Source organism: Phocoena phocoena, chromosome 9 (genome assembly GCF_963924675.1).
Source record: "Phocoena phocoena chromosome 9, mPhoPho1.1, whole genome shotgun sequence".
NCBI classification, from domain to species: domain Eukaryota; kingdom Metazoa; phylum Chordata; class Mammalia; order Artiodactyla; family Phocoenidae; genus Phocoena; species Phocoena phocoena.
Window position 1 is genome coordinate 83,885,248 of NC_089227.1, and position 72,089 is coordinate 83,957,336.

Consider the following 72,089-nt stretch of genomic DNA (forward strand, 5'->3'; position numbering starts at 1 on the left):
ATAGTCAAGGACCTTTAGTTCTTTCTCAAGGGCTATAGATAATATCCTGAGCCCTATCCTGTGAGCTGTCTTATAGATACTGAAACCCCCGCCAGGTGGAAGAAGTTAACTACGTGATGACCAGGCTGTAGCCATGACATAAGCTGCCACGATTCCAAGAATTGGCCTCAAGGAAATGGGAACAAACAGACCCTGGAACTGAAGACCAACTATACTTGAAACAATCAAGATGATGCTGGTCAGACCACCTCATGACCAATTTCAAGATGACGGTCAGAGCTGACTGTGCTGTTTCTGCATGCAGACCCCTCTCTCTGCCTATAAAATCTCTTGCCCCTGATTGTCGGAGTAGGCCTTTGGACAGATGTCTGCCCTTCCCTCACTCCCCCAACAGTTGTAGGCATCCAAAATAAAGCAAACTTTCCTTTCCATAAACCTGGCCTCTTTATTGGCTTTTGAGCAGCGAGCAGCTGGACCCCACTTTCGGTTACAAGAGGACAGATGAAAATTTCCTTGTGTCTGTTGGTTGATACTTGCTAGGCTGAATATAGTGTGTGTGAAGACTAAAATATAATAAAAATATGAATCCTAAAAATAGAATGGTGTATCTTCTCCTTTTGCAATGAAGAGCAGAGTCAGATCAATGTAGATGTATGTTTATAGACAAGGAAAGGTTGCCTTTGTTTAAAAAAACCTTTGTTTAAAAATCAGAATATATGTTATGGTCTAATCTTTGTTTAAGAAAAAGCTCTAAAACATTGAAAGAAGTTTGGAAAGATATACTCCAAATGGTTTTCTTTGGGTGGAGGAATTATTGGTGATTAAATAAAACACTTCCTTTTAATCCAAACTTTCTGTAACAAGCAATTTCATTGTCATAATTAGAAAGACATTTTCATTTTGGGAAAAAGCACAGAAACAGGGACATCAATTTGGTACAAATGCAGATGGATCACTTTAGAAACAGTTCAAAATTGAATACTAAAAGGCCTTCTGTGGGCTTCCCTGGTGGCACAGTGGTTGAGAGTCCGCCTGCCGATGCAGGGGACACGGGTTCGTGTCCCGGTCCGCGAAGATCCCACGTGCCGTGGAGCGGCTGGGCCCATGAGCCATGGCCGCTGAGCCTGTGTCTGGAGCCTGTGCTCCGTAACGGGAGAGGCCACAACAGTGAGAGGCCCGGGTATCGCAAAAAAAAAAAAAAAGGCCTTCTGTTTTGTTTTAATATAGTGTGAGGACTGGAACAGGTCATATCTACAGGGAGATACAGCAGATATGGACTAAGTGATTGCAGTGTTTCAGGGTAAACATTATAAAAATAAACAAATGAGGCAACTAATGGAATGTGATAGACAGGATGCCTGAGTAATTACTATAAATGCTGTGCCCCTTTTCTGTCAGAGACCCAGGAAAGACTTTAACCTCTAGGTCTATTAATCTGGCTTCTGTCACTGGTCAGAGTTAGTGGCACTTTATGTTCTAAATCATAAATGCATGATTTGCCCTTGGTATGCTCTAGCAATTTTGTTCTCTTTCCATCAGAGTTTGTTATCTCATTGAAAGAATGTAAAATGTATGGATTGGTGATATCACACAGGTGGGTGTCTACAGTCTTGAGAATTTGACATGCAGGTGGGAATTTTACCATGTGGGAATTTACTTGAGTTCTTAGACTGCCAACAGGTCAGCCTCAGGCGTGGTCCCTATAAATAAAGTTCAGGAGTGACACTGAATTCTGGACTCTTGGAAGATCCTTGACTATGCGATTGATCCTGTTTTTTGGTGTCCTTTTGGGGGCATATCTACTGTGGAGAAACATCTGTGGGGTAAGTTATGCTTTCTGGTGCCTATTTGAATTTTGCTTACCTGATTCACAGAATATCTCACTGGATTGTTGCAGAATAATGAGTGTAAGCGTTCAGCATTTTCAGAGTTCTTTTAGATTTGGAGAGGGGGTAGTGGAAATAATAGGAATGAGTGATAAAAAAAGAGATGAATGAATTTAAAGGAAAAAAAAAAGTGAAAACAGAGCACATGCACCCAATTTGTCTCTGTCCTTAATCTTTTTCCCCTCTGATGATCAGAATGTGGGGATGACAGACATCAGTGAAAATAAAGCTGTTTGGTCATTTGTCTCTGTGTCATCTCAGTAAGTGCTGGGTTACTCTCCCATCCACCTCCCTACCTTTCCGGACTTCATCCTCCATGTCACCTTAAGTCCTCCCATCTTCAGATCTAGTGTCTAGGCAGTGGGACCTCATGAAGTGGGAGGACCAGAGCTGCAGACTTCAGCCCAAATCCAACTCTCATGGCTTTGTAGGATCCATCTTTGCTCCAAAGTACTTTGGTTTCAAGATTCTATGAAGAGCTTTAGACAGCATTTCTTGAAGAGTATTCCAGGGAACTAATGAAGTGGCCAAATAAATTTGGCCCAAAAAAGTGGATGAGCAAATAAATTTGGGAATCAGAGAGTTAAACAAACTATAGAATTTCTAGGAACTTTTACTAAATTAGTGTATATTGTAAACCTATAAGAGGGGATCTAGGTTGCTGCAACTATCCTTTTTTTGATCCTCAAACTCCTCCCCACATTTATTTATTTATTTATTTATTTATTTATTTATTTATGCTGAACAACTCAAAGGGCTGTTATTTCTTAGAACACACACCAGGAAATATTAGCCCAATGTATTACTTTTCGTAGTTCCTTCCCATTTTAAAGGAGGACTCCTGGGAGTCTGTACATTAACCAAAAGGAATGAGACTCAAATGGAAGATTTTTCAGACCATCTATGGCCAATGGATACTGGGAGGCAGAAGAGACTTGAAGAGCTCACATTCTATCACTTATATATTCCACTGGAGTTCACTGGAAATTGGGTGATACTTGATTTCAGAGGGTCTGGGTTCTGGTCCCTTATTATGGCTCTTTGTACCAATCCCTTCCCCACTGCATAAATGGGCAGGGTGGTGATTCAGGAAGTCAGCCTACTCAAAGAAAGGGAGAGAGGAAAAACCTCTGTCACCAAGAAAGGGCTATAAGAAATCCAGCTCTACTACTGAACTTTTTTTAAAGGATATTTGTTTGCTTGTTTTGCAACTTCTCTTTGCTGCCAAGGACTCCTTGATATCCTTTATTACTCATTGTGTGTGTGCGTGTGTGTGTGTAGAGAGAGAGACACATACACACACACACCATGATTTGTCTGGGTTTCAATTGTCCCTAGCAATACCCCAAGTTTGGGCCACATGAATGGGGTTTGGAGATGGAACTCTGATACATTTCAGTTAACAACAAAAACACCCTAGGTCTACCCAGATGTAAATTTGATTCCTCTTTTGAGCACTTATAATCACCAAATTAATTATTCTACCTTTTAAAAACTTATTTCTGAAAAACAGGAACAGACAAGTTTTAAAAGCTGATGCTTTATGAGCAGCAGGTGTTACTTGATAATCATTAGCTAAAGGAAAGGTAACTTTACTGGCAAAGTTCCTGCTAGGATTAGGTACAGCTCTTAATTATTATTTAGATAACATTTCCTTGGGGGAAGTAAAGCCATTCTATCAACTCCTCATTCTGGGGATGTGGGTCAGTATACTATTTATTAATTTCTTGATTGTCAAAGAGATTACTGACTGCTGCATTAACCTCTTATGTGCGGAGACTAACAGGAGCAGAAAGCAACAGGAAACAGTGTCTAGGTTTTGTTTTTAAGGTCATGTCTGTGGGTAATATTTTTTAGAGACCAAGTTCTTGAGATCACATCAAGGAATGAAGAACAAATAAAAACTCTGGTGGAATTGGAGGCTGAAGAACATCTTCAGGTATCTGTCCTGGAGGGGGCTTCTGTTTCCCAGAGTGAATACTCCACAGTTAGACATGATGACTAAGATCTCTTACTTTGGATTGTATCTTGTCTTCTCTGATGAGAAGTATGGAATGCTCACTCATGGAGCTGGGATCCAGAACTCCTGGGCTGTAGTCCCAACTGTATGACATTGGACAAGTCATCTACCTTCTGCATCTCAGAGAAGGTAAGTGACTTGCCCAATGTCATACTGACTTCTCTCCCATTCAGTATAATGAGGATAAATATACCATTCTTCTATCTCACAGATGTTTTGTAAGAACGAAAAGAGAAATCAAATGTGAAAGTTATTTTGAAAAATTATTGAATAGCTTTAATGCATTATTTCCCTCCTAAATAATTTATAGTATTAATATTCTGTTATGAAATGATTTGGATCACCTGAATGTCAACTGTTAAAAAAACTGCCATAGTTTTAAATAATCTTTACCTTCTTCCAGTTTTAATATTTAACCATATGGGGGGAAAACCATATAACACATATGCTGATGCTTGGACATTTAAAAACACTTCTTGCAACATCATAGCAATTCCACAACGATTCTAGTCTTGGAGGCTTGAGGTAAAATAGATAACGAATTGATTTCTTGAAATCTATCCACGCTGAGCTGTCCATTTCCCTGGAATGACCCAGTCATTGCCTTGGCCTTTTATCCCTTTCAGCTTGATTTCTGGAAATCACCCACCATCCCAGGAGAGACAGTCCATGTCTGAGTTCCCTTTGTCAGCATCCAGGCAGTCGAAGTTTCCTTAAAGTCCGAGGGAATTGCTTATTCCATTGTGATTGAAGACGTTCAAGTAATTATCCCACAGCCCACTCTTCCAGAGGCTTGCTGGTCCATATGAACTGAAGGTCCATCCTTTTTTATCTTTGGGTACCCTCTGCCAGGGAAGGGACCTGTGGGTACCACTAGGGCCTTCCTGAAGTCTGGACTACCTCTGCAGTGGGTAGGAAGGTTCTATCCCTCTCTTTTTTGCATTTGGTACAAGTGGATATGGTAATAAAAAAATGTAATGGAAAGGGCAAAAAAGAGTCTCTGGTATGAAATACAAAGGGCAAACTGAAGAGTGTGAGTCAAAGTAGGCAAATATAAGTTGTTACTCATTTACTTTTTAATTGGAGGTTACCTCTGACCCTGGGTTCCCAGAAAGGGAGAATGAGCCATAACACAGCCACAGGACTGACTGTCATCCTGTATTTGCAGCATCTGTCTGGCCCGAAGTCTCATTAATGCCCCATCCCCTTTCAGGGTGCTGCCAGAATAAGGGAAAGGCATGACCCCAAAGCCTATAGGACAGAAAGAAGAATGCTTGGGATTGGGGCCTGAATGTCACCACTTCCCTCACAACTGTAGATTCAAATGTATTGCTATAAACTAATCATAGGTGTGACTGATTTATCTTAGGTTCTCTTGGACAAGGAGAATGAAGAAATGTTAGAGAAGAGAACAGAATGTTAACTTCAACTTTGAACTTTGAGGCTTATCTATACCTTGGAAGAGGTAGGTGTTTCAAAATGAACATCAGAGAAATGGGCCATGCTTTCCTCTGATAACAAGGCCTATACTTCCACTTGGTGATTTAATGGAAATTATTCTCATATTATTTCCTAACTTCTCCAAATTTCCCTAGGATTTCACAGCCAGTATCAGTGTCACTGCCTTAAGTTAGGACCTGAAGCCCACCTGCCCATCCCAGCAGCCACTGCATTATTTAGAAGTGTCCAGGAGTGGCTTAAGTGAGCACAAGACAGCCTCTAATGCTCACACTCTCTCCTCGAGGTCCCCTGGCTGATTTCTGACCTGTGCCACCCACAAGCCATCTGAGAGCTGTGCTTTATGGCTACCACTGATGATGGAATCAGGGGAAACTTGATACCACTGACTTCCAGCCAACGGTGGAGTCTCCCAACCTGCCAAATTCTCCTAGACCTCATGGCAGCAAAGTCTTGTGCAATTTCTCTGCTATCTTTCCTGAGTTTTGTTGGTGTGAAGAATGCCCCTTCCTTCACCTGAATCACCTGGACAGTGCTACATCTGCCTCTTTGTGACACATAGCTTTTCTTGGGGGGTACAGGTGTCTGCTTGCACTAACTGATTTGGGAGGGTGGGGGAGGGGATGAGGAGATGGGGGTTGGGGGTTAAGGAGAGAGGTGGAGGAGCAGGAAAGAGCCAGAGAGGAGATTGTCTGGTAGGTGCTGATTCCCTAAATCAGCAATTCTAAAATGCAGAGAACTTAGAAAACAATTTTCCCCCTGCATTTATTTGGTGGCAAACCCTGACCCGAACTAAACTCATTTAGGGGCAAAATCTGACCTGAACTGACTTGCTACTCACTTATTTTACTGCCAGAAATATTAATGTGCTTGAGTATGGAGCACTGCCACATGTGTAAAATGTATTTTTCTTTTTAAAATTGCACACACACACACACACACACACACACACACACACACACACACACACACAAATCTTAATTTGAAATATGTATGGTCCCTAAAGGGTTTCAGAGTACGGACTGTGGACCAGTACAGAGAGTGAGGGAGAAAAGGGAGTAGCCGAAACAGAATGCGCTCCCTCCTTTGCCTGGCCTCACAAATTGCTGTCCACGTCCTACGGAGACCAAATGCTGGCAACAGCTGGAGGAAACGTTTTCATGCCGATCACTCTCTAGACATGCCCAGACATGTCTCAATCCCAGTAATGGACACAGTTTGGGTGCCCCAGCTGTACAGGATTGCAATCAGCCCTGCAAATAGGAGCCGAAGTGGCTTGTGGCAGAAGTGCCTCTGAGGCAGGCACCCCGATGCCCCGGCCTGAACCAACCCGGCTGCGTTTTGCAGCGTCTGCTTCTAAATCCACCTTTCTTTTTTTGGTGCCACTACCATTTGTGTTCCTCTGCTAGCGAGGGGAAGATGCTTTCTGGCTGGGGAAGTTCCACCTCAGAGCTGGCTTGAGGCAAGCCACAGGGAAACCAAAGCAGTGCTATTTTGTTTGAAGCACAAAACTGGAAAGAGCCGGCTCCGCTGCCACAAAATGGCTTCCCTTTTCCCAGCCCCTACGGATGCCCAGTGACTCATCATCTCTTAGCTTTGATTCCAGCGTCCCCAGTCCCACAGCATCTGCCGCGTGGCCCTCTCCATTCCCTGAGGGAATGGAAATGGAGGAGAGAGAAAAGTCACTAATGGATGCACCAGATTATTCATTTGCAAATGTGTATTTCTTCATCTTAAACATTTCAGATTTCCTGAGAAATGGATAACCTCGTTGCTGAGCACCCTGGTCTAGTGAGCAAAATGAACATTGTCTATTCTTTCAAAAACCGACCCATGAACGAGCTCAAGGTACGCAGGTGCAGTGATGATTTTTTCCTCTCGATGCTTCTAGAATCCCGGTCTTCAGGCGGGCCGTCAGTACAGTCTCTGCCTGCAGAGCTGTGTTTTTTTTTTTTTTTTCCTCTCCTCCTAACCAGTCCTTGCTGGTTTTGACTATCCCCCTCCCTGCTTCCCCCACCTCCCTTTCTTCTTCTTTTTATTGCGCGAGCTGACGCAGGCCTGCAGGAGTGAATTAATGTTCTCCTCTTGATAGATTTGCTCTCAGGGAAACAGGCGTATGCACCAATAGGAACAGAGGAAGGGGGAGGTGGTTCGGGCCCCTGGGTGAGCTGGGAAGGGGGAGGTATTCTGTAATTAATCAAGGTAGCCGTGCTGTGCCTTGTTTTTCTTTTACTCGTTTCTTTCGTTTTTGTTTTTAAAAAGAAAAAGAGATAAAAGTTCCAGGTACTTGCTGGAGCCTCATTTAAAACCAAAACAGTTCTTGTGGTGTGCAGAATGATGGGCAACCAAATGGCAAAGGCAAATGCCCTGAAACGCAGGCATTTTTTACTTGCTAGCCGGAAAAAGGTTATGGTTTTACTTCAACCTGTACACGCTGACAACAGTTAGTGCTGATAATTTCAAGCTTTTCCACCTTGCCTTGCAAAAGAGTGAAAAGTATTTCCCCAGATTTCCTAGAAAGAGTTTGTTAAGGGTAGGGGGGAAGATAATGTCACAACTCCCTGCTAAATTTGGAAACGTTATGGCTGAGGACCAACGGACTCACTGGGACAGATGGATTTCTCCAGAGCGGTTCTCCGGAAGCAGGCCTGGAAGGAGTGGTTTGCCTACTTTATGACACCGCGGCACATTTGCTCATATTTACTACCTTCTTTTCTTTTGATTTCCTTTTCCCTGTTTCTCCTACAGTTGGGTCAGGAAACCCCAGATTCTCCTCCCCCTTGGATTTTCCTGGACTTTCCTTCTCCCCGGTGTTTCGGTGGTTCGTGGTTGAGAATGTTATTTGTTTTCCAAAGTTCCCTATGTGAGCTCTTTGGAGGAAAAAGCATGAAACACTTTAAACTAAAACTCTCAAAACGCTTGAAAAGTAATTTTTAGCAGGGATTTACATTTCTCATTTACCTTATCTGTGATGTTTAGAATGCTGCAGGAAGATAGAAGTTGATGGTGCAAAAATAATCTTTTCCTCCCCATTTACTGATTCAATTGGCAAAGCCACTGTTCCAAATAAAACTGAGTCCCTTAGATCATAAAATTTAAACTCTGGAAAGGACTTCCAGACCCTACCATCCTGTTTTTATGAAGGACTCAAAAGATTACCACAAGCATTTTTATTACAAAAATAACACAATCGTTGCAAAAAATGGAGAACAGAGAAACAAAAAATGAAAAACATCCCTATTTTACTAATTTCACAACTATGGGATTGATAGCTATTAACATTTTGTTGTATATCTTTCTATTTTTTCCTTTCTTTTCCCCCTCCCTTTTTCTCCTGTGTTTGTGTGTGTACATATATATACATACACATGAGCTAGCCTTTTAAGAAATAAAAATGGTATCATACTATTTGGTAATCTATTTTTTAAAATTTATGGCATATGATGAACATATTTTCATGTCATCACGTTACCTGCAATGATTTTTTACAAATATCAAATGATGCCCTTCTTGTTAGCCTGTATTTAAGTTTATATTAAAGGAAAGGGACAAAAAAACCCTACGTTAAATGAAAAGTTAATTGACAGCATCACTGTCTACACCTCCTCCTTCTCAACCACATCAAGTACAGAAAGAGGAACAGACAAGGGGTGTGTGGTGGTGGAGCCATTCACATTTCCACGCTTGTTTTGCAGTTCAGCACAGGAGGAGACAAGCTGGCTATCTGGCTAGAGGCTGGGATCCATGCCGGTGAGTAGGTTACACAAGTTAATGCACTGTGAACTGCAAATAAGGTCATTTTGCTCCAAATTCCCCATTTATTTTGTCTTTCTGGGGTCAGGCCCCACCTAACCTCACAGCAATCCCTGTGGTCCTATGGCTGACGCTCTCATCCCAAGTCCTTCTCTTGTCACACAGTCAGGAAACAGACCCATTCAGACATAATTTGGTATTGCTCCACCCAGCACCCTGCCATGTACCTCCGTACCCCCCCAACCTGCTGGCCACTGCGTGCTCTGTTAAAAGATAGAGCTATGGGCTTCCTTGGTGGCGCAGTCATTAAGAATCCACCTGCTAGTTCAGGGACACGGGTTCAATCCCTGGCCTGGGAAGATCCCACATGCCGTGGAGCAACTAAGCCCGCGCACCACAACTACTGAGCGTGTGCTCTAGAGCCCGCAAGGCACAACTACTGAGCCTGCGTACCACAACTACTAAAGCCCGCGTGTCTGGAGCCCGTGCTCTGCAACAAGAGAAGCCACTGCAATAAGAAGCCCGTGCACTGCAATAAGAAGCCCGTGCACTGCAACGAAGAGTAGCCCCTGCTCGCCGCAACTAGAGAAAGCCCATGCACAGCAACGAAGACTCAATGCAGGCAAAAATAATAAATGAAATAAATAAAAAAAAAAAGATAGTGAGCTAAAAGAGATTAAGAGGGTGGCAAGTAAGGACACCAAGAGTCAGATTCAGCATAAGAACAGATTAGAGAACATTGCTTTGCTGCCTGGAGCTCCTAGGGCTGTGGCACAATGTATTAGAGATCTATAAAATCACAAAAGGAGCTTAGATAGAGAATATAAATGGGCTAGAAGAGTTTACTTTGACCTACAGATACAAAGTGGAACGAACTCGTTGAAGGTTTTTGGGTTGTTCTGAAAAATTTCCAAATCTCACTTAAAGTTAGGGTGTAGCGATATGTCTCTTCCACATGTTCATTGGAATTAGAGTCAGGACACCGTGCTGGGTGTGACCTAGTCTGGTATTTCTTAAGTAATTCAAAAATGACATGCTATAAATCAGAATGTTAATTCATGAGCAAAGGAAATCAATCCACATCAGATCATTCAAGCATGTGCAGCCACGTGCATACCGGCTGATACATTTTTCCCTTCAATTAAAATGCAGTTACCTTTAGGGTATTATGAAATGGATATTTAACAGTTGAATAATAATGCCTTAGGATGGCTGAGCACAGGAAATGAATAAATTTTAATCCAGCAGAAACCTCAACTCTACTGCAATTGATCACAAGTAGAAATGTAATTCCCCAAATGGAATTTAACTGGTTCTCTGGGTCTTTAGAGAAGTCTCTGCATAATTAAGTAATCTGATGTTGGTCGTGAGTACTTTTGAGAAGGTATAGCCTGTGTGGTGATTAAGGAAACTGAAAAGATTTCTTTGGTTCATAGATCCCCCTGAGCCACAAACACAGTTGCCCACCATTGCAAAATGCCTCACTAAAATTAATTGGAAGAATTCTGCTTTTGAGAGATAATGGATAAGTGATACCTGATTTTTATTTAATATAAGTAAATTATTCTGATAGGAAATAAAAGTATCGACACTGGCATATTAAACACGTTAATAGGAGATTGGGCTGTAGTCCTGGAAGACTCTCACTGACCAGCAGTGTTAGTTTATGTTTGGAAAAAACACATTGCCTTAATATTCTCTCCTCTGTTCCCTGGTGAAAGGGGAGTGTGAGATTGACATATATGTTGTCTCTGCTCAGATTGCCTCTGATTATGGAAATGACCCATCCATCACTTTGATTGGATATGATGGACATCTTCCTGCTGCCCTGATGGCTAAGTGTTCTCTCAAACCAAAGGAAGCCTGGACTTTTTCTCTTCAACAAGAATTTAAGGAGATGTGTAGGAACTTCAAAACAAAACAAAAGTGATTTTCTGTTCTTGATTTACCCTAAATGGAATGCTTCATCTCTCAGTAGTGGCCCTGAATTGAGGCATATAGTGATGTTTACAATCATTTCATTTTCCAACACATGATATCTTTCCATATTGCCTTGGTCAGAGCCCATTTCAGCTGTTAGGCTGGGCTATTAGAGTTCAGTGTTCACTGTGAGTCACCTAGGAGATTTGTTCCAATTATCTCTGTGTTTTGATGGTAGGATTGATAGAAAAGAGGAGGCGGATGTTACCTGCTGACAATTAGATTGCTGTAGGATTTAGGTAGGCAGTACAATGCATCTGGCATTTTACTTACAATCTGTAGAAGAAATCCTCTGTTATATCACAAAAACAAGTTATGCAGTTTTTTTTCTTTAAAAATCTCATTACAGAACACCATTATGGCAACTGTGACCCCATGTATATTCAGAATGAATCAGAGCTTCAAGTTTATTTTTGAAGAGAGCAGACTACGATAGCATTTTTCAACGCGTGTTCAGAAGGAACTTGTAGAAATAGTAGTACTCATCTCATGAGATATCCTATGAATAAAGGGTTCCACAGTCAAGTTTGGGAAATACTGCCCACTGTATCCCTCTCTTGGAGCTTCATAAAAAACATTAAAACATTTAAAAAAAACCTTTAGAAATTCTGAAGTAAATTAGCCAATTTAACCCTGTTATTTTCCCAAAATATTCTATCACAGGACCCTCGGGCTCTCCCCACTATTTTTTTGTTTTTTGTTGTTATTGTATTAACATTTGAGAGGACTGTGGTTCTACGGAACATGGTTTGGCAGGTATTCATTGGAGGAGATGGGGGCTTTTTTACTTCTTGCCTCGGTGAGACGGCCGAGAAGCTCCAAGCAGAACCCTGTGTGAGGGCTACTGGTCAAGTCTGTGGGCAAGGGAAATGAGTGCAATTCCAAAAGGGCCTTCCCATGAGGGATTGGGAGAAATTAACAAAATTCTAAAGGAAACTTCTCATTGGACTGAATGACCGTCTTTTTTTTTTTTTCTGTATTTTCTTTCCGTTGGATTTTAAAGAATCGTATGTGGCAGAAGACCCGGTTCAAGGTATCTGGAAGCCTCAGTGTTGGTGTTGATCCTAACCGGAACTGGGATGTGGGTTTTGGAGGTGAGCATGGGGACTTTCCCCCAGGGATAGTCAGATGTTGTCTGGCCAGATAGCTATTTGCATGGCTTTGCAGTGCTGTCAGCCTGCTAAGCCCATTCAGGATTGAAGCTATTTAAAAACCTATTTGAAAAACACTTCACTAAATTCCCTTCACAGGCACACAGTGCTGTCACTGAGCTCTGAGGAGCATTTAATATATTTTGTCTCACATCTTGGTTTTCTCATAAGCTGTATCCCGGCTCAGCTTCTGAGCTTCCAGAGCAGGACTTTGTGTGGTGGCGGGAAGCGCCGGGAAGCCCTGAACCAACCACTAGAGGGGGTTGGGATCTAGTCACAGGAGAAGCATTACATCATCTATGGATGCTTCGAGAAAGAAAACTAAAATGAAGTATGAATAAGATTAAGAAATTGATTTTCAGAATAGATTCAAAGAGAAAATACTTGCTTCCTGCTCTGCCTTTGTTGACTTACAGCTCTAATTTTTTGGGGTCCAGTGCCAGGCTGGTTGGGGGGCTCCTTTTTGCTTTCAGGCACCGGTTAAAACCCCTTATGTTTCTCTAATCACAGAGTTAAAATGTATTTGGTTTTTCCTCATTAGGTATGATAGCAGTAACATTAGAAACTGTCTTTTCCACTGTAGTGTTCCTAACACCTAGCATAGTGTCTGGCACATAGAAGGCAATCACTAAAGACTTGAAAGACAGATGAATTAATGAGAATCATTGAACCAAGAAAGGATACACTGACAGGATATGGATGAGTGGCAACTTCATTCATCGCTTTTACAAATTCTTTTTTTTTTTAGTGTAGGAAAGAAAAAAATCAAAGCATCAGATCCAAAATACTGAACAATGTCCAGCAATTCAAAGTCAAAATTTTTCCTGGCTTGTTGTTCTTATTAAATAATCTCCAAATGAGGTGATAGGTTGTATATATACTTTGTCCATATCATTTAGAGACTCTGTGGAGTCCCAGCCTCTACCTGTCCCTTCAGAGTTTCTCTAGCATTCAGAGCCCTGGCCAGGCCACAGTGGGCCCACTTCAGTGGTCATGAGTAACTCCAGTAGCTGAGAAAATGAGGCCAAAGGTAGCCTTTTTGTCAAAAGTAATTGTGACTTCCTCACCACAGAAAGGGTATCAGAGGTTCCTTGCATTTGTGGCTTTGTGACTTAGAAGTACAGATGCATAGACTCTTCTACTCTTGGGCTCTAAGAATTGGAAGAAATCCCAGAAAATGAGCTTGCTGAACTCCCACCCAATGCAGGAATTCCATCTATAATATTAAATCTAGCTTTTCTTCCAACAACTCCCACAGAGAGGAGATGATTTAATTTGATAGTTCTTTCTGCCATATAGAGGAGCCATGTTTTTAAAGAAGAGAGATGTGTCCAGAATCTCTCTTCTGGACCTAACCAGGAGTTAGGTCTCCTGACTGTGTGTTTAGGTAGTAATTCAATCTAACACAATGACAATCTTGCTCTGATTTCCAGAGGAGGAACTGAAGTGATGCATGGTAACTGCCTCCGTACACTGTCTCCTTAAAGCTCACTGTTCTCACTTGGCATCTTCTGCATCCCATCACAACCTGGAGCCAGCAACAACCCTTGCTCTGACTCATACCATAGACCCAGTGCCAACTCTGAAGTTGAAGTGAAATCCATAGTGGACTTTATCAAGAGTCCTGGAAAAGTCACGGCCTTCATTACCTTCCACAGCTATTCCCAGCTGCTGATGTTCCCCTATGGGTATACATGTGCCGAGTCACATAAATTTGATGAGCTCGTAAGTTTCTGAAACTTCATTTCAGATACAAACATCCATGGTGTGGACAAATAAGTTTCAGTCATAAAGATAGGTATTGAGATGGGGGTATACTTGTGACAGGTTACAAACATGAATGAGACATAATATGTCCAACCACTGAGAAGATTGTGACACAGGCAAAGGTTTGAAAGACTTGCCTAAATTAAATTTCCTTGGGAAATAGAGTTCATGAAATTATTGTTGCCTTTATCTAGGTGAGCAGGAGCCTGATTCGACTATAAATTCCCAGGATGTGTTTTCTGTTGCTTAGGAAATAATCACTTGGATTTGGACCTGAAGCTCTTGGATCTGTAGTCAGTTGCTCTATGCTAAGCAATGCTGCCTCTCAGCTCTTTGCCTTATACCTTCCTGGTGTCTTTGGCTCTGTGATCCGTCATCATGCTGCACTGGTGTATGCTGGGCATAAAACGCTTCCCTAAGGTGTCACTTGATACCCTCCATCGTCTTTCCTGTTTCAGGAATGAGCAAACTGGTGGCAGCCTTAAGTCAGATGGTGACATCTCAGGGGGCTGCTTATAATTGAGCAAGTGCTACCCCAGCTGAAGAGAATGTGCAAATATTTCCAGTTTGGCTTTTAGGCTTGGTTTTTGAAACCCATATATTAGAGATAAACCCTGAGATGGGACCTTTTGGTCAGTTTACTTTCAAGTAGATTGTTGTCAGCAGCTAGCAGAAATGGAATAGATTATTCAAATTCAGGTGTATCTTTCATCTTATCAGTTGCATTTTAGCCCCTGTAAGGCAGTTTTCAGGGTTTTGATGGTGAATCAAGGGAGAGAGAATGTCAGAGTTGAATATCAAAGGTACTTTTAGTAGCTCTAGATAACCTTACATTACCTAAACCTGGTGCTTAAATCTCTACCATATAGTCATCCAGCCTATGATTGGATAGCTCCCCTGCCTCCAAGGGAGCCTTTTCCATGTTGGGGCAGATTTGATTGTTTGAGCTCAAGCCTTCTGCTTATGGTTTTCACATACCAGCCCTGGTTTATCGTCTTGCTCCAGAGAGTAAGTTTATTTCCCTTTGAGAGACAAATTCATTAATTACTTGAAGATAGTAACCTGCTTCTCCTAGGTTTTTCCTTATCCTTGCTAAGTACCCCCGTCCCTTCAAGCCCTCAGAATATGTCCCCAACTTCCCTCACCCTTCTGGTTGCTATTTTACAAATATGCTTTGATTTGTCTGTGTTCTTCAAGGGCAGCTTCCAGGAGTGAATGTAAAACTCGCGTTGTGGGGTTAACAAGCATAGCGCAGAGCATGACCGTAACTGCCCTCATCCAGCTTATGCAGTTGAGGGTCACATTAGTTTTTTGGCAGTGGCGTCGTGCCGTTGACTCATGTTGGGCTCATTGACAGCCGAAACCCCCAGGCTCTCTGAGTATTCTGCTGAGCCAGGTTTCCCCCATCTGGTAATTGTACAGTTGTTTTCCTGGACCCAAGTTCAAGACCTTACATTTATCCCTAGCAAGGACAGTAAAGCCTCAATCAGTCAAAATTGGAACCCTCAAATAATGGAAAATACTTTGGTGAGCTCTACTTCTTGGAAAAAGAGACAATCATAGGGAAATAAGCCAATGTAGGGATCTAGTTTAAAAAAGAAAACCAACTTCCTGGATACATCCTTGAGTCAGTACACATTCTCTTTGGCCCCTTACTCCCACCCTATTTCCATCCACACTCCTGAACAAGGAGAGCTGGTGGCAAAATAATGACCCTGGTGTATTTATTGCAAGAACCTGAAAGATCAAGTAAACAACGAGGGTCTGTTGTATTTTCAGAGCCAACAGAAGTGAACTTGTGCTTACTTCCCAGTGAAAATGGTTGAAACAAAAAGGGTGTTGTGCTTAATTAACCAGTGTCGAGTTCATCAGACTGTCCCATTCTACATTCTGCAACTGGGCATCTGTTCTTCCAAGAGACAAGCACTATCTATCCACCTTTCCTTGGTTCTCTCACTCTAAAATGAAGTGGCCCAAAAGGCTGCCCAGTCTCTGACAAGCCTGCACAGCACCAAGTACAAAATGGGACCTGTCTGCTCAGTCATCTGTTAGTATCTAACGTGTTTTTACAAATGACCCACTAAGATAGCAGGCACCATGTGATTTGGGGTCAAAGCCTCTAAATGCTCTGACATGAAACGAGTAGGCCTTAAAAATGCAGGGAACCCAAACTTACACAGTTTTCTTCAGCGAGGCTAGATCTCCTCCATGATATACTTACTGTGTGGTATTTAGAGCAAAGAACTTCCTAAATATTTGAGTTGTGTGTTTTCTGCTCTGCTTGTCCTGATCCTTAATGGCTCACTCTCATTATGTGGAATTTCTTTGCCTGAAAATGGGCATTTATCAAGACTCTGACCTAAGTTACCACTTTTATTAATTACCCATTTCTTGACTAAGAGAGGCTCACACCCTAAGTAAACCCATGGACTGTATGTGGGGACAGAATGGGTGCAACTCTTAAGAGGACCCAGAGGTTTCAGTGGATAGACCCTGTTGCAGCCATTTGTCCATGCAGAGCTTGGGGAAACAAAGAGGAGGACAAGTGAGGAGTAATGGCAATGGCAGGTATAAAGCTTGGGAGCCTGCTGTCAGACTTCCCGATGCTCCTCTCTCCCATAGTAAATCGAGATAAGAACAAGAAATGACTGCAGTGCTGTTGGAAATCCTAATGCACCCACATGCAGATTCTTAGTCCTCCAAAGGAATCCCCTCACTTTGTTATGGACAAAGCCAGAAACTCAGGACCCCACAGTTGAATGCCCAGGAGTTCCCTAGTGCTCCCATGCCCATGGATCCTTTGGAAACAAATGACTTTTGTAGGCACCCACTGTGCCTAAAACACACGCTTTTATTGAGCATATATTATGTGCTAATCATTGTATATGATTATATACCTGTCTCCAAGTACTGGAGACATAATGAACCCACAGAGAACTCACTGTTTAATATGGGTGATGAATGGGAAGAAAAACTTTAGTATGATATGTGCAATAGTAGGCTATACATGGTACAAAAGTATTAGAAAGTTGGGGGGATTTGATTTCATCTAGGAAGAGGGCAGGATTTTGAAGGCTAGAGAAGGGGAAGAGGAATGGGACAATCTGGCTCATTAACAGCACATGCAAAGGCACAGCTGTGTGAAACTGCATGATGGGCTCTGTGAACTACAAGAAGGAATGAAAGTGGTAGCAAGAGTTGGGGGAGTTCAAGTTTTTGTGTGCCATATTAAAGAATTTAGGTTTTAACCCAAAGGATTCTGGAAGCCATTGGAGCGTCTTCAGCAGGGCAGCGAGTGCACTGAGGCATTGTGTTTTAGATAAAACACATTAGCAGCAACATGGAGGATGTGGTGATGATGGACTAGAAGTAGGAACATCCCACAAGAAGAGCAGGAAGAGTTCAGAGGAGAGATGATGGCTCACACTACAGCAGTGCCAGTGAGGAATGAAGGGCGACATTTACAAGGTAAAATCAAAAGTTTTTTGTCGTTTATCAGAAGTGGAGAGTTTCTCACTGATGGTCATTGAATGGTGCCATTAACTGAGGGAGACATCCAGGAAGGTGAAGGAGGGGTGGGGCTGGAAAGATGAGTTCAGCTCTAGACATACTGAGGTTGAGGTAAGTGTGGTGTTTTCAAGTGGAGATGTCCTGTAGGCTTTGGGCTCTATACCCCTGGGATTCTGCAGAGAGAGAGATTTAAGGGTAGTTGACACAGGGAAGGTGGTTGGAACAGGAGAGCAAGGAGGTCATCTGAAGTGGGAAAAGCCCTGGACAGAGGAGGGGAGTAAGATGTTAAGCAGCAGAAGTGGTTAGCAGTGATGGAGGGCATGGCAGCAGGGCTGGGCAGAGAGGCCAAAAACCTTGCATTTCAGAGACCAGGGAAGGAGCAATTGGGAAGGAGGCAGTGGTTAACAATGACAAAAAGGTCACAAAAAGGTCAAATGTGGAAAGGACAGAACACTTACCATTGGGTTTTCATTACTAGCTTATGGTGACCGTAACCAGAGCAGTTTCAGAAGAGTGAGGGCTACTGGAGGAGTACGTGGGATGGGAGAAGGGGAGGCCCAGTGAGTAGACTACTTTTCAGAGGAGCATGGATGAGAAGGGAAGGAGAGAGAGGAATGGAGGGTTTTGTTTTTGAGATAAGAGATTTGTTTATTGACTGTGGGAAAGGGAATAATAGAGAGGGAGAGGTGGAAGATATAGGAGAGAGAAGAAATGACCAAGGCAGTGCTGTTCCAAAGAGGGGGAGAATAGGGGCAAGAAAGGGATAAGCAGAGGTGGGCAGATCAGGGTTGAACAAGAGAAGAGTGTGCCGACATGCTGGGGACACTGACATAGCTCTGTCTGTAAAAGGGTGATGGTGGGACTCTGAGGGAGAGCACACTTGTTAGTAATGGTTTTCTTTTCTTTTTTTTTTTTTAAAGCTTACTTGATTTTTTAAAAAAATTTATTTTATTTTTGGTTGCGTTGGGTCTTCGTTGCTGCATGTGGGCTTTCTCTAGTTGTGGTGAGCGGGTGCTACTCTTCCTTGCAGTGCGCGGGCTTCTCATTGCAGAGGCTTCTCTTGTTGTGGAACACAGGCTCTAGGATGTGCAGCCTTCAGTAGTTGTGGCACGTGGGCTCAGTAGTTGTGGTGCATGGGCTTAGTTGCTCCACGGCATGTGGGATCTTCCCGGACCAGGGATAAAACCTGGGTCCCCTGCGTTGGCAGGTGGATTCCTAACCACTGTGCCACCAGGGAGGTCCCAGTCATGGTTTTCTTAATGGGAGTCTTGGAGAGCAGAGGAGTAATAGTTTACTCACCATATCTAGAACACTTAATGGAAATCCCAAAACTACGGATTTGGTAATATTTCAGAGCATGAAAGTTTCTCTTTTTTTTCCAGATTATGGTTTTCTTTCTTTCTCTCTTTCTTTTTTGCTATTATGATGTATTTTTAAAACTTCATAGAAAAAAGAGTCCAATAATGATTATACTTTATTATCAGTTTCAATTTCATTAATGTTTTGTCATTGAACACAAATATATTTATCTAGTTGTAATCAATGTCTGCGTTTAGCTTTTTTTCATGTAACATCATTTCCCATATAGTTCTTTAAAAAATTTATTTTATTTATTTATTTTTTGTGTGGTACGCGGGCCTCTCACTGTTGTGGCCTCTCCCTTTGCGGAGCACAGGCTCCGGACGCGCAGGCTCAGTGGCCATGGCTCACGGGCCCAGCCGCTCCGCGGCATGTGGGATCTTCCCGGACCAGGGCACGAACTTGTGTCCCCTGCATCGGCAGGCGGACTCTCAACCACTGCGCCATCAGGGAAGCTCAAAAATTTATTTTATTGAAGTATAATCGATTTACAATGTTGTATTAACTTCTACTGTATAACAAAGTGATTCAGTTATACATATATATATTCTTTTTCATATTCTTTTCCATTATGGTTTATCACAGGATATTGAATATAGTTCCCTGTGCTATACAGTAGTACCTGTTGTTTATCCATTCTCTATATAATAGTTTGCATCTGCTGATCCCAAACTCCCAATCCATCCCTCTCCCATCCCCCTTGGCAACCACAAGTCTGTTCTCTATGTCTGTGAGTGTGTTTCTGTTTCATAGATAAGTTCATTTGTGTCATATTTTAGATTCCACATATAAGTGCTATCATATGGTATATCTTTCTGACTTCATTTGGTATATAATCTCTAGGTCCATCCATGTTGCTGCAAATTACATTATTTCATTCTTTTTTTATAGCTGAGTAGTATTCCATTGTACATTTCCTACATAGTTTTATGTTATTTCCGCTCTAGGTATTTGTTATTCAATTATACTGCTATATCCCAGTTATTGGGCCTTTGGATTGTTTCAACTTTTTGCTAAATAGTGCTACTATGAACATATTGGCACAAACTTCTTTTTCTTTTAGGCGATTCCCAAGTCAAATGTAATGAACAGCTTTGGAGCTCTATCTACATATTTTTTAGGCTATTCTCTGGGAAGACTGATCTTACAGTTGCCCAGACCTTTTTAACTGTGTTCCATGTGGGATTGTCCTCCCCTTTGGTGGAGGAACCTCCAGGGAGGAGGGCCTCTGAGTGGTGGCAGTGGGGTAGAAGGCCATTATGGCCACTTGAGGCTGAGGAATGCATGTTTTCTCTGGTTGGCCACCTCTGAGTGGAGGCTGGAGTTCAGAATGTCAGCAGAATGGCATAATTTGCCCCTGAGACACATACATGGGGTCTCAGCCATTTTATTACAAGGAATCTAGTTTTCCACCTTCCTTTTCTGAGGTATTTACAAGTACTGTAGACCTTGAAAGGCCTACATTTAGTATGCTTTTTTTGGTAAAGTCACAGATGTTGAAGATACTTCCATTAAGCAAATGTCAGACAAGTATAGGGTTTGCTGTCTGATCTTTTGTAATGTGACCATTAATGGTTAATCAAGTTCTTGCTGCATCTCTGTCCAGAGCTGACTCTGTTATCCTTGATTCTGGCCTCATTCCAGCTTGGACAAGCACTGCCTCTAAGAACGAGTCCCAGTTAAGTACTTTTTGCCTCTTGCCCCTGATTGGTATGCAGCTCTGGGCTGAATACCTGCTTCACTCCACCCAAGACATGGCTGTACGTCTGTGGTGGGTGAGACATTTTATGGGAAGTTTCTCATCTGGAAAGGTCTATAAGGAGCTGCATCACAACAGGTGTTTGGTCCAGAAGTTGTTACTTGAGTCTTTCTCAGGGGGAAATAAAACACAGACCTTGGGGAGAGAGGTCTGGGTTTGAGTTATAGTTCTGTCACTTTGGAACCAAGTAACCTTGGGCAGGTCACTCAAGCCCGGTCACTCAAACCAGGTTCCCTTGGTTTTTTCATCTATGAAATGGGTTGTTGAGAAGCTCTAAAGATAGAATGTAGAATAAAAGAGTTCACTAACTCGAAGGCACTATATAAATGTTGCTTGTTAGCTTCCTGGTGAACTACTCTCCTCCAGATACCTCTGATCCTTAATGTGGTCCAACTTTTCTGATGGGATCTTAGTCATTTATTGATAATGATGGTTATAATCACAACTGACATTTACTGCATGCCTATTCTACATACATTATCCCATCTCCTTCACTTAATCTCTATCTCTCTGAGATTTCCTCATCTGTAAAATGGGACTAATACTAATATCTACTTGTGACACAGGTGAGGATTAAATAAACCAATTTAGCATAACGTCTAACACATTTAATAAGCACTCAACAATTGATCGAATCATGAACATTATATTATCCTATTTAATTCTCACTGCCCTATGAAGTAAATAGTAGTATTATCCTTATTTGACAGAAGAAGCGTTTGGGATTCAGATAAGTGACTGTCTTAGGTCACCCAAATAATGATTTGCAGAATCAGGATTCAATCTGAAGCCAGTCCACTGTGGACCTCTTAGTGGGATCATCTGTGTCATGTGACCACACCAAAGGTATAAGTTAGTAATTTTGCTACCCAGGAAAATTCAGTTCAAGTCAGCAGCCATTTGGTGTTTGTTATTTACCAGGTGCTACTACTGCTGCTGTGGGTGAAGGCAAAGACACCAGACACACGAGTTCATAGTGTTAATTCCCAATATTAACCACTAGTCCTACTTTTCCCTGGTATAACCTCCCTGGTCTTCCCCTTTGCTCGGCCCCATTCTTAGGGATTAGGTGACTCCATTTGACCTCTACCTGCCCTCCCTCGGATGGGCCTCAGAGCCGACCTATTGCTTAGCTCTTCTGAGTCATGATTGTCAGAAGTCTTTGTAGGCTAATGCTACCTTCCTTTATCATTTGTCACGTAAGTGGCCACATATTACACAGGTGCACATTGTTGGTTTTACTCACACATATAGGTGCTGGGCATATTATTTGTTATCAGAGCAAAGCCTGTTCCATCCTTATACTGAAAGTCCCCTGAGAGCAGGGACCAAATCTCTTCCTCTATTTGTAGTCCCTTCTCTCCCACCAGAGGAAACAATGTTTACACCTAGCACCCAACTGAAGAAGGAAGTGGTGTAGCCTCCCTAAGCTGTAGAAGATGCCAGTAGGAGAGCAGGCAGGATTCCAAATGGGTGGGTGAAGCCAGAGGCTCCTAAGAACACCAAAGGAAAGCTAAGTATAGTGTCCATTTGAGTAACACCTTTTGCTTTTCAAATTAATCTTGTATTTTTTCATAAGCACGGCCCTCTACTAAGCTATCCCTGTTCTCAAGGTCCATGCAGATAGGGGCCTGACTTATTTTTGATAGTGGTGGAACTTAATATAGAGGTTACATAGCTGTGAGAGGCCAGTGGGAATAGTATAACCAGATTTTATTCTCATTTGCCCTTCAGACCAAGTCAGTGGAGGAAGCATTGACTGGTCTTATGACTCTGGAATCAAATAATCATTTGAATTTGAACTGGGAGACACAGATCGATATGAGTTCCTTCTGCTGGCCAATCAGATCTTACCCACAGTGAAAGAGACCTGGTTTGGCTTGAAGACAGTCATGGAGCATGTGTGAGACCACCCCTATTAAGGCTCTTGGGAATAAACACCATTAAAAGCTCTTTGGTTTGAAGCAAAGTTGGGCTGTGATTATTTATTTATTTTTTAAAATAAATTTATTATTTATGTATTTGTTTATTTTGTCTGCATTGGGTCTTCGGTGCTGTGCGTGGGCTTTCTCTAGCTGCAGTGAGTGGGGGCTGCTCTTTGTTGTGGTGCGTGGGCTTCTCATTGCAGTGGCTTCTCTTGTTGCGGAGCACGGGCTCTAGGCTCACGGGCTTCAGTAGTTGTGGCACGCAGGCTCAGTAGTTGTGGCTCACAGGCTCTAGAGCACAGGCTCAGTAGTTGTGTTGCATGGGCTTAGTTGCTCCGCAGCATGTGGGATCTTCCCGGACCAGGGCTCAAACCTGTGTCCCCTGCATTGGCAGGCGGATTCTTAACCACTGCACCACCAGGGAAGCTCCTGCATTGTGATTATTCCTTTTTCTTTTCTTTTTTTTTTTTTAAAGATTTGTAATTTTTTCCCTTAAACTTATTTATTTTATTTATTTATTTTTGGCTGCATTGGGTTTTCGTTGCTGCGCGTGGGCTTTCTTGAGTTGTGGCGAGCAGGGGCTACTCTTCATTGCGGTGCACGGGCTTCTCATTGAGGTGGCTTCTCTTGTCGTGGAGCACGGGCTCTAGGTGCGCAGGCTTCAGTAGTTGTGGCTCACGGACTCTAGAGCGCAGCATCAGTAGTTGTGACGCACAGACTTAGTTGCTCTGCAGCATGTGAGACCTTCCCGGACCAGGGCTCGAACCCATGTCCCCTGCATTGGCAGGTGGCTTCTTAACCACTGAGCCACCAGGGAAGCCCCTGATTATTCCTTTTTTTAATCCTGATATAGGAGCATTATATCTTTGATTTATGTTGCCCTTAAACACAGCAACACTGAGCTGTACCCCTTTATCTTTTTAATCCCATTTTAAGCAAAATGCTACCAACATCCTTTAAAAATTAAAAACAAAATTGTCGTGAAATATACATACCATAAAACGATTTTAACCACTTTGAGTGTACAATTCAGTGACACTAAGTACATTCACAGTGTTGTGCAGTCATCACCATCCATCTCCAGAAATTTTCCACCGTCCCAAACTGAAACTCTGTACCCCTTAAGCAATAAGTCCCTGTTCTCCTTCTTTCTAGCCCATGGTAATTCTGTGCTCTTTCTGTCTCTATGAATTTGCCTGTTCTAGGTACCATATATAAATGGAATCATATAGTATTTGTCCTTTTGTGACTGGCTTATTTCACTTAGCAAATGTTTTCGAGATTCACCCATGTTGTGACATGTGTCAGTTGGTTCATCTTAATAGAGTAGCATCTTAGAGCTAGAAGGGGACTTTCGTGTTTATTTATTCAGTAAATACTAATTAAGCAACTGCATTGTGCTAAGTATCATGCTAGGTGCTGTATCCTCTGGTTGCATGTTACCTTCTGCTTTTCTGTTTCTGGTATGCTGCATCAGAAAAACTAGTGGAGACGCAAACCCATGACGCTCCTTCCTCCAGGCTGCCCCATCAAGTCTGGGTCTCAGATTCCATACAATTTCTCTTTAGACATTGGCTTCCATTAGAGATTTATATTTTCTTCATGTTGATGGCTTTCCCTGGGAGAAAAGGGTGGGAAGTGAATTTCAGCTTGCCTAGAATTCTGGGTACTTGATTCTTTAGTTCACATTTCTTGCAGATTCAGGTCTCAGCTTCTCTTTTTACTAATTTCAAAGCTGAAATCTATCATAGTGAAGTACAGCCCAGCCTTTGTGATAGACCAAGGTGGGCCTATGAGTTCACTTCCAGTGTTGGAAGGACAAAAGAGCCCCGACAGAGGCCCCCAGTTCCACAACTCCTGACAAAGACTCTTCTTGACCAAACCTTGGACAGGCTTCCCTGAACTTTCTTTTCTACTAGCCTTGTCCTTGGGCCCTAAGTCAGTCTTAGCAAAGAATCCTGCTAAGTAATCCCCCAATCCTTGACATCTGATTGAGTTCCTCATCCTCCATCATTGATGTCTAAGTCCTTGGCCTGCCTTTAGCAATAATTTGTTAGGTCAGTTAAGCAAGAATTCCCCCTACCCTGATGTCTCCTCTTAACAGTTTTCCATCCACTGATCCCCTTGCTCTGCTATCTTTACGTATTTGAAGTTGAACACAATTACTCTCTCCTATTGTATCTTGAATAAAGTCTTCCTTACAGTTGTAACAAGTGTCAGAATAACATCTCTTTAACACTCTCAACCATGACCCTTGGTTGAATCTACTCCCCTTGAGAAAGTGCAGAAAGTATGTAGATGGTGGGGGACAGTAGGGTGGGAGAGGCTTGTGGGATTTGGGGCACCTAGGACAGACTGAAAGGCCCCAGAGTCCTTGAAGAAGTCATGGAGATCATGAGTGTCTTCCATTTGTTCTGCTGTGACTTGGTGGAAAGGACACCAGACTCAGAATCTAGTAAATGCAAGAAAGTCTTATTATTAATAATACCATTAAACCTTACCTTTAACTCAGATTTCAAGGAAAACTGATAATTTATTCAAACACATTCCTCCTATACCACTTACCTCATATATTTCTGCCTTTTTAGTGGAGTCATAAGAATTAGGTGTCAGATTCATAACAGAAGCCACAAACTTTCATCATGATCTGCTGTCACCAGAGAAGGGCTTGTCAAGTGTGTTAAGTGTGTGGTCTTGGAGTTGGCTTGGGGTTTCTTTGATAGTCTTTATTTATTTATTTTTACTCTAGAGGTAACTTCATCTCAGGTTTATAATCTGGCCTCCTCTATCAGTATAAATTCTATCCAGCACTATGGGACTTGCGTATTTACTCAAAAGACACTATTTAAATACCAAGTGATGAGCATTATAGCACCCTTAGCACAGACTTTTCCAGCCTGAGGAGCAAGTTCCTGACCTTGTAAATCAAGAGGCTTGGCTTTTATCACTCAAAAGGAATGAAAGAGGCATCTGATGTACTGTCAGAGTTTCAAGGGTGCTTGGGAGTCATATTAGCATTTTTGAGGACATGAGACTGCCTCAGACTCCTTATAAATACAGCTTGACTCAGCCACTCTATGACTGACACCCTTGGGACATGAAGTGGATACTGTTCTTTGGGGACCTTATTGGGTCCAGCATCTGTGGCCAAGAAAAGTTTTTTGGGTAAGTTCCTTTTGGACTTACTATTACTTGGTTAGTTCAGAGATATGGGAACCAAATGGATTTGGAAATGAATGGCTGATTATACCTCAAGTGGTACAGTGCCGGACTCCTGTCCCAGCTTTGCCCCTGTGTCATCCTGGGTCAATTACTTCTCTCTCAGGCTCAGCTTTATCTGTGATATCAGGACTAGGTGGTCTCCACAGTCCCTCCCCAGCTCCCTAATTCCTGCCAATACTTTTCCTTCCTAGTTCTTATTTGTAAGGTCAGTTTCAGGCATTTCTATTTTCTTACTCCTATATTATGAATTACTAAGAATTACCAGAAATTGTTTCAATTTCTGCCATGTTTAAGGGAAAACTTGGGTCATAGCCTTTTTGGCTTCACTTCTCTGTTAATGGTTAAGGTTTGGTGGAGCTTTCTCATCAGCATTTGGCATATGGAGATTTGATAGGTCTTGCCTAGCCGAAACTATGAAAAGTGACATGCAAGGATACAACTGTACATTCTGTGTGTGTGTGTGCATGTGTATGCACACACATGCACACGTGCTCCACACAGAATTCCTTGAGGTTTGCAAAGGAGAGGACATTTGGGAGGTAGGAGAGGTGAAAGGATGGTATGGTACCCTACTAGAAGATTGGGGGGGATGGAGTCAAGGTGGCAGTGTGGGAAGACACGGAGTACATTTCTCCCCACAACTAGGGCACCTGCCAGACACTGGTGGGGGACCTTGATGCCCAAGAAGACAGGAGGAACCCCCAAGCGAATGGCTGGGGGTTGGGCCGAAGCTCCTGCAGTGGGAGCTCCCAGTCTGAACCACTGGACTAACAGAGAACCTCAGATCCCAGGGAATATTCATTGGAGTGAGGTCTCCCAGAGGTCCTCATGTCGGCATCAAGACCCAGCTCTACCCAACAGCCTACAAACTCCAGTGTTGGAAACCTGAGGCCAAACAGCCAGTAAGACAGGAACACAATCCCACTCAACAACAAGAACAAAAGAGACAGCAAAAGAATAAGTCACAGATGAAGGAGCAAGGTAAAATCCTACAAGACCAAATAAATGAAGAGGAAATTGGCACTCTACCTGAAAAAGAATTCATAGTAATGATAGTAAGGATGATCCAGAATCTCAGAAATAGAATGGAGGCATGGATTGAGAAAATACAAGAAATGTTTAACAAAGACCTAGAAGAACTAAGAACAAACAAACAGAGATGAACAACACAGTAACTGAAATGAAAAATACACTAGAAGGAATCAATAACAGAATAACTGAGGCAGAAGAACAAATAAGTGAGCTGGAAGACAAAATGGTGGAAATAACTGCTGAGGAGCAGAATAAAGAAAAAAGAATGAAAAGAATTGAAGACAATCTCAGAGACCTCTGGGACAACACTAAATGCACCAACATTCAAATTATAGGGGTCCCAGAAGAAGAAGAAAAAAGGGTCTGAGAAAATATTTGAAGAGATTAAAGTGAAAAACTTCCCTAAAATGGGAAAGGAAATAGTCACCCAAGTCCAGGAAGTAAAGAGAGTCCCATACAGGATAAACCCTAGGAGAAACACACCAAGACACATATTAATCAAACTAACAAAAATTAAATTCGAAGAAAAAATATTAAAAGTGGCAAGGGAAAAGCAAAAAATAACATACAAAGGGGTCCCCATAAGGTTATCAGCTGATTTTTCAGCAGAAACTCTGCAGGCCAGAATAGATTGACAAGATATACTTAAAGTGATGAAAGAGAAAAACCTACAACCAAGATTACTCTACCCAGCAAGGACCTCATTCAGATGTGATGGAGAAATCAAAAGCTTTTGAGACAAGCAAAACCTAAGAGAATTCAGCACTACCAAACCAGCTTTACAACAAATGCTAAAGAAACTTCTCTAGGCGGGAAACACAAGAGAAGAAAAAGACCCACAAAAACAATCCCAAAACAATTAAGAAAATGGTAATAGGAACATACATATCGATAATAACCTTGAATGTAAATGGATTAAATGCCACAACCAAAAGACACAGACTGGCTGAATGGATACAAAAACAAGACCCATATATATGCTGTCTACAAGAGACCCACTTTAGACCTAGGGATACATACAGACTGAAAGTGAAGGGATGGAAAAAGATACTCCATGCAAATGGAAATCAAAAGAAAGCTGGAGTAACAATACTTGTATCAGATTAAATAGACCTTAAAATAAAGACCTTACCAGAGGTAAGGAAGGACACTATAAAATGTTCAAGGGATCAATCCAAGAAGAAGATGTAACAATTGTAAATGTTTATGCACCCAACGTAGGAGTACCTCAATACATAAGGCAAATGCTAACAACCATGAAAGGGGAAATCGACAGTAACCCAATAATAGTAGGGGACTTTAACACCCCACTTACACCAATGGACAGATCATCCAAACAGAAAATAAATAAGGAAACACAAGCTTTAAATGACACAATAGACCAGATAGATTTAATTGATATTTATAGAATATTCCACCTGAAAGTGGCAGAATACACTTTCTTCTCAAGTGCACATGGAACATTCTCCAGGATAGATCACATCTTGGGTCACAAATCAAGCCTCGGAAAATTTAAGAAAATTGAAATCGTATCAAGCATCTTTTCTGACAACAATGCTATGAGACTGGAAATCAATTACAGGAAGAAAACTGAAAAGAACACAAATACATGGAGGCTAAACAGTGCACTACTAAATAACCAAGAGATCACTGAAGAAATCAAAGAAGAAATTAAAAAATACGTAGAAACAAATGACAATGAAAGCACAGTGACCCAAAACCTATGGGACACAGCAAAAGCAGTTCTAAGAGGGAAGTTTATAGCAATTCAATCTCACCTCAGGAAACAAGAAAAATCTCAAATAAACAATCCAACCCTACACCTAAAGCAAGTAGAGAAAGAAGAACAAAGAAAACCCTAAGTCAGTGAAGGAAAGAAATAAAGATCAGAGCAGAAGTAAATGAAAAAGAAATGAAGGAAACAATAACAAAGATGAATAAAACTAAAAGCTCGTTCTTTGAGAAGATAAACAAAATTGATAAACCCTTAGCCAGACTCGTCAGGAAAAAAAGGGAGAGGATGCAAATCAATAAAATTAGAAATGAAAAAGGAGAAATCACAACTGACACCACAGAAACACAAAGGATTATAAGAGACTACTACAAACAACTATATGCCAGTAAAATGGACAACCAAGAAGAAATGGACAAATTCTTGGAAAGGTACAATTTTCCAAGACTGAACCAGGAAGAATTAGGAAATATAAACAGACCTATCACAAGTAATGAAATTGAAACTGTAATTAAAAATCTTCCAACAAACAAAAGTCCGGGACCAGATGGCTTCACAGGCAAATTCTACCAAACATTTAGAGAAGAGCTAACACTGATCCTTCTCAAACTCTTCCAAAAAATTGCAGAGGGAGGAGCACTCCCAAATTCATTCTATGAAGTCACCATCACCCTGATACCAAAGCCAGAAAAAGATATCACAAAAAAAGAAAATTATAGACCGATATCACTGATGAACATAGATGCAAAAATCCTGAACAAAATACTAGCAAACAGAATCCAACAACATATTAAAAGAATCATACACCATGATCAAGTGGGATTTATCCCAGGGATGCAAGGATTCTTCAGTATATGCAAATCAATCAATGTGATACACCATATTAACAAATTAAGGAATAAAAACCATATGATCATCTCAATAGATGCAGAAAAAGCTTTCGACAAAATTCAACACCCATTTATGATAAAAACTCTCCAGAAAATGGGCATAGAGGGAACCTACCTCAACATGATAAAGGCCATATACGACAAACCCACAGCAAACATCACACTCAATGGTGAAAAACTGAAAGCATTTCCACTCAGATCAGGAACAAGACAAGGATGTACACTCTCGCCACTATTATTCAACATAGTTTTGGAGGTCCTAGCCACGGCAATCAGAGAAGAAAAAGAAATAAAAGGAATGCAAATTGGAAAAGAAGAAGTAAAACTGTCAGTGTTTTCAGATGACATGATACTATATATAGAGAATCCTAAAGATGCCACCAGAAAACTACTAGAACTAATCAATGAATTTGGTAAGCTTGCAGGATATAAAATTAATACACAGAAATCTCTGGCATTCCTATACACTTACAACAAAAAATCAGAATGAGAAATTGAGGAAACAATCCCATTTACCATCACAACAAAAGAATAAAATGCCTAGGAATAAACCTACCTAAGGAGGTGAAAGACTTGTACTCAGAAAACTATAAAACACTGATGAAAGAAATCAAAGATGACATAAACAGATGGAGAAATATACCATGTTCTTAGATTGGAAGAATCAATATTGTGAAAATGATTATACTACCCAAAGCAATCTACAGATTCAAACGCAATCCCTATTGAGCTACCAATGACATTCTTCACAGAATTAGAACAAAAAATTTTACAACTCATGTGGAAACACAAAAGACCCCAAATAGCCAAAGCAATCTTGAGAAAGAAAAATGGAGCTGGAGGAATCAGGCTCCCCAACTTCAAACTATACTACAAAGCTACAGTAATCGAGACAGTATGGTACTGGCACAAAAACAGAAATATAGATCAATGGAACAGGATAGAAAGCCCAGAGGTAGACCCATGCACATATGGTCACCTAATTTACAACAAAGGAGGCAAGAACATACAATGGAGAAAAGACAGCCTCTTCAATAAATGGTGCTGGGAAAACTGGACAGCTAAATGTAAAAGAATGAAATCAGAATACTACCTAACACCATACACAAAAATAAACTCCAAATGGAATAAAGACATAAATATAAGAGCAGACACTATAAAACACTTAGAGCAAAACATAGGAAAAATACTCTTTGACATAAACCACGGCAAGATCTTTTTTGACCCTCCTCCTAGAGTAATGAAAATAAAAACAAAAATAAATGGGACCTAATGAAACTTAAAAGCTTTTTCACAACAAAGGAAACCATAAACAAGATGAAAAGACATCCCTCAGAATGGGAGAAAATACCTGCAAGTGAAACAACGGACAAAGGATTAATCTCCAAAATATACAAACAGCTCATGGTGCTCAATATTAAAAAAAAAAATCCAGTAAAAAAATGGGCAGAAGAACTAAGTAGACAATTCATCAAAGAAGACATACAGATGGCCAAGAGGTACATGAAAAGATGCTCAACATCACTAATTATTAGAGAAATACAAATCAAAACTACAATGAGATATGACCTCACACTGGTCAGAATGGCCATTATCAAAAAATCTAGAAACAATAAATGCTGGATTGGGTGTGGTGAAAAAGGAACCCTCCTGCCCTGTTGGTGGGAATGTAAATTGATGCAACCACTATGGAGAACAGTATGGAGGTTCCTTAAAAAACTAAAAATAGAACTATCATATGATCCAGCAATCCCACTACTGGGCATCTACCCTGAGAAAACCATAATTCAAAAAGAGAAGAGACATGTACCACAATGTTCATTGCAGCACTATTTACAATAGCCAGGACATGGAAGCAACCTAAATGCCCATCAACAGATGAATGGATAAAGAAGATGTGGCACATATATACAATGGAATATTACTCAGCCATAAACAGAAACGAAATTGACTTATTTGTAGTGAGGTGGATGGACCTGGAGTCCGTCACACAGAGTGAAGTAAGTCAGAAAGAGAAAAACAAATACCGTATGCTAACACACACATATATATATATATATATATATATATATATATATATATGGAATCTAAAAAAAAAAAAATTGTACTGATGAACCTATGGGCAGGGCAGGAGTAAAGATGTAGACATAGAGAATTGACTTGAGGACATGGAGCGGGAGGGTGAAGCTGGGGCGAAGTGAGTAGCAGCGACATATATACACTACCAAATGTAAAATAGCTAGCTAGTGAGAAGCTGCTGCATAGCACAGGGAGATCAGCTCGGTGCTTTTTGACCACCTAGAGGGGTGGGATAGGGAGGGTGGGAGGGAGACGCAAGAGGGAGGGGATATGGGAATACATGTATGCATATGGCTGATTCACTCTGTTGTATAGCAGAAACTAACACAGTATTGTGGAGCAATTATACTCCAATAAAGATCTATTTAAAAAAAAAAAAAAGGTTAAGAATCCTGGCCAAGGCCACTTAGCTGGTAAGCAGGGGAGTTGGAGCAAAACCCATATGCTTTTGTTATAACACAAGTTAATCTCCAGATAGAATCCTGTATCTCACTGATCTGTCTATATCTGTTAGTTTACTCTCCATTATACTATCTGGCTAAAGGGACTTTGGAATTGTTTATTGAGATAATTACTTATATGTGATTGAGTAATTTTTTTTTTTTTTTGCGGTACGCGGGCCTCTCACTGTTGTGGCCTCACCTGTTGCGGAGCACAGGCTCCGGACACGCAGGCCCAGCAGCCATGGCTCACGGGCCCAGCCGCTCCGCGGCATGTGGGATCTTCCCGGACTGGGGCACGAACCCGCGTCCCCTGCATCAGCAGGCGGACTCTCAACCACTGCACCACCAGGGAAGCCCTGATTGAGTAATTTTTATAACGATGACTTCCGTTCACACCTGGTCTCTACTGCCAAATAGCTCAGAGGGTTTAGGCATAGCAGGTGGTCAGGGAAGGAGATTTTTCCACAGGCAGCTCAGCAGTAAGTGTGTAATAGCTACGCTTGCTGCCATGTGGGCTGATGCGTAGAGCTCTCAGGCTCTCGCTGCTCCTATTCACATGACTGAAAAATCTTTCTTTCTCAAGATAGAGACTTCTCTTAGAATGCAGCGGACGCCTGGGTTGAGGTTTCTTGGCTGAGCTCTGGAGTGCTCACCATAGGCGCTTGCACAGAAAGGGCTGTGTGCCTGAGGAAATTGCAGATGGTTTTAACCAATAGTGTCATCCTTACCCCCAAATCTGTTCTTGCCTCGTAGTAGGGAACCCAACAAAGGTGGAGGCCACCATGGCCTCAGCAGCTCCCATGGGATGCATGGCCTGGGCAGCCAGCTTGGTGAACATTTAGAGCAAGGGGAAGCTGGCCTCTGAGCATTCAAGTGGTTGGGAAGCCAGGATGCCGGTTGGCTTGGAGGGGGAACAGTGCTGATGGAGATGAAGATGATGGTTTCTCCCCCCACCACACCCCCAGGTCTCTGTTCATTCCATCTAACCCACCTACCTCCCCAGTCTCTCTCACTCTGCTGGTGTCTTCTGTCCTGGGATTCACTCATCTTAAGGATAGGATGGTGACCAGGATGCCTAAAGGTGCACAGCAAGCATAGAACAGGAAGTAGTTGCAGAACTTGTAACATCAGCAGTAACTGGTTGGCATTTAAGTGTTCTGTGAAATCATCTCTTGTGGTGGCTTCTAAGCCTGGCTGGGGATGCAGGTGAGAAAGGCACAAAGAACAGGCCACTTGGCTGCCCACATGGTAGAAGGGGGAGAGATAGAAGCTCAGCACCAAGGTGACTGTTGACTGTCCAGAACATGGGACACATGTGAGGGTGACTGAGAGTGGATCACTAGCCATTGCACGGTAGCAGCTGGCCAGCCCTGGGTATTGGAGAGTACCAGAGTTAAGAAGAGCTGTAGGAGCACGTACCTGTGTGGAGTAGGAGGGGGGGTGAACATGGCAACCTGCAAACCCCAAAATGTCCCCCTTCCCAGGCCAATCTTCCATCTTCAGAAAGAGCTTAAGGTCTGTGAGAAGATTTCCAGATGGTGGAGATAGGTTGTGTTCCGCCACCCACATTTTTAGGAAGGTATTTTCCAAATAGAGACAAGGACAGTGAGGGCAAGAGAGAGGCTGCCCTTCACCTGGCACCCACTTATGTTCTCTCTGTTTCTAGATATTGATGGGCTTATGTTCATGAGAATAACATAAGATTCTCCCCACGCCCTGCCAGCTTTTAGCACCATCTGAAGTCTGTCGCCAAGGTTGTCTGCTCTGGTTGGGGAAAACCTCGTGGGTGATGGGAACTGGTCCTAAAGCCTGGGTGGCAGATTGGCTAGGCAGGTAAAGAAAAGGGCTGGACATCCAGGCAGAGGGAACAGCATGTGCAAAGGCATAGAAGGGCAAAGTATATGGTGAATTCGGAATTTCAGTGAGGCTGGAGCCAAGAATGTGTAGGAGGGAGAGGTGGAGGAGAGACAGATGGGGAAAGGCTCCATTCTGCACCAGCCTTTCCGCCCTGTCTCTCTGCATGCTGCAGATGTGTCTTTATCCTTTGGAGCTGGGTTAATTAGGACATGATGAAATGCACTGTGGTTTTAATCATCATCTGGGCCAGTTAGATTCACTGTGTTCCCTTATCATGAACAGTGCCCAGGAGTATGAAAGTTCTGTTGTGAAGTTATCACTTTGGAAGAATTAAAACACATGCTGTGGATGAATGTGTAACATGATTTTCATACTCTTAAGAGCTCCTTATTCTTATGTTTCTCTTTTTTTTCCTCTTCCTGTTCCTTCTCTCTCCTCTTTCTCTTTGTGATTACTCAAGTCAGTGCTGTATTTTACCAATGCCTCATTTTGCTAACAGAGATGTCAATGCACAGGCACTTTCCAGAACACCCATTTTTAAGACGCCTCTTTTTCTGGGGTATTGAGGGTGAGTTGTGACAGAGCATGAGTTCTGCAGATGGGTCCTGGTACTCAGCCAGGAGGAAGGATTTCTCTTCTGTTTTCAACCTGTTTCTTTTGCAAGGCTGCTTTCCTGTGTCAGGGAAATAGTGGTTTGATTCCCCCATCTTTGCAGGGCTGCAGTCCAACACCTAGCAAGCCTGTTGGGTTCAGGCTGAGATCCGCCAGCCAGTGGCTTCTCCACCATGGCCTCAGCAGCTCCCATGGGATGCAGTTGGCTGCCCACCTCCGAGAACCCTGTGGAGACCGAATGAGCTGGGAGAAAGTGAAGCCTCATCAATGGCGTTTCCTCCAGACTTGCCATCTGCAACAGAAGCGACTCTGCAGTGGACCTTGCCTCCTTGATGCTAGCCTAGACCCCACGGAGATCCCCCAGAAGCTCCCAGAACAAAGTTAAACTCTGAGAGTCCATCCGGATTGAGCCAGTTTTCTGATGAGGAGATGCTGATCTGCCACATGTGGCTGCACGTTTAGCTCCCTGTGACAGAACCATTTTCTCTGTCAACAGGTCCTTCAGCCCACAGCCCTCTCCAGCAGCTTTTCCTGCATTCATTTGTGTCAAAGGGATGACGCATGTGACAGCGTTGAGTGTGGATTCATTCGGGCCGTCACCTAGCAACGGCCTAATGGCTCCCCTGGCTTTCTGAGCCGGCCCAGAGCACAAAGGCAGCTTTTCAGGCTCGGCCTTCTCCCACCCACACGCAGGACTTCAGGGACCTCTACCCCTGCTGCTGCTGCGGGAGCTAAATGGTGTATAGGAAACAAGTGCGGGACAAATAACAAAGGGGGACTCGGGACTGGCCCCTATCAGGGCCCCATAGGGAGGATGAATCCCGAGTTCAGCCCCAGCACCATGCATTTGTATAGGGTTCTGGAGCTGGAAGGGCCTGGGAGAGCACCCAGCCTCTCCCCTCTTTGCTAAGAGGAAAAATAACTAACCCTCCAAGGATGGAAGGTCTATTCTCTTTTCTAGCTCTTTCCAGCATGGACATTCAGCCAGAGTTTCAGTCCTAGACCCTGACAGTGAAGAAGTGCTTCTTTATGTCTTGAGTTAGCTTTGCGTGTAACTCAGGAACATTCCTTTCTGCAAAATATATATGTTTTTCATTATAAAGTAATATGACCACATTACAGAAAACAGATACGAGGGGAAAAAAGTAAGTCATCCATAATCCCATGACCCGAACATAAGCACTGTCAGCATTTGCTATATTTCCGTTGTCTGTTTTTCTTCCAATGCATCTGCTTTTTCCATACTTGCAATCATGGCATACATACAATTTTGTGTCCTGCTCTTTCACTTAATATTTCCCTTAAAGTTATACCATAAGCACTTTTTCATATTTGCCACGTAGTCTTATTTTTAATGGCTATACATTATAACCAAAGACTAGACCATTTCCTCTTATTTGGCCGAGTTATGTCTGGGATAGTAGGCCTGAGGTTTATTTGCCAGCTGAAAGCTCACCATTATCTTTTACTTCTTTTTCCTTTCTCCAGGGACCAAGTTTTCAGGATTAATGTCAGAAATGGAGATGAGATCAGCAAACTAAGTCAGCTAGTGAATTCAGACAACTTTAAGGTACCTAGTTCTCCTTCTCTTGGGTATCAATTAACTTTAGTGGGAGAAGACTCTTGCAGCACTGGCATTGTTATTCCTGAAGAGTTTCTGTGTATAATCCTGTATTAGTCAACATGCCTTTATACAATTGAGAGGGTTGGTGGGGGAGAAGTGCTGTAGATCGCAGCAGTGCTGTCCAGGGAGATGAGAGGCCTCAGCAATGGGCTCCATCTTTCTATCTGCATTGACTTATTACTTCTTGGGCTTTGCCAGGTATTGCCCGCTGGGGAGGCCTGACCAGATAAAATTATGAAATGGCGAAGTTTTCCCTTGTGCAGAATCTAACCCCTCAGGGATCACCAAAGCTTTTGGCAGTTGTTCTAGAAGAATGAGCTCATTGTGCCTTTTACCTGAACTATCCTTTAACCTGGTTTTACTTCTGTTCTCTTCAGCTCAACTTCTGGAAATCTCCCTCTACCTTTGCTTGTCCTGTGGATGTCATGTTCCCTTCTGTCAGTCTGCAGCCAGTCAAATCCTTCCTGAAGTCCCAGGACTTAGAGTACTTGGTGACTGTTGAAGACCTGCAGGTGGATAGGCCAAGGTCCCTCACTGGTCTCGCATAGGACCAAGCAGCCAGAGTGGACTTGAGACATTTTCAAGTTCTGGTCTTATTCTTCTCCATTTAAAAGATGAAGACATTGAAGTATATGGAAGTAAAGTGCAGTGACTTGTTAGAGGAACATGTTGTACTAGAAAGAGCATACATGGGTTAGGAAACCAGCCAGATCTGGATCCAAATCCTGATTTTGCTAACTGCTAGCTGTGTGACTTTGGACAAGCTGTTAACCTCTTGAGACTCTGTTTCTTCATCAGTAAAACGGTAATAGTTATACCTACTTCATACAATTTATTGAGAAGTTTAAGTGGCTCAATGTACATAAAATGTCTAACAGTGCCAGGTATGTCATAGATGCCCCACAAGTATTAAGTCCCTCTCCCTTTTCTTATTTGAAGTCAGGAGGGAAGAACAGAGTGTATGGTGGGTAGAAGGTGGGGCCCCGGTGGGGAGGTGCTGAAGACCAGTCATAAAAAGCATCCTTTGGGAATTCCCCGGTGGTCCAGTGGTTAGGACCCCACACTTCCACTGCAGGGGACATGGGTTCGATCCCTGGTCGGGGAACTAAGATCCCGTGTGCTGTGCGGTGCGGCCAAAAAAAAGCATCCTTTGAGAAAGGGAGAATGTCACCAGCAGCCCCCAGCAGAGGGAACATCACTGCCTAAGCCAGACACCAGCCTCATGAGCTGTATTTGAACAGCAGGGCAGTGTCTGGCTCATGTTCTCTCCTTCACTGAGGTGGGTTGTGGACTAATTGGTGATTTGGCCCAGGAGTTTCCTGATGGTGTGAGCAGCTGTGAGCTTATTAATCATCCTCACATGTCACAGACATCTGCCAGGAACCTTCAAAGTATGAGTGGTTGTAAGAATTTCTTTGTTTCTGAATGGTTTCCCAAGCTGGGTATTTCAGAGGCACTGGATACCAGATGCAGACTGATGGCTAGAGAATTTGTGGTATAGAATAACCAAATAGCACATATGTTGCTTCCAGGAAGTAAGTAGGTTTTGAATGAGGTGATGTACATTGGGCTCCAAGAAGTGAGATTATATAGATATGTGGAAGAAATCAGACCTCCTTTTACACCTTGACATTTGTGCTTCTTGATATGTGTGCCATCTTGGCCACCACATGTCCCAAGATACGGTGGAAACAGCATGAAGCTCCATCCCCAAAGGATCACTTTGTAATGTTGCCGTGTCTGTTTTAGGCCCTTTTAGATAATGAAGATGAGGAAATGCAATACAATGAAGGTCAAGAACGGAGCAGTAATAACTTCAACTATGGAGCCTATCATTCCCTGGAAGCTGTAAGCATTTCAGAGCAGGTTAAGATCAAGGTCATTGGCTACTCTTCAATTCTTTTCTTTTATTTTTTTAATTTTAGAATTTTAAAAATCTTTTTATACAGCAGGTTCTTATTAGTTATCCATTTTTCAATTCTTTTCTAATTCTTTGTTTGTTTATCTCCCACCAACACCTAAGAGCATAGTGAAACACAAACTGAACATTTTCTCCCACGTGCATCGTTCTTTTCTTAAGCAACCCCTCAAAGAAAACCATGAAATAATTGCAATCATTTCCAGTCCTTGTAATTCAACCTTCTTATACCCCACCAGAATCCCTGTATTTTATTCACTCAGATTAAAGTGTTTCTTATCCCAGGCAAATAGACAAGTGATTATTTCCAAGGTTAACCAAATATTTGCACTCATTTATCATGACTACTTATAACGTATATTTATTCCATAATGCGCTTTGGTGCTGTGTTTAGTTAGAAATCACTTATATAGATGACTGACTTTCAAGGTAAGCCAACCCTTCAAATGAGAAATTTAGAGCAGAATAATTTAATATGATATTGGAATTTGAGGAACCAAGAAGGACTGGAATGGAACTGAATCACATAGCATACGGTTTTCTTAGGTCCTCAATGTCTTCTTCCTTAGTCTGGAAACTCTCTACTAACTCAGGAAGACACCCCAAATCTAAATTGGTATTCTTCCTATAGCTGAATATATGTTGTTCTTTATATCCAAAGATAGAGTTCTTGGCATGCTTTTCATGAGGCATATCCTTTGAATTATTTTTCTTCTAGATGAGGTTTTTTTTCAAAGCTTGACCAAATATTTCCCCTTCTTTCCCAGGATTGTCAGTAGCTTTGTTTAATGTGTACACTTCCAGCCGCACTGCCCCTTGATCCCTCTTGTGACCAATGACATACAGCTGCAAAACACCTGGATAAAGTTAGGAGTTCAGTCCAGGGCCATGGACCAAAGCAGAGCTAAGGGCCCACACAGGGATCAAACCCACGATGTTAGCCTCATTAACATGGAGCACTCCCTAGCTGAGCTAACCAGTAGCAAATGTCACCCCAGATTCTGGAAACTCCATCCCCTCACCTGCCTGCTGCAGGAGCCTCACTTTCCCATCCACTCACTTTTGTTCTCTGGCTTTAGGTATCATTGTCATCTGGCTTACAGCCATCTATCATTCCCTGCAAGGCCTTTTGCTGTGGGTTGGTGTACCATCTCCCTTCTGACTTGTTCATATTCAGTTCTTTTTAAAAACAGCTTTTAAGAGCTCATATTCCACAATCACTTGGGCCTTCTTAGGTCTCTAAAGGGAATTTCATGTTTGTCTCTGCCAGGGTTTCTAGTTTCAGATCCTTTGTGTGTATTGTTGTGGTTGCTGTTATTGTTGTTAGTTTTGTGGGTAAGTTTTCCCCTGATGTTGGCAGTGTGAATTTGCACCCCTCATCTGGACACAGCTTAGTGTTTTAACTTTTCCTGGGTGACTCTCTTTCCTCTCACGACTCAGGGCAGGCATCTGACGTTCTAGGGTCAGTGGGTAGAGTTTCCAGGCCCTTTGCATGGCCAGAATTACCAATTCCCAGCTCTCAAGTTCCAGCTCCTTGCCCCATGCAGGGTCCATTGCCCTCTACTCCTATTCCTGGTTGCTATAAACTCTCGGTGCCTAAAGTGGATATCTGGTTCTGGGGCTTCATCTTCTGCCCTTTACTGTGTTACCTTGTTCCCTCTAAATTTCTGGCACCCACAATTTTTCCTTTTTTTTGGCTTTTAAATTTGGCTGGGACTCATTTTCATTGTATTTTATCTGGCTTGTCTATATATTTGGGAGGTAGTTTCTTGCTTCTGCTCAATCTGCCATAATGGCTGCAAGTCTGATAAATCCTTTAAGCTTGATTTTATTCTATATTGATTACACATTTTCATTCTTGGTAAAGCTCCTTCTTTCAATTTTAAGGTCTAAACAGAAATTTGTTTATTTCCTTATTTCAACCCTCAAAAGGTTTGAACAACTAAGATGGATGAACTCCATTTAAATCAAACTTTTTTTTTTTTACTGAAAGCAAATGGAGGCATTTGTAGCCGTGATTTATACAGCTCTTCACGTGCCCTCTCAAAGCCTTTGAAGAATCATTTCCAAAGTGGGGTGCTTGTATGGCAGGGTGTAAGCAAGATGGTCCACTGGGATGGAGAAATAAACTATTGCAGCTTCTATTTGTATTTCTACATATATTTGTATTTATTATTATTTTAAAAATATATTTATTTATTTATTTTTGGCTGTATTGGGTCTTTGTTGCTGCGCGTGGGCTTTCTCTAGTTGCGGCGAGAGGGGGCTACTCTTCGTTGTGGTGCACGGGCTTCTCATTGCGGTGGCTTCTTTTGCTGTGGAGCACGGGCTCTAGGTGCGTGGGCTTCAGTAGTTGCAGCACATGGGTTCAGCAGTTGTGGCTTGCGGGCTCTAGAGCACAGGCTCAGTAGTTGTGGCACACGGGCTTAGTTGCTCCGTGGCATGTGGGATCTTCCCAGACCAGGGCTCGAACCCGTGTCCCCTGCATTGGCAGGCAGATTCTTAACCACTGCGCCACCATGGAAGTCCTGTATTTATTGTTAATGCAACAATTTTTTAAAACATCTTTATTGGAGTATAATTGCTTTACAGTTGTGTATTAGTTTCTGCTTTATAACAAAGTGAATCAATTATACGTATACATATATCCCCATATCTCTTCCCTTTTGCGTCTCCCTCCCTCCCACCCTCCCTATCCCACCCCTCCAGGCGGTCACAAAGCACCCAGCCGATCTCCCTGTGCTTTGTGGCTGCTTCCCACTAGCTATCTATTTTACGTTTGGTAGTGTATATATGTCCATGCCACTCTCTCACTTTGTCCCAGCTTACCCTTCCCCCTCCCCGTATCCTCAAGTCCATTCTCTAGTAGGTCTGTGTCTTTATTCCAGGCAGATTCTCAACCACTGCGCCACCAGGGAAGCCCAACTGAATTTTTTTTTTAACTGATGGAGAAAGGGATAAAAAAGTTTGGAGAGCAATGCTTTTTAAGAACCTTGGCTAAATGGGACCCTTGCTGATTATTGAGCCTAGTATACTGCAAAGGGCCACACTGTTGGAGCAGTATCTGCACAAGTCTCTCTACTCTAGTTTAATGGGCTATAATTTTGTGGACAAATAAAATGTGTTTTTCTCTAGAAAACTGTAGAAACGGATTCTTAGGCAGTTGCTTAAGAATAAGCATTCCATGCCGATAATATTGACAACCCCCAGGTTAGGGGACTGTAAAAAATCATTAAGATCAACAAGATTAAGTTCACATATACCCACCCAGAGCTGAACAAAATTTTTAAATGCTCCTGTGTTTACCTTTTCACAGTTCAGATTTACCATGAGCAAAGACAGCATTGCCAGAGATTTTCCTGACTTGGCAAGCAGGGTGAAGATTGGGCATTTATTTGAAAACCGGTCAGTGTATGTAATGAAGGTGAGGCCCCATGCACTTTGAAGGGCCCGACTAGACTCAGGTTCCTGTTCCTTGTGTCCAAGATACAGCCCTCACACCTCTGAAAGAGGTAGCTTTATAGGACCTCCTTGACTTTAGGGAGGAGGGTGAGGTGAGGAGACATCTACCCGGATTCGAATTTGGTCTGACAGAGGGTCCCCTGCTTCTGCCTAATGTGGGAGGAGTTAGTAGGAGCATATCGCATTCCAAGTTTTGGCTGAAAAGCAGAATCAGGAAGAGGTGGGAGGCTGTTAGTGTTCCAGAAAGCTCTCAGATTGGCCACAGTCTTTTCCCTCCATTCCCATCTTCTGTAAATATTAAGACAAATTGGGATGGGCCTACAAATTCTATTCTGCTTATTTTCCTTATTGGAAAAGCAATCTAGGAAGCTGATTTTAGGGTTGATGTAGTTTTAAGCCCAGTCTATGATCCTTGGCTGCATAAAGCCTAATTTCCAGATATTTCTAACAGATTTCAGGTCTATATTGGCAAAAGAAGTAGAGAATTTATGGCAGTGACATAAATTACATAAATAATCCAGCCAAATGAATAAAAAGGAATTTGGAGATACAAACCATGGAACAAGTGATGGTGCCTAGAATTTGTCAAACCCTTGAATCCATACAGGCCCTGAGGAGCCCAGCTTTATAGCAATGGTGAAATTACCAGTGGGAGAAGACCTGCCATTGAGCTGGTTGCTGTAAAATTATCTACATGAATTTAGATTATTTGCCAACTGCTGGAGACCCTTGCTTCATTAGCACCAAGCTCTGACCCAAGGGGGCCCCACACTAAAAAGCAGCAGCCAGAATTCATTTCATGCTGTTTACAAAGAGCTTTAGTGAACCCTCCCGTTCCTCATTTTAAAACTGATTTCATTTATTGCCTCAAGTAGAACAGGCTGGTTCATGCACTTTTGTGTCTCTCTGTTGGGCTACCATTTGAGGTCTTTCAAGAGGCATAATAGTATCTCTAATCACACGGGCATTGTAATTCACAGTAGCAATTGTTTCCCCTTCCTATTTGCTTCCAACCTTGGAGTGGCTCAAGCTGCCTGGAGCTGCGGTGCTGCAACTGGGCCCTGCCAGCCAACAAATTAAGCTCTCTGGTCACGAAGAAGCCCGATAAAGGGATGGTGCCCTCAGACATTTGGTCTCTGAATGATCTTAAATTGATTAAATGAATAGGGGCGAGCTGGGAAGAGGAGAGGAGAGGTGAGCGGAGACGCAGGCGGGCAGGAGGGTCATTTTCTGGCCTCTTTTTCCTTCCACAGTTCAGCACTGTAGAAGGCAGGCGGCAGCTGACCATTTGGCTGAATTCAGGTATCCATTCCCAGGAGTGGATCTCACAGGCCACGGTGATCTGGACCACAAGGAAGGTCATGTTGCCTTGTATTACCCCAGAATTCTGTTGGGCCCGGATTGCCCTGCAGCGTCCCACACAGCTAGACCCTGGAGATGAGATAGAAAGGCACTATGCACAGACATGATAGGCTGGGGGGTGCCTTTTCTGATTGGAGAAGCAAAAGATCAGAGCCCCATAGTCAGGCCACTGTGGCTAAATGACAAAGTGAATTCATAGCAGCAAGCAAGCTAATGAGCTGCAGAGGTGGCCCTAAAACCCTGACCCGTAGTCAGTCCCGCAGGAAGGGAGCAGGGTCTTCTCAGTAGCAAAGCTCAGGTAAGCTTTACCTTTAGTCCCTTTCAGGCCACCCAGACCCTCAGGGACCTCATGCTATCTCCATGTCCCTCTGGAAAGTCTATTTTAAGCCAGCACCAGTGGAGGGGTGGTGCAAGTGGAGGATCCATCTTCCCTACCCCTAGCACGGGGAGGGGGCGTGCTCAGATTCCTAATAACTATTATGATGTGCGGCTCTCCCCTCCCCTGTTCCCGCCCCCTGGAAGGAATGAATAAACAAGGCAGCCCAGGACTCACTGAGGTTGATGTCATCAGGCAACCATGTTTCCCCGGGTTTTGAAGTGCTCCATGGGCTTTGCAGAGCACTGCACCTATGAGGGTGGCAGGGAGGCTGCAGAGGGTGGATGCTGTTCTAGGAGTTGGGCATCTTGGGAAGATAAACAGGCTTAGACCTAGCAACCCAGCCTGCAGGGCACAGCTGACAAGCTCGTTGTCTCTGCTTAGACTGTATCTGATTATGGGAAGGATCCAGCCATCACCTCCATCTTGGAGAAAATGGATATTTTCTTGTTGACTGTGGCCAATCCTGATGGATATGTATACACACAAACTCAAGTGAGTAATACTGACAGAATAGGCTGGGTTTGGAGTTAAGACTTTTTTGTTGAATTCCTTGCTTTGCAACTAAATAGTTGTATGACCTTAGAGAAAACTTCCACAAAATGTGCATGTTAGGAGCTTCCTTGGGGTCTCATTTTCCCGTCATTCTCTGAGCTAAGAGTCACCAGGGAATATTTTTTTCTTAGAGTGAATAGTCTAATGAACTCCCTATTATGGATCTTGAACAATTATCAACACTTTACCAATCTTCTTTTCATTTCTTTCCCTCCCACACATTTTTCCTGATGTATTTTAAAGCAAATCCCAGACATAAGGTTACTTCATTCAAAACTTCTTTAGTAGTCATCTCTAGCTGATGATAATTAAAACAACGAACAATATACCACTATCAACTGTAAAAAATTAATGGAAGTTCTTTAATATCATCTGATATCCCTAATTATCTTTAAACTGTCTTTTGAGACAGTTTGTTGAAATCAGGATCCAAATAAGGTCTGTACCTGCATTTGGTTGTTACGGCTCTGCAGGCTTTTTTATTCTACAGTGGTACCACCCCCGCCCCCCCCCCCACATATCTTTTAAAATGTCATTCATTTGTTGGAGAAACCAGGTAAATTGTCCTGTAGGATGTGTCACATTCTGAATTTGCCTGATGGCTTCTTTGTTCTATGCCATTTAATTTATTCTCTCATCTCCTGTATTTCCTATTCACTTGTGGTCAGATCTAGATGCTTGGTTGGAGTCAGGTTAATCTTTTAGGCAAGGATAAAATAGTTGCCGTGCACTTCCGGTCACATCAGTGATCACTGAGGCCCATAATGTCCATTTGCCCCACTTTTACTGAAGCCCAAAGTTATTCCGTGGACTCAGATGGTGTCAGCCTGGGTCCCATCAGGGCATTTTGGCGAGGTCCTTTTCTCTGGGCCAGAAGGGCTAAGCCTCCTCTCTCTGGGGCATGAGAGACTCCGCAGTTAGTGAGGGCTGAAGCTCCGATGATCCTCCAGATCTCTGGAGTTGCCTCCAGAGCTGTAGGCAGCTTGTCCCATCCATGGTGCCATCTCCATCATAGTCCCCCAAAGAAAACCTTCACCTCTCCTGTGCCCTGACCCATCTCTGAATGTTGTTCCTTCCTTGGTGAATTTTTCCGAACCGATTATGGAGGAAGACACGGTCTCTACATCCTGGAAGCTCCTGATCCAAATAGAAATTGGAATGTTAGTTTTGCAGGTAGGTGGGGGAGACAGTTTTTAAATCCTGCTACCCCTGGGTAGTCTGGTCCACAGGCCTCTGAGCTGGCAGTGAGGGAGCTGGTTTCCAGGCTAGTTCCATTGCTGGTTCATTGAGAAACTTGGGTAAGTCCCTTATTCTCTCTATGTATCATTTTACTATTATTATTTGTAATTTTGAAAGGGAATGGAGGAACAATTCCTGTCCTCCTGAGAGAATGCTACTATTTTAAAAACGATTCTATCTTATATATATAAATTCATGGGCCTGCTTTGTACCCTGGCCATCCCAGCTTCTGGGCAGTACCGGATGGGTGGAAGGGCTGTTGGTGGCAACTCAGAAGAGAGCAATTAGCACTGTTACCCCAACAGGCAAGATCACATTGTGAGGATTAAACTACAGCAGTTTACCCTTAGATGTGTAAATATGAACCTCAGCCCTTTGATGTCATGGAAAGAGAATGAGAATTAGGAGTCCTGGGTTCTGAGTTCCAGTTATTTAAAAATCATCCCCACAATAGTGCCAACTATGTGCCAGGTACCTTCCCGTGTATAATCTTATTTATTCTTCTGACTTGGAGACTGAGTTTTCTTGTCTGAAATGAAACAATTGAAGCTCAGAGACAATCTCAAGAGCATATGGTTGATAAGAATTAGGACCTAAACTCGCTTTTCAATTTCAAAGCCCGAGAGTTCTCTTTCACTATTCAGCTGTACTGATGTTTTGTTTTTAGTGTAATGTTTTAATGTAATGGTTTTAATTCTCTTACTTGCATAGAAATACCACAAAAACCACTGGGGGAAAAATAATGTGACTGTGGGAAAGGAGCTGATACAAATGTGGGAATTGAGGGCGTCAAAGTTAAGTTACAACAGGGGTGGTTTCACACATACACCAGATACCTTAGGGGCCTATATTGTGAGGTAATACAGAAGGCAGTAATTCTAAATACCTGTCAAATAATCAAGAGATTTTAGCCACAACAATAGATTATTTTTGGCAGCACTTGGCCATTAAGATCTGAACCAAGAGAATGAGTTGACACCAGAATAAATGGAGTCATTTTCATTATTAATTGGTATTCATATTAATTATCTAGAATGCTTATTAATTGACAACTCACCGTCAAGTATGATATTAATTATTTATGACAACTGTTGGTGATACAATACAAGGTCAGCTCTCTCCATTTAGAGGAGTCCTACCAGTTTTCCTGCCCATGTGTGGCAGATCCAGCACCCCACTGCCACACCCTCCCTGCAATTTACACATACTATGGACCAGATTCTCAGGGAGAAGCTAGTAATGGCCTGCCTATGCCTTCTCCCCCTCCTCTGGGTAGAGTACCCTGCATTTTTGTTTCCTTAGCCTATGGGTTAAGGTTTCTGCTTCGGCCACCCCTCCCACAGGAGAGGGAGCCAGTGACAACCCTTGTTCCGAAGTATACCATGGAGCCCACGCCAGTTCAGAAGTGGAGGTGAAACTGGTGGTAGATTTCATCCAGGAACGTGGGAATTTCACATGCTTCATCGACCTGCACAGCTATGCACAGCTGCTGATGTATCCATGTGGGTACATGGTCGAAAAGGCCCCGGATGCTGATGAGCTGGTAAGCGGGGCTGCATCCAGCCCTGGGCGTGCTTTTCCCCTGGGTGCTGCAAAGTCCAGGAGCAGGGCTTATTTCAAGAAGCCCCAGTATTCTCTCTCTGTTCTTTGCAGTGTGCCATCAGGCCTACTGGGAATAGGAAGAAGATGATGCCTCTTACTTCTGAGTTTGCTGTGAGTTCCAAGAACCAAACCCAACCCTGTCTTTCCTTCTCACTTGTTCTTCCGACCAAAACGTATTGCAGACCCACTGCTTGCCAAGAACTGTGGGTAGCATTGTGGTGGGCAAGGGGGAGGTGCTCCTCACTTGGTGTAAGGTAGAGTCTAAGTAGGGTGTAGGCCACAGCCTAGGGGTGCTCTGGGTCACATGCAATGACTCACCCCAGGATGTGAGCAGGCACTTAGGGTGAACTGACTGGAGTAGGGCTGGCATCCACAGAGTGACTGCAGGCCTATCTCTCCACGCTGGTCTGCTTGAGTGTGCCCCTCTGCCCGGGGCCACAGCTAGCTCACACGCCTCCCAGCAGATGCAGCCCCACCCAGGGCTGGCCAGGTGTGGACTAGATTCTGCTCTTGAGGTGCTCTGTGTAGGGCACATCCATATATGGTGTCCCTGTCTCCACCTCCACTCTGGGAGCACCTAACTCTTAGAAGGTTTTCTCTTGAACATACTTGCCCTTCCCTCATGTTCATGAACATGACATTCCCTTCCCTCAGGATAGGTGAAGATGGTGGTGCCTTTATTAGATTTCTAGTGGGCTGGTGAGCAGCCTTCCAGATCTATGAAGAGCTTGAATACAGTTCCTCCAATTTGTGTTTATAATATACATGCTTCAGAATGCTTACCTGGTCTTCTTCCACCTCTCTCCTTACCCCCTGCCCCAAACTGGAAGTAAAGAACTGAGGATAAGAGAAGGAGTTGGAGGAACCATACCATTTCCCTCACTTCATAGTTAGGCCTTTGCTCTGGTTGGTTGGGAAAGAAGGAGACCAGGAGGGAACATTGAGGGTGGGGTCGGGAATTTTTCAAACCACTGCAGTACAGAACAGCTGAGGAATGTCTGGCTTCGGGATCCATTCTTTCTCACTCTGATGATTTCCCCACTCCTAGGATGAGGTGGCAAGGTGTGTAGCCAAAGCTCTGGCTTCCCTGTCAGACACTGTGTACCAAGTGTGTCCTACCTGCACCACTGTCTGTAAGTACTCACTGAGTTTATTGGTTATAAGGAAATGCTTTGAGAGGATACTTGAAAAGGAGCGGGAGAAGAGCTGCAAGTCAGCCTTCCTATGTTGTAGTCTTTTTTTGTTGTTAGTGATAGGCTGAATTTATGTCAAGTCTGTGTGATGGTAGCTGTCACGTGCGGCCATCTTCATCAAACTGAGGTGGTGGTACGGTGGGTAGAGGGGAACCCCTCACCTTCCTGTCCAAAATGAACACGTGTTGAGCATAACAGGCTTAGGTGAGGGGTTCCCCCGACAATCATTAGCATTGAGCTGAAAAAACAAAAACTCTACCAAGACTTCAGACCTGAAGATGGTCTTGAGGCCCATCACCTGCAACTCAACCCCAATTGGAGGAAATACCCTTGTTTTGGTTTCTCACTGAAGTGTTTCATCTGAGCATTTCACTCTATTCCTGCTGAGATCCTTCCAGTTCCCTTATTCTGTGAGTCTGATCTTTAAATTTTTTTTTTTATTTGTTTGTTTTGTTTTTGCGGTACGCGGGCCTCTCACTGTTGTGGCCTCTCCCGTTGCGGAGCACGGTCTCCGGATGCGCAGGCTCAGCGGCCATGGCTTACGGGCCCAGCCGCTCCGTGACATGTGGGATCTTCCCGGACCGGGGCACGAACCCGTGTCCCCTGCAGGCGGACTTTCAACCACTGCGCCACCGGGGAAGCCGTGATCTTTAAATTTTTAGATCAAATTGAAGGATATGATTATTCTCCAAGGCCCTAGCTATAAATGGGAAACAGAAACAAAAAATGTGGGGAGCAAAGCTCCTTTCAAGCAAGTGCCCTTCTTTTCCCCTCCTGTGCCTCTTCTGTAAATAGTCTTCCAACAGTTGGTCCACCCTCAAAGCCCCTGCAAACTTGTTGGTAATTCTTTCCTTTTCCATACTGTAACTTGCCGTCCCGTCCTACCTACCTCGCCCTCAACTAGCTGTTCCCCTCAGTCTTCCTCTTCTGCGAAGATTCTCCAACCTACCTCTTGGGTCCTCCTCTGTACTCTGATCTCAGCGCTCTTGTCTGTGTTTCACATGCCACCAAGCTGCATAAAGCACTCAGCACGATGCTGGTGGTTGTGTTGCTAATTGCAGCAACAATCCAGTGATTACACATAGTTTATTATTACTAGTGTTTTTGAATGGGAACTCCTCAGAGAACAAGCACATCAGGAGAGGTTCTCCACCCTCTAATTAGTCAGAACTGAGTCCTACACCAAAGAGAGCTAAAGGAACTTGGCAGGAGCCTTCTGAGGAGGTCCTCTCAAAAGATCTTTGCGGGTCACCAGGGTCCTGGCTTTTGGGTCAGATGCCAGTTTAAAGAATGGCCTTTTCCTCACATGTCAAAAACATTCTTCTCCCCAGCATAAGCTGTGCCAAAATTAAGAGATACTCATCAGATTCCTCCAGCAGAAGAGGAGAAAGGCTCTCCTGAGCATTGTCCAGGATACATAATATTTCCTACCTCTTTCAAGAGCCCATCTTCTGTATTTTTTATAGGCTTTGTCTGCCCTCCTTTCTTCCCCAAAATGAAATCAATTTTTGTATAAAAGCACTCTAACTCCCTGGGTTATTGTATGTGTTATATAAGTAGTTGACATTTGTCCCTTCAAGTGCTGAACTTTTCCTTAGATTAATCATTTTAGATGAAAATAATTCTAAAATGGGTTTTCACACTTCCCTGCCTTCTTAAACAGAGTACATAGAAGAGATTTAAGCTCTGTTCTTCATGACTGAGTGGCCTTCTGAATGTCAGTTGTTGCATCTTGAAGGCCTTCTGTGCTGTACTGGACTGTTCAATCCTTTTGCTGAACAGCGCAGCCTGTTTTGCTTCTTTAACTCTTGTGTCTGCTTTTTAGAGTTTTCATGTCTCCTTCCTCAGGCCACCTTCCTCTAGCAACCCTTTCCCCTCCTCTTCACTGATTCTAATCTAGTAAGGGCTTGAAAACAAGTTCATTGGGCTCGTTTAGCTCATGGATAGATTGTGAGTATTAAGGATGTTCATTGTTTATAGTCACAAAAGACTGGTAAGCAACTAAATGTTCATCAGTAGAGTGCTGGATAAAAACACGTTTGGTGCATTACTACAGTGAAACACTATGCAGCCCTTAAATGAGTGAGGTGGATCTGTATGTGCTAATAGGGAATAATCTTCAAATGTTAATTGAAAAATACAGTGTATACAACAGTGTTATTAGTATGTTCCCATATGTGTTTTTTCTTTTTTTTGTAAATTTATTTATTATTTATTTATGGCTGCGTTTGGGTCTTTGTTGCTGCGCCTGGGCTTTCTCTAGTTGCGGCGAGAGGGGGCTACTCTTTGTTGCAGTGCGTGGGCTTCTCATTGCGGTGGCTTCTCTTGTTGCGGAGCATGGGCTGTATGCATGTGGGCTCAGTAGTTGTGGCGCAGGGGCTTAGTTGCTCCATGGCATGTAGGATCTTCCCGGACCAGGGCTCGAACCCATGTCCCCTGCATTGGCAGGTGGATTCTTAACCACTGTGCCACCAGGGAAGTCCCCCATATATGTTTTTTTTTTTTTTTTTTAAAAAAAGAGTAGGTAGACTTCGCAGGGACCCAAGTAAAGTGAAGTTCATGAACCTGATCACTTTGCTCAGCAGAGGTCTTCTTGGCGCCTTCCTGAATTTAAAATCTGTTCTGAAATACTTGAGCTTGCCATGTAAATAACTTCTAGAAACTTCTGGTGCCATTGCCTGTTTTTTTTATTCATCATTTTTCTTAGTGTAGAGAAAGGCTGTGGGAATTACATAAGAATTTCAGAGAGTATAGGAGAGCCTGTTCCATTACCTCTGGGAGCATGTAATTGTAGCAGAAGCAGCATCTCTAGAAAATCACAAATGGTATCATGAGAAACAACCTTTAGGAACAATGGAAAAACAAAGGGACCCATATTTTCATTTAATAGACATATATATTATATAATAAACGGACCCGAAGTCAGTTGAAGAAAGCATGGGCTTTGTCATCAGATGGATTGGGTTTGAATTCCAGCCTTGCCATTTTCCATCTATATTTTCTTAGATAAATTATTCATTCTGAACCTGGATTTTCTCATCTGAAAAACAAGGACAGTAATACCTACCTCATTGGCCTCTTAAAGATGAAATGAGATCATAAGTGTATACTTTACAGTATGATGACTGGCTCATGGTAGATGTTCAACAAATGATAGCTGCTATTACATTGTTATTTTAGTATTCAGTATCATCTACACTTTGCACTTTTAGCCAGTTTCTTCTCTAGTAGAGTTTTGACTGGAAGAAGCAGGAAAACAGGCCTCTTGCCTTTCGGCAAAGAGAAGTCCCAAGGGCTGTGCTTCTTTCTCTCTGTGTATCAGTTATCTCTTGAGATGTAAAAAACTATCCTAAAATTTAACAGCTTAAAACAATAAACACTAATTTTCTTACACAGTTTCTGTGGGTCAGGAACTCAGGAGCTTCTTATCTGGGTGGCTCTGGCTCAGGGACTCTCAGGACGTTGCAGTTAAGGTGTCTTCCAGGGCTACAGTCATCTAGAGGCTTGATGGGGCTGGAGGATCTTCTTCTCAGATGGCTCACTCAGATGCCTGGCAAGTGAGGGCTAATTACTGGCACTGAGTTCTTCAGCACATAGACCTCTTTATAGGGCTTCTTGAGTGTCTTTACAACACGACAGCTGGCTCCCCAGAGCCAGTGATCCAAGAGAGAGCAAGGCTGAAGCCATGATATTTATCACCTAGCTTTGAAGGGCACACACTTTCATTTCTGCAGTCTCCTGAAAAACAGGTCAAGTTGGCCCTGTCCAGTGTAGGAGGGCACAACACAAGGATAGGAATACCAGGAGACAAGGATCATCGTGGCTATCTTGGAGGCTGCCTACCACACTCTGTAAAGATTTGCTTCCAGTGACCTGAAGGAGTCTACACAGTGAGTTGGTGACAAGATGGAAATGAGGATTTAAAATCTCTTGGATTGAAACTAGTGAAGACCCTCATGGTGCAGGACAGTCTGAGACATAGGGATCAGGCCAGTGTTTATGTTGTAGGCCTGATGACTTTCAGAAATAACTGTAGATCCCTAAGGAACCACAGGTGGGCAGAGCTCCAGGCCCCTTCCCATCTAACCCTGAAAGGAACTAGGCTTCAAAGGTGTTTTCTCTTTTGACTTAACAGATCCAGCTAGTGGCAGCAGTGTTGACTGGGCATATGATAATGGCATCAAGTATGCATTCACTTTTGAGTTGAGAGATATTGGGCACTATGGCTTCTTCCTGCCAGCCAACCAGATCATCCCCACTGCAGAGGAGACCTGGCTGGGGCTGAAGACCATCATGGAGCATGTGCGGGACAACCTCTCCTAGAAGAGAGCCTGCTCTGTCTACATTTATTTATCCACATGTATACACACACACACTGAGGCCACTATTAAAGGGAGCTTATTCCTTCACATGTGAGTCAGAGCCCTCTGGCTTTGTAGAGAACACAGGTCAGCCCCTCTGCAGCCCCCTTCCTTGAAGTTTGTGCATTCTGGTGGTGTGCTTAGAGAAGCACTTCTGCCACCCTGCTGTATTTTGGTCCTGCTGTTTCACTGAGCCCTTTGTATACCTTTCCTTCCACATAGCTGAGTGGGCAGGCCGCACTTGGGTTCAACCCTTCCTGGGTGGCCTGTCTCTACCTCATTTTTAGAATAAAAGGACATGTGAAATGGTTCTGTAGCCTCATCCAATCTAGCCACGCCCATGATCTTGCTCTGGTGGAGGCCCCAAGGGAAGTGCTGTGGGAGATAATGTTTGTCTTTTAGATTGGTCTCGGAAGATGATGCATAACTTCCTTCAATATATCTCACCTTTCTTGAACATATTTTTCTTTGAAAAATAAATCCCGAAGGGTCATCAATATAGGTCATCCCCCTTTTCTGTTTTTGTTTATTTATTCTTAGTCTGAATACAAGGTAGAGGATCACGTCTCATCACTGGGCCAAAAATTCCCAGATACTACAGTTCTGATCACATTCTTCTCTTTATCATTCAGTGTAACTGGGATCCCAGAAGGGGATCTGTGTCTTTATAGGTACTGCTCACTCAGAAACCCTGGATGAAGTGGTGATCTAATAGCAGGATTGCTAAATTATCCCTATCTGTCCTAATGGGCTTCCCTCTACTTTGCCTTTTGAACTTACTTCAGAGATCTTTCTCTTACCCTATTGGTCCTAAATCACTCCGCTGGTCTGGGTAATCTCCCTGCCCGGCACATTACAATTTGTTCTCTGGTGTACCTTGTGTTTCCTTCTCCTGGTTTTTGTTTTTGGTCTTTAAAGTTGCCTTTTTCTATTTTGCATCCTGGACCATGAGTACCAAGGTGGAGCAAGGATTCATCAGTCAGGCTCCTCTTGCTACATTCCTCCTTAGCATGTACCATCTGCCTTTTTTCTTTATTCTTTTTTTTTAAAATTTGCCTTTTTCGAACATGTCTGTAAATCTTATCCTTCTGCCTAGGATTTGTGCAGCATCTGGTGTGTGCTCATAAGCCAATAAATATTCAATATGAGTCTCCTGATCATCCTCTATTCTTCGCCTTCACCTGAATGGAACCAAGCCATGGTTTTGAATATGCAGCTCTTTATAATGTCAAAAGTCAGTTTTAATCCCTGTCCATATCACATGACATGTAGGAAGGCCTTCTCCATCAGGACGAGGGGCCTCCAGGGTAATGTTACCTTGGTGATTTCGCTCTGGTCCTAGGCCTAGTTCTTAGTTTTTCAGCTCAGAGGCTTGATATTCTCTGTATCCATTTTGATTAGACTTGGGGATGCTGACTCATGCCTACAGAGCTCAGATGAGGCAGATGATAAAATCAGAATACGAATTTATTAATTTACATCATGGCATGTAACTGTTTAGTGGATTGGATCCTCACGTCGGCCTGAACAGTACATTCTCTCCCTGTAGGCAAAGATACATGGGAAGCCAAATTGTAATCAGAAGGTTGTTTAGTGAGCGGGGCGTCAGAGCAAGGAAAGTTAATTACAGTCTATGATTAGAATTTTTAATGGTATCCAGCTCTAATAGCATGATACATCCAATTCTATAACCAGAACACACCTGCCAGCCAGCTGGTCGCTTGTGCTGGCTGGTCAGGGCTGCCTCAGACCAGACAATGCCTCAGTAGACCTGACAATGCTTGCCTCTGTGACTCGCCTGTAACCTGGCTCTATTTGTGGAACCCCCCTGCTCACCCCCAAGATTGAGATTGTCCTTTAGATTCCTTAAGAGAAAGATTTATTAGCAAGGCATTAAAAAGCCATAAAAGAATACCTGTGACTATAATAAAATTAAGAGCTATTAATTAAAAGACACCATGAAGAGAGAAAAGTTGCAAACTAGGAGAAGATAGTCACAACATTCATAATACACTCAGCAGATGAAGGAGATGCAAAGAACTCCTACAGATCAGTAAGAAAAGAACAAATAATCAGATAGAAAAATGGACAAAAGATATGAGCAAGCATTTCACTTAAGAGGTAACAAGTATTTTGATAAAAACAGGAAGAGATGATTACTGATGGAAGACGTACAAATCAAGACCAAAATGAAATGCCATTTTATACTTATTCAATTTACATAAGTCAAAAAGTTGGGGAGGGTGAAGCTGGGGCGAAGTGAGAGTAGCATCAACGTACGTACACTATCGAATGTAAAGTAGTTGGCTGGTGGGAAGCAGCAGCAAAGCATGGGGAGATCAGCTAGGTGCTTTGCAATGACCTAGAGGGGTGGGATAGGGAGGATGGGAGGGAGCCTCAAGAGGGAGGGGATATGGGGACATGTGTACGCATATGGCTGATTCGCTTTGTTGTGCAACAGAAACTAACACAGTATTGTGAAGTAATTATACTCCAATAAAGATCTATTTAAAAAAAAAGTTGGAGAGGAGGTAGATAATAGGATCTTTTATACATTATTGGTTGGTGTGTGAATTAGTAAAATCACTTTGGAAAATAGTTGGGCATTATCTTCTAAAGTTCATACTTTATGATCCACCTATTCCACCCCAGGCATAAACCCAAGAAATTCTTGTAGTATACAACAGGAGACATAAATGAGAATGTTCACAGCAACACTGTTCATAATAGCAAAAACCTGAAAACAACTTAAAAGTCCACCAGTGGGAGAATGGGTGAATAAGCATGGTATTTTCACATACTGAAATATTATACTACAGCCAAAACAAAATTTAGGGTGATTTCCTTTCTAGAAAGTTCCAAATAACTGGGAAAAAATATATATATATGTAATTTATATATACACATACACTTATAAGGAAGGCATAAAATTTGATAAAACTGTGTAAAAAAGGGAAGCAATAGTGAAATAAGTCAGAGAAAGACAAATACTGTATGTTATCACTTATATGTGGAATCTGAAAGATAAAACAAACTAGTGAATATAACAAAAAAGGACAGACTCAGATATAGAGAACAAACCAGTGGTTAACAGTGGGGAGAGGGAAGAAGGAAGGGACAAGATAGGGGTAGGGAATTAAGAATTACAATCTACTATGTATAAAATAAATGAGCTATGAGGATATATTATGCAGCACAGGGAATATAGCCAATATTTTATAATATAAATGGAGTATAATCTTTAAAAATTATGAATCACTTTGTTGTACACCTAAAACATATAATATTGTTAATCAGCTATAACTCAGTAAAAAGGGTTGGGTGAAGGGAAGCAAGGTGTAGTAGGCATGCTCAGACCCCTTTTCCCAGTCAAGTGCACTCATCCCCAGCTGCTAGGAGTGTTGGCTATCAACAGCTCAAGGCCCCATCCTTCTCTGGAGAATTGTCCTTAGCCAAATGAGGCCTGCCTTACCTAGGAAGCCATGCACCTGCTTTCTCTTTATCACCTTCCCACATGTCAGCCAATGACTGCCTGACTCGGGGTATAAACAGCTAGTCTTTTACTTCAAGGTAGATTCAATGCTGTGGTTCAGTGTATGCTTGAGAGCTCGGAATCCAGCCTCCAGCAGATTCCGCATCCTTGCTTAGCTTTTTTCCCCCTGTCCCTCCCTGCTTCCCAAACTCCTCTTCTCCTGAGAACTCCCTCAGTAAATCACCTAAGCAAGAATCCCATCTCAGGCTCTACTTCTAGGGAAATGAAGAACCTGGGATTCTGAATGATGATTACCTTAGATGGGGAGAGGCTCGGAGATGAGATAAGGGTCAAGGCCCTATGGTGAAATGAAGGACCTTAGCTTTTGTTTTAGGTTATGTTTCTTTTTTTTTTTTAGGGAAAAAACCTAATTCAACAGCTAAATAAATAACCAAAGAAGTCGTGCCATTAACCAAGGATTATACTTAATCTATTTCTATGGACCTGAAATCCCATTTTTAAAAATGTTAACAAAGATATAGATTTTTTTACAAAAAGGTTTTACCATTCAACATGCATTTATTGAGAGTCTAATGTCTGCCAGGGGCAGTTTTAGGTGCTGGCAATGCAATGACAAACAAGGAGACAAAATCCTTTCTTGCATGGAATTTCATTGTAGTTGGAGACACAGGAAGTTCTCAAGTAAACAATTAAATTAAAAATTTTAATTTGGGTAATGAGAGCTGCTATAAATAAAAGAAAACTGGCTGCTGTCAGGAAAGTGATGGGTGGTGGTGGGGCCTCTAGATTGGAAATGTTAGAGAAGATGGCATCTGGCTTGTATTGTAAAAGTCTTCTTACCTCTCTTTTTTGGTTTCTTTTTATACTCCCCAAAACCACGTGGAAAATGTGGGCTAAATGTTATTATCCACATTTTACAGGTGGAAAATCTCAAGAGCAATAGGTTTCTTGCCCAAGACAAATAATATCTCCTGTCCTCTAAGTGAAGACCCCACTGAAAAAGAGAAGATCTAAGTCATAAACATTCATGGACACAACTTAAATTTCTGAAACACATTTCAGTTTGAAAGGCTCTTATACCACATCAAACCAGTCTCCATGGGATTTTCTACTATTAAGGACACTAAATAGGATGGAAAGGGATAATCCATTGATAATGGAAAAATGTATTTTAGATTCTCTTTTTCGAAGTACTGGGGAGGGGGCTTGCTGAGCCATTTCCAGGTCTTACACCCAGTCCTGTTGGGGACAAAAAGAAGACCTTCTGTGAAGTAACTGGTAGGGTGAGGGATACTGTCCATGGCTGTGGATGGGATTAGCTGTCATCCATGTGCTGCCTACTTGAAACCAGAGCCACTCATTGAACTGCAGCCACCTGGGGACTGAAAGGCAGACCACATCCACTTCTGTCTGGGTTACACGTGGTGAGGGGCAGCCGAATAGCCCAACTCAGCCATGTGACCTTGGGCCATGATGTAACCTCTGGGAGCCCTAGTTTCCTTATCTTTAAGATGAGAATAGTGACTATATTTACAATAGCTTATCAAGAGAATTCAGTAAGCTAATGTATTAAAGTCCTCAGCACCTTACCTGGAAGTAGAAGTACTCAGTATGTGTTAGCTTGAATTATTATTCTCACCAAGTGGTGAAAATTCATTTATGAATGAGGACATCGGCATTTTCCCTTATTAGAAGCCTTATCTTATTTTGGCCGTGCTGCGTAGCATGTGGGATCTTAGTTCCCTAACCAGGGATCAAACCCACGCCCCCTGCATTACAAGCACAGAGTCTTAGCCACTGGACCGCCAAGGAAGTCCCATAGAAGCCTTATTTTCTTTAGACTTATCTTGAGACTTAAAGATCTCAACAGTTCACAGAAAAGCACTAGTTGGATGTTGTCATTTTGAGTATCATTTGGGTTTTGAAATATTGGGGTTCTTTGGGAGCTTTCCTATGTTAAACAAATATTGATGCCCTTTTACTGGATTAATCAAAGGAACCTGGCCTGAAACCTTCAAAGGTCCAGCTTCCAAGCACAGCTATGTCAAGTGTATAGGGTCACCATTGATTTCTACAGGTGCTGGGAAGGCTCTGACTGCTATAAGTCTATTTTGGGTGAAGTTGAGGGTATGTTCCAGTTTTGGAAGGTCCTGTGTAGATTGCACTTCTTTTATGTCACTATCTTAAGAACAGCTATGAAGAATCTTTAAAAAAATTTTTTTTATATCTTTATTGGAGTATAATCGCTTTACAATGTTGTGTTAGTTTATGCAGTACAACAAAGTGAATCAGCTATAAGTATATATATATCGCCATATCTCCTGCCTCTTGAGCCTCCTCCCACCCTCCCTATCCCGCCCCTCTAGGTTGTCACAAAGCATCAAGCTGATCTCCTTGTGCTCTGCAGCAGCTTCCCAGTAGCTAACTATTTTACATTTGGTAGTGTATATATGTCAATGCTACTACTCTCTCACTTTGTCCCAGCTTCCCCTTCCCCCCACCCCGAGTCCTCAAGTCTGTTTTCTATGTCTGCGTCTTTATTCCTGCCCTGCCACTAGGTTCATCGGTACCATTTTTTAGATTCCATATATGTGTGTTAGCATATGGTATTTGTTTTTCTCCTTCTGACTTATTTCACTCTGTATGACAGACTCTAAGTCCATCTACCTCATCACAAATAACTCAATTTCATTCCTTTTTACGGCTGAGTAATATTCCATTATATATATGTGCCACATCTTCTTTATCCATTCATCTGTTGATGGACATTTAGGTTGCTTCCATGTCCTGGCTGTTGTAAGTAGTGCCGCAATGAACACTGTGGTACGTGTATCTTTTTGAATTATGGTTTTCTCAGGGTATATGCCCAGTAGTGGGATTGCTGGGTCATATGGTAGTTCTATTTTTAGTTTTTTAAGGAACCTCCATACTGTTCTCCCTAGAGGCTGTATCAATTTACATTCCCACCAACAGTGCAAGAGAGTTCCCTTTTCTCCACACCCCCTCCAGCATTGATTTTTTGTAGATTTTTTGATGACGGTCATTTTTATCATTATTACCATCATCTTTATCTTTCTAGTTGATGAGTTCTGGAATTTTGCCAAACTAGACAGCTTGTAAAATAAATTCCCCCTACTATTTGTATTGAGCCTTAAATCATGAACACCAGCTGTTTCTTGTATTTGAAGTAAAGCTCCAGGTGTACTGGGGGCATCCAGAGAGCATAGGCAGTTTTTTCCTCCTTAGAATATATGGGTACCACGGTGCAGCTGGGCAATTTGCTCCTTTAATGCAGAAAGAGAATCTCATAGTTTTTGTATTTCCTACAAAGCTGAGCTCAGCAGCTAGTAAATATTTGTCGATTGATTTGCTGTAGGGCAGCAAGTTAACAATCGCATAAACCATACTCTCAACAAGTTAGGGCAGCAGAAAAAGAGTACCTTTTCCAACAAGTATTATCAGTGGAATTCTGGAAAATAGATAGGAATGTATGTCCCTAAGTTCTAAGAGAAACAGAGCATAAATTAAACCTTCAGAGATAAGGAAGACTTGATATTGTTTAAGTTGCTTGCATTTTTGTAATGATTTATAGTTTTAAAATGCTTTTATAGATATTGGATAATTAAATTATCACAACCACCTGGGGATATGTGCAGGATGGGTATTATTATCTCTATTTACTGATGAGGAGTCAAAGAATTAAAGAGGTGAAGTAACATGTCCAAACATAGACAGATGGAAATGGCGAAGCAGACTCTCAAGGCCAGCTCTAGAGATTGTTGCTGAGAAAGCAATTTGAATGCTTTTAAAATACACAGAGTTCCTCCAGTTCCTTTGGTCTCACAGCCCTGTATTATCTGCCTGACCCCTGAAACCTTTGAGTTTCTAGGTTTGCAGTGATGAGAGGGAATTTAGGGAAGAAACAGGAGCCAGGCCTCCCTCTCTGGCTGCCATTGCTGGCTGATGATGACCACAATTGAGGGACATTGTGTGGTTCCCATGGGTCTGCCCCCTGTGCCTGCACCCAACATTGTCATCAAGAGACAACATTTTAGTTATTAAGAAACATCTGAAATGGACCAAAGACACTATACCCATCCATTAGGGACTTCATGCCCTTAGAGATTAGATAACCTATAGAACCACCTACTCCCATCTTTAAGTTTAGCCTCTTGAAACCTTGATGACAAAATGCCCACTGCTCTCAACAAGGAGGTAGACATATTCTGTTTGAGTATTTAAACAACTTGGCCTAACCTTAGAAAGTCATTAACCCAGATTTTGGGCTTATAATTCCCTCAAGGGCAGAGCCAAGGTTTTATTTATTTTGGGTCTGCAATACCTAAGCACAAATTGGTGACACCTGCAGCAGAGTCAGCTGATCTACTTAGCTAACTGGCTGAGGCAGTCTCCCTTCCTCAGCTCTGAGTACCTTGCTATAGTATTGTTCTTTTCTGATGGATGTAAGAAGCACAGAGGTCAGGGAAAGCAAAGAACTGCTCTCATTTCAGCAAATCTGTATTAGAAAACTCAGAGACGGTTAGGCCCAGTGGGAGAGGAAGGACGACCTATCTCATCATTGTGAAGTGGTATTTCTAAATACTTCTAGAGGCAGCTGGTGGTTGAACAGGTATTAACTTGTTAAGGAGGCATGTCAAAGAAGAAGTCCCCAGATCTCCCTCTCTCCCTCCTGCCCCAGGGCCATCAATAGGATAAATATCTTACAGGCATGTTTCTTTATGTCCTCCAGGCTCTGTAGTGCCTGGCAGCAGGTCTAGGAGCCTTCCGTTTACTCAGGAAAACAAATGAGGGACTCATGTAGCCAGAAAGATATTTGTTCAAGCTGGAAAGTGGACAAATTGCTAGGCTGGAGAAGGCCTGATGATGAATAGCACTGGCCCTGGAAGAGGGTGTTTCCCTCCTACTCTTTGCCAGGGTTGCAGAGTGGTGGAGGGATATAGGTGCCAGCTCTGTGGCCTCAGAGGCCAATGGTATCATAACCTTTAGAAATTAAACCAAAAGATTGAGAGGAGGCAGTCCAGAGATGATTTCCCTTACTCCCAATAGAAGGAGAAATAATAACACATTGATCAATTTTTCCCTGAGTTGCCCAAGCTTGATGGAATGTTTGCTCTAGTAATATCAGGATTTTACTTTTTATTTCTCTGACACTTGGATCCAAATTTGTGGACCCGTCCTCAACTATTACCATCATCAATATTTGAGCAGTGTAAGGTTCAGAGTAAAGTTGTTGCTTAGGATTTAATGGCCCTGTGTTCTAAATCTGTTTTTTTTAACACCCTGAAGTGTCTGTCAAATTTCTCAACATCTCAACACCCAAGGTATTTCTGTGGTCCCGGGAACCGTAAGGCCTCACTCTATTGCAAAACCATCTTCCAGAGTCAGGCTGCCTTCTCCCTTCATATATGATAAATTCCTGAACATGTATGTATATGAAATTTTAGCAGTAGACACAGATTATAATTAGAGTATTCCCAGTGAGCCCAAACCTTTCTACTCAAAGTCAAATGACAGCATCAGGCAATACCAGGGAGCTTGTCAGAAACAGAATCTCTGGCTCCACTCCAGACCTACTGAATCAGAATCTGCACTGAACATGATTCTCAAGTAATTCACATGCCCAGCAAACTTCGGGAAGCACTGAGCTAAAAATATATCTACTAATTACACCTCACCTCATCATCTTTTAGACAGGTGTTCTCCACCCTGGCTATAAGTCAGAATCACCTGGGGGCTTTTGCAAACTACTGATGCTTAGGTTCCATCCCAGACCAATTAAAACAGAATCGGTGGACATTGATTTGTAAAGATCTGCTCAGGTGATACTAATGGACAACCAAGGCTGAGGACACTTTTTTTGTGTCTGTGCCAGGCGACTTGCGGGATCTTAGCTCCCTGACAAGGGATTGAACCCAGGCCCACAGCAGTGAAAGCACCGAGTCCCAACCACTGGACTGCCAGGGAATTCCCCCTGAGGACCCTGTTTTGAACCCAATTTCCAGTCATTTTCACAGTGTTTTATACATGGATAAATTCTCCATGGATCTCTATGTTTCTGCACATCCAGATTATCTTTTCAAGGCTGTTAGAACAATAAATAGCTTTGGAAGACAGAGATAATGTTCTCTGTGAAGGAAAGATTTGTTTACTGTTCAGTATAATAAAATAATCATCGTATTCAAACTGCAGAAAAATAAAGACAGAGAAAATCTTGAAAGTGAGCAGGGGGGAAATTACTACTTATAGAGAAACAAGCATAAGAATTACAGTGGACTTCTTGTCAGAAACTGTGAAAGCAAGAAGAGAGTGGAAGGAAATATTTAAAGTTTTGAAGAAAAAAACACAAACCTAGAATTCCTACTCAGTGAGATTATCCCTTGAGACTGAAGGAGACTCAAATAGGCAAAACAGTCTTGAGAGAGAAGAACATAGCTGGAGGTATCATGCTCCCTGATACCAAACTATAGTACAGAGATATAGTAATCAAAACAATATGGTACTGGCAAAAACAGATACGCAGATCAATGGAACAGAATTGAGAGTTCAGAAATAAACCTATATGTATAAGGACAATTTATGACAAAGGAGCAAAGAACATACAAAGGAAAAAGATGGTCTCTTCAATAAATAGTGTTGGGAAAACTGGATAGCCACATGCAGCAAAATGAAACTAGACCACTATCTTACACCATACACAAAAATTGACTCAAAATGGATTAAAGCCTTGAATGTAAGACCGAAAACCACAAAATTTCTAGAAGAAAACATAGGTGGTAACCTCATTGACATCTAGTGACATCTTAGTGATGTTTTGTGGATCTGACTCCAAAGGCAAGGGAAACAAAAGCAAAAATAAACAAATGGGACTATATCAAACTAAAAAGCTTCTATATAGCGTAGGAAACCATCATCAAAATGAAAAGGCAATCTATTGAATGGGAGAAGATATTTGCAAATTATATATCTGATAAGGGGCTAATATCCAAAATATATAAAGAACTCATATAATTTGACAAAAAACAAACAACTTTGGTTAAAAAATTGGCAGAGGACCTGAATAGACATTTTCCCAAAGAAGACATACAGGTGGCCAACAGGCACATGAATACATGTTCAACATTACTAATTATTAGGGAAATGCAAATCAAAACCGCAATGAGAGATCACCTCCCACCTGTTAGAATGACTATTACCAAAAAGACAAGAAACAACAATGTTGCAGAAGATGTGGAGAAAAGGGATTCCTCATACACAGTTGGTGGGACTGTAAATTGGTGCAGCCACCATGGAAAACAATATGGAGGGTTCTCAAAAAATTAAGGCTAGGACTACCATTTGACCCAGCTATTTCACTTCTGGGTATTTATCCAAAGAACATGAAAACATTAATTCAAAAAGATGTACACACCCCTATGTTCATTACAACATTATTTACAAGAGCCAAGATATGGAAACAACCTAAGTGTCCACTGATGGATGAATGGGTAAAGAAGATGTGGTGTATATACCAAATGGAATACACTCAGGCATAAAAAAGAATGAAATCCTACCATTTGCAACAACATAGATGGATCATGAAGGTATTATGAAATAAGTGAATTAACTCAGTCAGAGAAAGATAAATACCGTATTATTTCACTCATATTGAATCTAAAAAAACAAAACAAATGAACAAACAAAAAAACCTGAAAACAAACTCATAGATACAGAGGTCAAATTAGTGGTTACCAGCGGGGAAGGGGGTTGAGAGGTGGGTGAAATAGAGGGTAGGGGGTCAACTGTATGGTGATGAATGGTAACTAGACTTGTGATAATCATTTTGTAGTGTATACAGATGTTGAATTATGATGCTGTACACCTGAAACTTACATAATAAAATATAATAATAAATAAATATCAACGTTAAAAAGGAGTGAAGAAGAAATCCTTTCCCAGACAAACAAAATCTGAGGGAATTCGGAATTTGAATTTTGCAAGAAATATTAAAAAAAGTTTTTCAGGGAGTAGGAAAATGACATAGGTCAAAAATTTGTATCTACATAAAGAAAGGAAAGGGGAAGGAATAAATGAAGGTAAAATAAAATATTTTATTTTTCTTATTCTTAATTGATCTAGAAGATAACTGTTTAAAAATGGTAACAATGAGATTACAGTTTATGGATAAGTGAAATATACTGTATTTCAGCAGTGTTATAAGGGGTAAGAGGAAGAAACCGGGAATGTTCTAAAGCAATGGTCCCCAACCTTTTTGGCACCAGGGCCCGGTTTCATGGAAGACAATGTTTTCATGGACTGGGGTGGTGGGGGGATGGTTTGGGGATGATTCAAGCACATTACATTTATTATGCACTTTATTTCTATTATTATTACCTTGTAATACATAACGAAATAATTATACAACTCACCATAATGCTGACAGGAGGCGGAGCTCAGGTGGTAAGGCGAGCGATGGGGAGCGGCTGTAAATACAGGTGAAGCTTCGCTCGCTCGCCTGCTGCTCACCTCCTGATGTGCGGCCCGGTTTCTAACAGGCCACAGACCAGTACTGGTCCGTGGCCCAGGGGTTGGGGCCACCTGTTCTAAAGTACCCACACCTCATGTGAGGTAGTGTTGTTTGAAGGCAGACATAGATTAGTTAAAAGTGTACATTGCAAATTCTAGGGCAACTACTAAAATAATTTTTAAAAGAAGCATACTTGATATGCCAAGGGAGAAGATAAAGTGGAATTCTTTGAAATGTTCAATTAAAACCAGAGAAAGCAGGTAAAGCGGAACAAAAGAAACAAAAACAAGTATAATAAATAGAAAACAGTTACAAACATGGTAGATATTACTCCAACTTTATCAGTAATAAATTTAAATGTGAATGGTCTAATACACCAATTAAAAGACCGAGATTATCAGTCTGGATAAAGAAGACCCAACTATTAAGTCGTCTACAAGAAACCCGCTTTAAATATAAAGGTTCAGATATATTAAAAGTGAAGTGATGGAGAAAGCTATTCCACGCTAACACTAATCAAAAGAAAGTTGTAGTAGCTGTCTTAATTTCAGACAAAGCCGACTTCAGAAAAAGGAAACTTATCAGGGATAAAGAGGGGCATTATATAACAATAAAGGATTTAATTTTCCAAGAATATGTAACAGTTCTTAGCATGTTTGCACCTAACAACAGAAAGTGTTAAAATTCATGAGGCAGGGCTTCCCTGGTGGCGCAGTGGTTGAGAGTCTGCCTGCCGATGCAGGGGACACGGGTTCATGCCCTGGTCCAGGAAGATCCCACATGCCGCGGAGCGGCTGGGCCCGTGAGCCATGGCCGCTGAGCCTGCGCGTCCGGAGACCGTGCTCCGCAACGGGAGAGGCCACAACAGTGAGAGGTCCGCGTACCGCAAAACAAAAAATAATTCATGAGGCAAAAACTGATAGAACTGCAAGGAGAAATACACAAATCTGCTATCTGGTTGGAAATTTCAGCACCCTTTTTTCAGTAATTTTTAGGTCAACCAGGCAGAAAATCAGAAAGAATATAGTTGACCTGAACAGCACCATCAATTGACTTGATCTAATTGACATTTATGGAACACTCTATCCAACAGCAGTGGCATACACATTCTTCCCAAGCGCTCACGGACTTTCACTAAGATAGACCACATTCTGGGCCATAAAAAAATAATCCTGTGAATTCCCTTTCAGTCCAGTGGTTAGGACTCCACACTCTCACTGCTAAGGGTGTGGGATCGATCCCTGGTTGGAGAACTAAGATCCCGCAAGCCGCGGCATGGCAAAAAAAAAAAAAAAAAAAAAAACTTAACAAATTTAAAAGAATAGAAATCATAGATTTAAGGTTCCCTACACTCAGGATTCCTCTCCTATAATTCAACCTACTGCCTGGGCAGATGTCACCTGACCCTCTTTGTGGAAAATGGAACTCAGAGAACTGGCACAAATGCTGATATTGCCATGAGTAATAAAGTTCTTTGCCTGTGACCCAGGGTTTTGTGTCTTCTGCTGGCATCCAGGAAACGGTGGCCAGCCAACTCATTAACTTGAAGTCAGGGTAAAAATTTTGACCTTTCAGAGTTCTTGACAACATCTTTTATAGTTTTAATCTTTCTTTTCCTGTCCAAATCAATACCTAGTTACCTAGGTTACTCCAGTGAATGTCCGAGTGAGGCTATTTGTTTCCAGAATGTTTATTTTCCACCTTTATCTCAGTTGCATCAAGTTTATCTCAGCGGTTTAAAAATTGGCACTAAAAATTTCAGTTTTCCATTTTCCACTGATTTTTACAAAATCTGGGCAAAATGTGCAAACAACTCTGTTTAGATGAAATCAAGTAAGGTGAGGAGCTAAATTGGCAGGCAGCACCCCATCCCCCCAGTTGCTGTCTTCTGTTGCACAAAAGTCTGCTATTGTACAGAGGCTGAGTTCAGCACATACAAGAAGTGTTACTATGTAATTAAGTCAAGGAGAGCCTGAAGTAAACATGGACCCAGCAGTAGTCTTAAAATTCTTGATCCCAAAGGCCTGTTATGGGGGAAGACTGTTCTGACACCACATGACAAAAAGGAGCAGCAAGGATTCAAAATCTCAATCAGACATCTAAAGGCATAACCTTGCTCATAGCAGTGCTCAAATAGTAATCCCCCCATAATACATTGATTTCAAAGATAGGGAAATCCTCCAGTATCTGTCAACGTTGATTTAAATAAGTTTTAATTTTAAAAAATCAGATTTTGCCACCCAGTGCTATGTAAGAGAAGAGGTACTTACAGAAACAAAGTCGTGACAGTATGAGACTTTTCAAAATTGGTGCCAGATCATTAGGCCAGCATTCTTCAGATTTTTTTCATCCTGCCCTCCTACAATTAAAAAGTTTTTAGCATGTCATACCCAACATATGTAATTATGTATTTATAAATTCTGTATAAATACCATTGTACTTATATCATGTATTTAGTAAAACACAAACAAAATTGAAATAAAAAAGGATGAGATAAAAATATACACTAGAGGGACTTCCCTGGTGGCACAGTGGTTAAGAATATGCCTGCCAGTGCAGGGGACACGGGTTCGAGCCCTGGTATAGGAAGATCCCACATGCCGCGGAGCAGCTAAGCCCGTGCGCCACAACTACTGAAGCCCACGTGCCTAGAGCCCGTGCTCCGCAACAAGAGAAGCCTCCGCAATGAGAAGCCCGTGCACCGCAATGAAGAGTAGTCCCCTCTCGCTACAACTAGAGAAAGCCTGCACGCAGCAATGAAGACCCAACACAGCCAAAAATAAATAGATTAATTAATTAATTAATTAAAAATATATATACACTAGAAGTCTTATTAATTTCTTCCTTTCTACCCGGTAAGAGCAAATGCCTCACTTTGGAGATCATTGGCTTTGATTGAAGAATGCTTCTAACTCTGGTCTCTGATTTCCCTTGAGCTTTCTAATAGTTTCCAATAGTCTCATAAGTGAATGCCTGCCTCTTCAACTAGGCAGGGGTGGGCAAACTACAGCCTGCAGGCTAAATCTAGATCCACTTATTTTTGTATAGCCCAAAAGCTCTTTATATTTTTAAATATAAGAAAGACTATACAGTGAGAATACTTGCTGTATATTGCCTCATGGGCCCCCCAAAGCCTAAAATATTTTCTATTTAGTCCTTTCCAGAAAGAGTTTGCTGACCCACAGACAGGAAAACTGTCTGGTCACCTTTGCGTTTCCTCCACACAGTAGAGACTTCACCAGCGCCTCATAGGGCTGTATGCATGGCTCCCCAGCACCAGGGGCTGGCCCCTGGCTGCAGCTGCACCCCTTGGCCTGCAGGTGCCCTTCCTCCAAAAAAGTAGGAAGTGGCTTCTTGGTTGGTGGCTGCCAACCCTCTGCCTCACTGGGAGCAGGCTCTTGGCCTGTGGTCTGGGGCACCTGATCGTCATTGGCTGGGTGGTCCTGGTATGGCCAGCCCCTCAGCCACAGTGGGGTGAGAGCTGTGGGCTGAGGGCCAGGGAATGTCACTGGGCAAACCCTCTCCCCTTTAGGGACTGGGTGGAGGTGGACTGGAGCTGGGGTCTCCCGGGTAGGTGGCTGGACCAGTGAGGAAGAGGGTGGGTGTGCTGCAATAGAGAGGAGGCCAGCTGGGTGTCCAAGCAAAGGCATCCATGTGGCAGAGGGTGGCCCAAGAGTCTGTCATCAACTGCTGGGCCTAGGTTTGGGTGTGGATGCCAGTTCTGGGGGAGGGGAAGGAAAGACCCTGGTATTGGAGGGTTGTATTTAAGTATGATACCATGTGAGGTCTCTGACTGTGGGTGGTGAGAAAGGGGTCCAGTAACTAAAAGTGGGAAGCAGGACAGAGCAAAGATTTAGGAGCTCTGAGCTGGTGGATGCAGAGCTGGTGGAACAGGCAAGGGCAAAGGCCTAGGAAGCAAGGTTTGTTCCCCTAGGCTTTGGGCAGTTAGCAGGATGAGTGGATCAACAGATCATCAATAAGTAGGTCCTGGGCAGTGCCTGGGCTGTATGCAGGGTTTCTTGGGTCACACAGATGAATGTGACACAGCCCCAGCCCAGGATGAGCTTGTTTCGTGTTAGACTGATGCTTGTGAAGAATTAGAATTTATATGGTGTGTGATGATAGGGGGAAGCATGAGATGTGATGGAGATATGGTCAGTCAGCTACAGCTTCCCTTGCTGGAATGACCTCAGTGTGGGACTTTTCAATGATAAAGTTGATTTAGAAACTAGTCTAGAGCAGCATTAACCCACCTTTTGGTGCATCATTGTTTTCTTGGATTTTCAGTTCTCAATTTCCGTGAAGGCACCTGTTTGGCATATTTCTGGAAGGTGGGATAAGCCTGTTTTGTGTTAATTGAATCACATTTTGAGTGTCCCCGGGGGAGGAATGTTAAGAAACTGTAGTAAATCCTCTTGTCAGTCAAAGCATCCTTTTGCAGTGTGAATGATGATACTCCTGTTTTTCTGTTTTTTAAGATTACATTTGATATATTCATTTCCATTAAGCACCCAAAGGGGACTTCTGGAAATTAAACATAATTTAGTTTGGGAGTTTTATTTGCAAATATTGGAGCACCTCATGTGATCTCTGGAGACCGTTAGGGAGGTTTCCAACCAGAAGTGGGAATTAATACCTTTAATGAAGAAAGGATTCAGGGCAAGAATCAGACTTCCTGGAACCTCTTCACCCTGCCTCAGATGGTTAACTCCTTCATACTTTCCCTGACTTAGCTCAAATTCCACTCTCTTTTTTTTGAGCTTTAATTTTTTGTGTGTGGTAAAATATACATAACGTAAAATTTACCACTTTAGTAATTTTTAAGTGTACAGTTTAGTAGCATTGAGGAAATACACATTGTTGTGCACCCATCAGCACCATCCATTTCCATATCTTTTCGTCTTCCCCAACTGAAACTCTGTACCCATTAAACACTAACCCTTCATGACCCCGTTCCCTCACTAGCCCCCAGAAACCACCACTCTACCTTCTGTCTCCATGCATTTGACTATCCTAGGTATCAGACGCCACTTTTTAAACTTCACTTTTATTTAAATTAATTATATAGCACATCGTTTAATGAGTCCAACAGGTCTACAAGACTTGTTATAAAAAGCAGCCGAGTCCTGCTCTCCATTCCTTCTTTCCATGTCTTGCTCTCCAGCAACAACCAAACTGAATTCTTTTAGCCTTGACATTCACATCCATAAACCTAGATACAGTGTTTATATTGCTACCTCTTGCTTTGTTCAGTTTTAGGCATTTTCTATTGATTTCTCACTATGAAAAATAAGAATTTAGCTTTCCCATATTTCCTTTAAAATATATTTTATTGTGAAGTATATCATATGTACAAGAGCCTGTGTAAAGCTTTCATAGCTTGTTAAAAATATAATTAACTCTCTTTTACCCACCATTCAGCTTAACAAGAGCAAACACACCTTAGAAGCCTGCAGGTGCTCCTCATTGCACTCCCTTCCCTTCCCCAGATGAAACCACAAATCCACGCTAAGTTCCTTCCTTTTCCTTGTAATTATCAGCTGTGCACATATTCCTAGACAATATATTGTTCAGTCTTACCTGTTTGTGAATGTATATAAATAGAAACATACAGTGCGTGTTCCAATTTGGCTTCTTTCACGCAACATCATGGTTCTGAGGTTCGTCTGCTGGATGCATGTAGTTGTAGTCGGTTCGTTTCCTCTGCTCTGTTGTATTACAACTGCATCTCCATTTTAGAAACCCAATCTTGGACATATATCTTGCTGCACATGCACATGAGTTTCCTCAGGGCATATAGCTGGGAGTGCAGTTGTTAGGGTGTAGGATGTGCAACTTCACTAGGTAACAAGTGTTTTTTGAAGTGATTTCACCAATTTAAAGCTCTACCAGGAGTGGATGAGAGGTGCTGTTGCCCCCATCCTTGCCAACTCTTGGTATTGACTGACATTTAACTCTTGACATTGGTAGTATGATATGGTAATTTCACTGTGGTTTAATTTTCTTTTCCCTGACTAATTATAATTTTCACATGTTTATGGATCATTTGTGAGTCCTCTTGTGAAATGGACTTTTGTGTTCTTTGTCCATTAAAAAAGTGATTCACAGATGTTCTTTATATATCATGGATATTTTTTTCCCAGTTTTATGTGTTACAAATATGTCCTCTCCAGTTGAGGCTTACTTTCTACTCTCTAGTGAGAAGTTCTTAATTATAATGTAGTTGATTTTATCCATTCTTCCCTTTATGGGAAACTTTATAGTTATTTTTTTTGCTTTTCACATCTTATTTAGAAAAATTATTACCTATCCCAATGTCATAAAATATTCTCTATGTTGTCTTCTGAGGGTGTTATAATTTTGCCTTTTACATTTAAGTATTTTAATCTACCTGGAATTGATTTTTGTATATGGTATGATTGAGATTTAATTCCATTTTCCCCATGTAGATCTACAGTTGTCTCAGCAACGTTTATTGAATAGTCTTTCTGTTCCACAATGATGTGCTGTGCCAAGTCTGCAAAAAATTAAGTTTCCAAATATGTGTGGGTTTATTTCTGTGTTATGTTCTGTTTATCTGTGCCAATACTGTACCATCTCAATTACTATAGTTTTATAATATGTTTCAATGTCTGATACGGAAAGTTCTCCTACTTTGTTCTTCAAGATTGTCTTGACTCTTCTTAGGACCTTTATTTTTTCATATACATTTATATAAACATGAAGTTGTGTGCTGTTGGGTTTTTGATTGGCATTATATTGAATCTCTAAATCTATTTGGGGAGAATGGGTAATTCTATGACATTGAATTTTCTTGTCCTAGAATAAAGTATATCTTCGGGTTTATTTAGAATTTTAGCATTTTTCAATAAAGTTTTATAATTGTCTCCAGGAAGGATTGCACATTATTTGTTAGAATTATTCCTGAATATTTTTTTTTTTTTTTTTTGTGGTACGCGGCCCTCTCACTGCTGTGGCCTCTCCCGTTGCGGAGCACAGGCTCCGGACGCGCAGGCCCAGCGGCCATGGCTCACGGGCCCAGCCGCTCCGCGGCATGTGGGATCTTCCCGGACCGGGGCACGAACCCGTGTCCCCTGCATCGGCAGGCGGACTCTCAACCACTGCGCCACCAGGGAAGCCCCTGAATATTTTTATATGTTAAGAATTCTTGGGAAATTGAAAGTAGTATTATTATGTAGTGACCCTCTTATTTCTCATAATGCCTTTTGCCTTGAAGTTTATTTTATCTTATATTAATAAAGCTACAGATATTTTCTTTTGGTTAACATTTACCTAGCATATCTTTCTTCTACCTTTGACTTTTAGTTTCTCTTTGTTCTTATGTTTTAAGCATAACTCTTGTGAATACATATAGCTAGGTTAAAAAAGAATCTATTCTGATAATTTTTGTCTTGTACTGGAGAGTTAAAACTACTTTTAGTATGACTGAAATATATTTAGGTAAGTTTCTTCTTTTTATGTTCTTTCCATTTGTCCTACTTTTAACACCCCCTTTTTTTCCCGCCTTCCTTTCTGTCTTCTTTTGATTTGTTTTTCCCCTGTTTTTCATTTCATCTTTACCCTTTCTACCCGTTTGGAAGTTATTACTCTAGCAATCTGAATATGCATACTTAACCTAAGTCTAGAAAAGTATCACTGTCTAACCTTTGTTACAGCAGGGGACCTTAAAACACTAACTCTGATTACCTGCTTGCAAATAATCTGCTGTTATTGTGCAGGATTTAAAATCCTGATGTTAAGTGATCCAGAGAAAAATATCTCCTGAGACTTCATAACCATAATAAGTAAGCCCCTACATGAGTCTGTGGTCTAAATTTATGCTAACTATGTAGTCCAAAATAATTCAAGCAAATTAATTTAATTTAGAGTGGTCTCAGGTTGGACGTGCCCCCCGGGCAACTCATAAAAGTTAATGCAAATCCTC

At 42.1% G+C, this 72,089-nt stretch overlaps 2 protein-coding genes across 2 annotated transcripts; both read left to right on the forward strand.

Moving 5' to 3' along the window:
* Positions 1-1,757: 1,757 nt before the first annotated feature.
* CPA2 (carboxypeptidase A2) lies at positions 1,758-22,565 on the forward strand. Its single transcript, XM_065883579.1, is given in 14 exon segments — positions 1,758-1,787; positions 1,789-1,823; positions 3,744-3,825; positions 4,533-4,661; positions 7,111-7,212; positions 9,060-9,158; positions 10,877-10,914; positions 10,916-10,942; positions 11,823-11,931; positions 12,101-12,192; positions 13,775-13,973; positions 14,502-14,508; positions 15,985-16,062; positions 22,378-22,565. Coding segments are annotated over 14 exon segments (1,215 nt in total).
* Positions 22,566-25,665: 3,100 nt separating this feature from the next.
* On the forward strand, positions 25,666-52,089 carry CPA4 (carboxypeptidase A4). Its single transcript, XM_065883580.1, is given in 13 exon segments — positions 25,666-25,733; positions 35,924-36,005; positions 36,437-36,571; positions 37,809-37,907; positions 41,299-41,313; positions 41,315-41,401; positions 42,693-42,797; positions 43,562-43,671; positions 44,825-44,869; positions 44,871-44,905; positions 46,315-46,514; positions 47,622-47,706; positions 51,902-52,089. Coding segments are annotated over 13 exon segments (1,254 nt in total).
* The last annotated feature ends 20,000 nt before the right edge of the window (positions 52,090-72,089 follow it).